The 72089-nt window shown below is 38.7% G+C and overlaps 1 pseudogene; it reads right to left on the bottom strand.

The window, feature by feature from the left end:
• Positions 1-19842: 19842 nt before the first annotated feature.
• LOC145819355 (serine decarboxylase-like) lies at positions 19843-29862 on the bottom strand (annotated as a pseudogene).
• Positions 29863-72089: the final 42227 nt, after the last annotated feature.

Raw genomic sequence — 72089 nt, 5'->3', positions numbered from 1 at the left:
ACGGACGAGGGGAAAACATTGGGGGCGAAACACCTGCTGGGAGTGGTAGACCAATCGACCTTGACGTTGAAAGAGACAACCACAGTACAGAGAATCATGACCAGGGCCACGGAGAAAACGACGTCGGCCAGGAGGGCGACGCTACAAAAAGGACAAACCAAAGCAAGTACTACAACGAAGATGACCTTCAGGTTTGGAGGGATAGGTGCTTACGAAGGGACGAGGAAGTAAAAGACTTGGCGAACAAGCTGGCAGACCTACAGTCAGTGGTCAACTTCATGATGCAAAACAATGTTATGCAGCCACCGTACCCGCTACAAGATACACCGATGCCCGCAATTAATACCCAGAAGGAAGGAAGAAAAGCAATCCCCGAAGCCCCACAGCACACCAGGAGTGCAAGCCACTCTCACCGACGTTCCAGAGAAGTCGGACGAGAGGAACCAAGGCAAGAAGAGTCCCGAAGGGCACATCGCATGAAGGATCCAGGGCCCAAAGAACATCGGCATGTTCCAGGGCAAACGCTCTACTTTGACACAACCCATGGAGAAAGATCGAAACGGGCCCACTACGAGGCCGAAAGTAGTGTGCCGAAAAGATTGAAGTCCAGAGATAGCCGAGCTCCAGGTAGGAGTAAAGAAGACTTGAGGGACTACTTCAAAAGGAGGCAGCAGAATGTTAAAACCGAGGTAACTTCTAAAGTTAAGCCGAGAACGCCATTCTCGGTGGAATTGGATAAATTTGAAGCACCAAAAAGATTCAGCATGCCAAGGTTCCAAATTTATGATGGTAAGTCGGACCCCAACTTTCATGTTGGACTATACCTGAATTCAATGGCATTATACAGTGGGAACGAGCCATTGCTCTGCAAAGTATTTCCCTCACCCTTTGGGGAAATTGCATCCGATTGGTTCCATAAGCTGCCAAAGGGAAACGTAAAGACATGGGAAGGCCTGGCTGAGATGTTTGTAGCCAGGTTTGTGACAAACAAACTACAGCCCTTAAGGGTCGACGCCCTAATGGCTTTAAGAATCACCAAGGAAGAAGGCCTTAGGGCCTACGCGAAGAGATATTACAAGGTGTTCAATCGAATACCCGAATGCAACCAAGAAGTGGCGGTCGTATCTTTCAAAAACGGCCTGAAAGATGACTGCCCACTACGGAAGTCTTTGGCAAAAACACTACCAAAAAGCATGGAAGAGCTCATGGCAAGAATTAAGAAATATGCCAGAGCCGAGGAAGACACATCGAGAAACAAAGAGATAAAGCAGGAGAAAGCAAACGGCTCGCCGAAGCGAAGCCGAGGTAACAACGGACCACCTAAACAAGAAACGGAATTGAAGGGCAAACAGGCAGTGACAACGGTGTTCCGAATCCCCATCCATAAAGTCCTGGATCAAATACGAAACCAACCCTATTTCAGACCTCCAGCACGAGCACCAGGGGAATTCATGGGAAGAAACATGGGTAGGCGCTGTGCTTACCACAATGAAGAAGGGCACCCAACCCATGGTTGCAGAGCCCTAAAAGCACACTTAGAAGACTTGGTAAGGCAAGGTCATCTGAGGGACCTTGTTGATGAGGCCAGGACCAGAGAAGAACAGGCAAGATTGCCTCAAGCACCAGCAGCTCCACCACCTCCAGCACAACAACCACAGGTAGGAGGACCAAGGGTGGTTAATGTGATCCACTCAAGGGTCAACGAGAACGAAGTCAGAGGAGAAACCCAGAGGATAAGGCATTTACAGCATGTCTACCAAATCGGGGAAAAAAGACCTCGGTCTGAAGAAAGCCAAGGACCAATGATAACCTTCACTGAAGCCGACCTAGAGATGGTCCAGTATCCGCATAATGATGCCTTGGTAGTATCCCTCCAGGTTGGGGAATGCCAAGTAAAACGCATCCTAATAGATCAAGGCAGCTCTTGTGACATAATGTCTATCAGATGTTATAAGGAGCTAGGCCTTCATCCTGACGACCTGGAAGAATCCAACAACCCTATGGTCGGCTTCAATGGAACGCCGACATGGCCACTGGGCGCAGCAAGCGTGGAAGTACAAGCCGGTACGAAGAAGATCAAAATAGAATTTATGGTAATTGACACACCCTCACCATATAACATCATCTTGGGAAGACCATGGTTGTATGCAATGGGGGCAGTTCCCTCAACATTACATCAACTACTACGGTTCCTCACAGAGCATGGAATTGAAGAAATCAGAGGAGATCAACTGCAAGCAAAAAGTTGCTCCATGGCAGCAACAAAGTCCACTTGCAACATTCAAGAGCCAAAAGAGGCAGAGATTGAAGACGAGGACATAGAGGTCCTAGATGATGTCGGCAAGGAGCCAACTGAAAAGAGTGAAGAGACACTAAAGAAAATCCTAGTCCAGGAGGGCAACGAAGAACATTTCTTTCTTCTCGGTTCAGGTTTAGCCGAAGAAGAAGAAAAAGAACTGGAAGATTTTTTGAGAGCCAACATTGAAGTGTTCGCCTGGACACCTTATGAAATGCCTAGCATTGGCCCCGAGGTCACTTGCCACAGATTGAATGTCGACAGGTCGGCCAAACCTGTGATTCAATGAGCCAGAAGACCGACGTTGACGCACGTCGAAGCAGTAGAAGAAGAAGTAGACAAACTTCTGGAGGCCAGGGCCATCCGCGAAGTTCATTATCCGACATGGTTGTCCAACACAGTAGTAGTGAAAAAGAAGAACAGTAAATGGAGAGTCTGTGTAGACTTTACCAGCCTCAACAAAGCCTGCCCCAAAGACAGCTTTCCTCTGCCCAAGATTGACCAGTTAGTGGATGCAACTTCAGGGCACGAAAGGATGAGTTTTTTGGATGCATACAGGGGATACCACCAGATTGCCATGTACCCTCCAGACGAGGAGAAGACTGCGTTCATCACCCCTAAAGGCTTGTACTATTACAAGGTAATGTCTTTTGGGCTGAAAAACGCAGGAGCAACTTACCAAAGGTTAGTAACAAAAATGTTCAAGCACCTAATTGGCAAAACGGTAGAAGTCTACATCGATGACATGGTCGTGAAGACCAAAGAATCTAAGGGACATCTTGCCAACCTAAAAGAGATTTGTGATATACTCAAAACATACCGGCTCCGACTCAACGCATCAAAGTGCGCGTTTGGAGTTGGATCAGGTAAGTTTCTAGGATATCTGGTAACAAGAAAGGACATAGAGGCCAGCCCAGACCAAATCAAGGCCATCCTAGAGCTACAGAGCCCGACGTCGGCGAAACAGGTTCAGATGCTTACTGGAAGGGTCGCAGCCCTAAACAGATTCATCAGCAGAAGCTCAGATAAATGCAGACCCTTCTTCAACTTGGTGAAAAAAGCCACAGACTTTCTGTGGACAGAAGAATGCGAAACCGCTCTAGCCGACCTAAAAAAGTACTTGACCACAACTCCGGTTCTTTCCAATCCAGAACCAGGGGAAGAACTGTTTTTGTACTTGGCAGTTTCAGAACACGCAGTAAGTGCAGTACTCATCCGAGAAGAAAAAGGGGAGCAAAAAGTGGTTTATTATGTAAGTAAAACCTTGGCCAGTGCAGAAACAAAGTATCTGCCGCTAGAAAAATTAATGCTGGCCTTAGTAATGGCTTCAAAGAAGTTGAACCATTATTTTCAGGCACACAAGATTATGGTCCTAACAGAGCACCCACTGAAGTCCTTGTTACAACAAGGAGACTTAACAGGAAGGATAGCAAGATGGGCAGTGGCCCTGGGCCAATATGACCTGGAGTTCAGGCCGAGAACAGCAATAAAGGGCCAAGTTTTGGCCGACTTCGTGGCAGAATTCACCCCAGAAACCATGGAACATCGGGCTCCGTTGAGCCGAGATGAGCAGCATCCTAGCAAGCAAGGAGAAGCCCAACCAAAGGCAAAAGAACAAAGGAAGGAAAAACTCAGACCCTGCAGCATCTACATCGGCGATTCATTCAGACTTTTCGTCGATGGAAGTTCAAACCGTCAAGGAGCAGGGGCAGGAGTACTGCTGATATCTCCTGATGGAGAAATAATAGAATAGTCCATCCGTTTGGGGTTCAAGGCCTCAAACAATGAAGCGGAGTACGAAGCATTAATTGCAGGGCTAAAACTGGCAGCAGCAGCAGAAGCGGATGAGGTAATAGTTTTTTGTGATTCACAACTTATTGTTAACCAGTCAACAAGTGAATTCGCAGCCAGGGACGAAAGGATGTCGGCATATGCAAAAGAGGTCATTAGATTTGCAACTCTATTTCAGAACTACCGACTACTCCAGGTTAGCCAAGATGACAACACCCACGCCGACGCGTTGGCTTACCTGGCAAGTTCAATTCAGACTGGAAAAACAAGAACAATTATGATCGACTACATGTCGGGCCTGAGCATAGGACCAGAGAGCACAAAGCAGCAAACAATGTGTGTGGACATGGGGCCAAGCTGGATGGATGCAATTATCGCATTCCTGAAAGAAGGAAGATTGCCAGAAGACCATAAGGAAGCACACAAAATCAGATTGAAATCTGCAAGATTCTGTCTGACAGAAGATGGACATCTTTACAGAAGATCCTTCACTGGACCTCTTTTAAGGTGCGTACACCCTTTGCAGGTTGAAGATTTCCTATATGAAATCCATGAAAGAATTTGTGGAAGCCACGCTGGGGGCAGATCATTAGCCCACAGTGCCATTACCCAGGGGTATTGGTGGCCCTACATGCAAAAGGATGCTGAAGCCTACGTGAAGAAGTGTGAACAATGCCAAAGGTTTGCACCTTTGATACATCAGCCAGCTGCTGACCTGAACCCAGTATCCAGCCCTTGGCCGTTCGCCCAATGGGGCATGGATCTGGTTGGGCAACTTCCCCAGGCAACTGGGCAAAGAAAATACTTACTGGTAGCAACAGACTACTTTACAAAGTGGATAGAGGCAGAACCTCTTGCCAAAATCCGAGATGTGGACGTCAAGAACTTTATATGGAAAAACATCATCACCAGATTTGGCATTCCAAGAGCAATCGTTGCCGACAACGGAACACAGTTTGACAGCAAACTCATCAAGAACCTTTGTGCCAAATTCAAGATCAAGAACTACTTTTCAACACCAAACTTTCCCCAAAGTAATGGTCAAGCAGAAGCATCCAACAAAGTAATTTTAGATGGAATAAAGAAGAGACTGCAGGCGGCAAAAGGAAAGTGGGTAGACGAGTTACCCAATGTGCTTTGGGCATATCGAACTACGCCAAGAAGATCAACAGGGGAATCCCCCTTTGCCATGGCTTATGGCACAGAAGCTGTCATCCCATTAGAGATCGGCATCCCAGGGATCAGAACCCAAGGAGTAGAGAATGGCACTAACGACATAGTCTTAGCCCGAGATCTGGACCTCTTGGAAGAACGAAGAGAAAAGGATGCAATTCAGCTAGCAATATACCAGCAGTAGCTTGCTAGAACTTACAACAAAAGGTCAATCCAAGAGATTTTCAAGTCGGCGACCTAGTCTTGAGAAAAGTCGTCGGCAACAAAAAAGATCCCAGAGAGGGCAAGCTTGGTCCAAACTGGGAAGGACCCTATAGAATTACTTCAGTATTAGGCAATGGAACTTATCGGCTTGAGGACAATGAGGGCAAAGCATTGCCCAGACCTTGTAATACTTGTAATTTGAATTTTTTTTATCATTAGATGTGCATCATTTTTTGGCCGATATCATCAATAAAGTCTTCAAAAATTCTTTCAAACACATATGACTGATAAAACTACAAACTGATGTTTTCTGGAGACAAGAATAATGAGAACCCAAGTAGAATTCAGGTTCACATTGGGGGCAGAAAGAAGAAGAATGCGTTTACCACTTGTTGAAATTTGTAGCAATTTACAAGTTGATTAAACCAAGATAATGTTTAAAACTGAAATTAGACCGAGACGATGCTTAACCGAAGTTAAGCCGAGATAATTCCTTAATTCACTTGTTGAAATTTGTAGCAATTTACAAGTTGGAATTAAGCTGATTCCTTGTCTTCACTTGTTGAAATTTGTAGCAATTTACAAGTTAGAGTCAAGCTGATTCCTTGCCTTCACTTGTTGAAATTTGTAGCAATTTACAAGTTGGAGTCAAGCTGATTCCTTGCCTTCACTTGTTGAAATTTGTAGCAATTTACAAGTTGAAGTCAAGCTGATTCCTTAATTCACTTGTTGAAATTTGTAGCAATTTACATGTTGGAATTAAGCTGATTCCTTGTCTTCACTTGTTGAAATTTGTAGCAATTTACAAGTTGGAGTCAAGCTGATTCCTTATCTTCACTTGTTGAAATTTGTAGCAATTTACAAGTCGAAGTTAAGCCGAGATTACTGTTTCTCTTCACTTGTTGAAATTTATAGCAATTTACAAAATAATGTTAAGCCGACATGTGATCATCTGTTGAAATTCGTAGCAATTTACAAGTAGATCATTGTTGAAAGCCGACATGTTGAAAGCTTAGTATATTGTTTAAACACTTGTTGAAATTCGTAGCAATTTACAAGTAGATCATTGTTTTAACTTGAAAAAAAACATTACAGTATATATTAACACTCGTTAAAATTTACAGCAATTTACAAGTAGGTTAAACCGAAATTACTGTTTACGTACTTGTTGAAACTTAAAAAGAAACTTACAGTAAACATTGAATTGTATATACTTGTTGGAATTTTTTCAAAAGTTTTTCAGGACTGAATCTTGCCGAAATAAAGTTTGATGTTATTATACCCGAGGTATGTAACCCCGAGGAGATTGCACAAAGGTAGCAAAATGCAGAAGCAAATCAAAAAGACATTAAAAAATTGAGGCATCCATAAGACAAATTGTTCAAGAAAAAGGCACATCGGCCATACAAAGAAACCTATATTGCCAAAGAAACAAAAAAGGTACAAAAAACATGGGAGTTATGATTCTTCTGCTTCAGAAGCAATTTGGGTCTGAACCTCGGCCGATTCCTGTGGAACTACTTCAGCGGCCTTCTCTGCTGCCAGCTCGGCATCAATCTCTGCAAGTGTTTTGTTAAGACTTCTCTCAGCTAATAGGAGGTCGGACGATAATACCCCTATAACAGCTTCCCTAGGCGCCTCACCGACCTCATCACCCTCTTCATCCAAAGTTAAGTCCAGGATGGGCTTAACTTGAGAAGGAGACCTGACCCCGGCATCACCCTTGGGTTTCTTCATCAAGGCCTCAGCATTCTGATCATCTTCATCCTCAGGCTCCGATCCAGATTCTTCTTCGGCTTGGCTTGGTGGAAATGAGAGAGGAATAGCGTCGGCATTACGGAAAGGCGAGTCAGTAGGAAGGTCAAGTCTTTTTAGCAGAGACATCCAACCAAGGGAAAATCCCCTGTTGCATGCTTCCCTGACTTGAAGCTTGTACTCCTCAGCGACGTCGGCCATGCCCTGCGCATAAGCCTTTTCATCAGCTTCTTTGATTTCAGCCTTTTTCGTGGCCAAGGCCTCCTGAAGCTCTTTCTCGGCTTGGGTGGCCTTTTCCTCGGCTTCATTTTTCTGCGCTTCGACAACTTTCTTTATAGCTTCAGCAGCCTCGGCCTTTTCTTCAGCCAAAGTTTGGGCTTTAGTGGCAGCCTCGGCCTGGTCTTCCAATTTCTTCATTTTTGCTTGAAGACCCTTGTTGATCTTCTGGAGTGCGGAATACTCCTTCTGCAAGTCAGATAACTTCTCCCTGTTCTCAAAAGATTGCATGGAGAAGGAGTGGGCATGCTGAATAGCCTGAAAGAACACAAAAGCAAGGAGTTATTACAGAAGTTTTATAAAAAAATAAGGAAAAGACAGGTCACCAAGTGGAGACACTTACTTGAACACAGTGTTGAAGCATGAAAGCATAATTTTCATACTCACTCATTCCAGCATTCTTTTCCAGATCACCTGGGAGAAGAAGAGCTGTACTAAGGGCAACGCCGACATTAATGTCATCGGCGCTGTCAGTAGCCATGACCGGCTTGTCCTCCAGGGTAATCTCGGGCGTCCAAGGGACGTTTGGCACCTTGGATTTTGAAGTCGTTGCAGAGGAGGACCTCGGCCTCTTTGATTGGGTAGACTCGGAGGGCTGGGTCTCGGCAGACCTTTTTGCAGGAGCAGAAGAAGTCTTCTTACTCTCAGCCAGTTTTGAGATAGGCAAACTATCTTCAGCCTCAACAGCCTTGGCCTTAGGCTGGGCCTTCTTGATTCTTTTCAGCTTCGGTGGGGGCATTGGTTGGGTCGGTACAACATCAACATCAGTCGGAAGGTCGACTAAGAGATTTTGAGCAATTGGCTTTGCTCCACCCATTTCGGCAGTTTTGACAAGACGGCGCCGACGTTTTCTTTCTGGTATTGGGATCAAGTATGGGGCTGAAGAAGATGGCAGATCGACTAGGTCAGAAGTGGATCCTTCGTCTGCTCGTGGTATGGAAGCAATGGAAGGAGTTGTGGCAGAAGGTGGAGAAAGACTCTTTTTCTTCCTTTTTGGGACGTCGGGCAGTGTGGATTTGTATGTCGGGATAAAATTTAGTAGCAGGGGAGCCTTGCACTTGTGGAGTGGAAGGTCAAGGAGCTTCTTTAAATCTTTTCCTGGGAAGAACGATTGGCGAAAGTTTTTTGGTGGTTGATGAAGATCTGCAGGACAAGCAAGTAGTCATTAGAAACAGACAAAGTTTTAAAGACTTGGAAAAGGAATAACTAAGTATTGGCACTGGGCTCTTACCCATGCCCTCTTTAACTGTTCGAGGAAGAGGGTAGAGGTGAACATCTTCGTCTAGGCCAAATTCCCAATTTCCCGAAGCAATGACAAAATCATCCCCGGCTCCCTTGTTGGAATCCGGGAGGTCAGCTACAATTTTGAACTCGGTAGACCTTGGCTTGAGGTAGTAGACATAACCTCTTTCCTTCAGGTTAAGGGGGCACATGGTATAACAAAATTGGATATCGGCAAGGGTGATCCTAACGTTCTCTTGCCTAGCTAGGGCTATGATACCATTAATCACTCGATAAGAGTTGATGGTAAGTTGCATAGGGTTCAACCTATAGAAGTGGAGAACCTCGCGAAAGAGAGGATTGAGTGGAAGCCGGAGTCCACATTCAGTAAAGGCTACAATAGGAAAGGGCATCGTATGATCTGTGGGCATGATGGAATCATCATCCCCAGCAAGCCTAAGGTGAACATCGGCTGGGATGGAGAACTCCTGCCTAAAGTATTCAAGTTTTGTTGGGGAATTTACTCGATGTCTCCACATATCCATAACGTCGGCCTAAGTTCAGAAAGCTGTGTTTTAGAAAATAGGTGTTTCAAAAGGGTTGCTAGAACCTCGGTTTCAAAACCTGGGAAAGGGCTGGTAAAGTTTGTTTTAGTTTTTCCTAAAGAATGAAGGTTCTACAGACAAATCCCAAACCTAAAATTATAAAGATGAAGATCGGGGGCACAGATCTAGTAAAAAAAACAAAAAACAGAGAACAAAAGCGAAGTTTCAGAGAAGAACAGGGAAGGGCTATCAAGAACACGAAGAATACAAAGGGTTAAGGGCCAAGAACAGTAGTGAAACAGTGCAAGTGTTCATAAAATCATGAAATAAGACGCACTCAGGTGAATGATTCACGAATAACACTTAAACAGAACATAAATAGCAAGAAACTTCAGAAACAATCAAGAATTAGAAAAAAAGGGTAAGGGGGCCAGTTGCTTACCGGATAAACTGAAGCCGACGCAATATTTGCCGAGACCAGACGATAGTTGTAACAGTAGCGAAAGCTTCGCGGAAATGGAAGAGTAAGGATGGTCACAAAATTTGGGACTTAGAACAATGGCGGATTCGAAGAGTGCTAGAGCTTTTAGAGAGAGAGAAAACAAGAAATCAGAATGCAAAAAGTGAAGAAAAGAAAAGGGAAAGAAAAGGTTTGTAAAAAACTTAAAACGGCGGCAAAACAGGGCATTTATTGTGCCTGGAGCACCGGATACGTTAGACGGCGCAGACGAATAAAAGACAGCTTGTAGGCGTGTCATAGACACGGGCCAATAAAGACAAAGCACGTGAAAGGAACGGTTAGATGTGCATGACAGCTCATGCGCGTGATAGAGTACATTTGAATTCTTATTCTTCGAAGAGAACACATCGGCTTAAAAATAAATTATTTCGGCCAAACGGTTTTTGAGCCACTATGCAGAAAGAAATATCGATGTAGGTTCCATCACCTCAAGATGCCGAGGTAATAAAACCTAGGGGGCAGTTATGGGGATATATTTCTTGGGTACCAACACGTGGCATGACGACGCCGACGTGTTTGGCCGAGGTACCATGTGTCATGGAAATTACGCCGAGGTGCTCTCGGAGTTGCCGAGGTTGTCTCCAAAGATATTGGAATCCGAGATAAGCAGATAAGAACAAGAGTCCTAGGACAAAGAGGGGACTTAGCCAAGATAAGGATAAAGCTCTTAGGGAGTTTATCTTTATCTCTTGAGAAATCCTAAGTAATCACTAAATTGAAGTCTATAGAAGTCATGCTTCTAGTAGGACTTGGATTGAGTTAACTATAAAAGAGAGGCACCCCCATGGGTCTAAGGTACGTAGTTTTATATTCAAGCTTGTGAGTTTAGCACTTGATTATCTTTGAGAGAGATACTGACTTGATCGTCGGAGTGCCCCCGGGTGGAGGAGCCACCGCCGGAGCCCTTTCTTTCTGTTACAGGTTACTGGAGCCATCTATTCTGCCGGTGTTCTCCAGCTGATTACTAGGCGGGCAGTGTGGTAAGAAAATTACTCACACACCTTTTAATGACTATCTTTGCCAAAATAAGAGCATCTCCAATGGTGTGCCATTGGAGCTGCTATTGCCAAATTATGGCAATAGTTGATAGAAAGGCAACTCTAATGGTAAGTTTTAGAAATTGTTATCTTTGGCAAGTGCCAAAGCTTGTGTCAAATATGACATTAGCTTTGGCAGCTACCAAAGCTGCCAAGTCAGCTTCAACCAACGGTTTCCTCCCTCCCTCCCTCCCTCCCTTTCTCATCATTATTTCCAAACAAAAAAGCAATTTTCACCCAATTTTAAGCACAGAAGCAATTTTCACCCAATTTCACCCAAAATTAAACAATTTCAAACACAAGCAAGATAGCAAAATTTCAATTTCACCATTTTCAAGAAAAAAAATTAAAATAAAAATTAGAAAATAAACAAAGTGAGTCAAAAAAATACCTGATGAAATAAATTTGGAGGGGAAGAGAGAGAATTCACCATTCCAGTTTAGATAACAGAAATAGTTGTAGACAGAAGGTGTTTGCTTTCATGATTTCATGGCCTTTGTGTACCTGTTTTCATGGCCTCTGTGTAACTGCTTTCACAGTTTCATGATCAGATCCTCCTTGCTCGTGGTTGGAAAAAGAAGCATTTGTATTAGGGATGGAAGGCTTCGGCAGGTGGTCTTCCATGTCCATGGGAGATGAAGGAGGTGGGTTTGTGAAATTTGGAGACATGGATGATGAAGGAGGTTGATTTGTCAGATTCGAGGTTGGTTTGTGAGATTTGGAGACATGGATGATGAAGGAGGTGGGTTTGTGACATTTGGAGACATGGATGATGAAGGAGGTGGGTTTGTGACATTTGGAGACATGGATGATGAAGGAGGTTGATTTGTCGGATTTGAGGTGGGTTTGTGAGATTTGGAGACATGGATGACCGATTCAGAGGGTGATTGGAAAATGGCGGGGTTGTAGGAGTGAGACAACTGCAAAGATTTGGGTTCTAGGAGTGAGAGAGAAGTGAGATCAAGAGAGGGGTGGGGGGTAGATAGAGACGGAGAATAGAGAGAGAAGTGTCTATCTTGTAAGGGAAGAACCGATCAATATGAAGAGAGAAAAGAGAAGAGAGTCAGAGAGTATGTAGAGAAGAGAGAGGAAGATGATTATAAAGAGATAAAGAGATGAAGATGATTCTAGATAATAAAGATCTCAGCCATTGGAAATGGGAGATAGAGATCTTAACCGTTGGAAATGAGAGATATAGTGTCTTAGAATGTGTAATATGAGCCCAACGGCTCTATTTGAATCTGAAAGTAAAAAAATTAGCATACAATTTTTAAATGGCTATAATTAAACGACTATTTTTCTTTCAATTTAAGTAGTATAAATACACATACCTTGTTTTACCAATTTAAGTTCACAGCAACAATTTTTCTTTTAATTATATTTTTTCTCTTTTATTTTTCACACAATCAGTATCGAAAATTCATTAAAAGCAAAGAGAAGAAAATTATTTACTACTCAAGAAGATGTGTCAATTTGTAAGCTTGGTGTCACATTACTGAAGACCCAATTGTTGAAAATTCGCAATTGCATGCTCATTTTTTGGAAAGAATTTTTGAAAATTATTGCTCGTTGCAGAATGATCAGTCAAGAACACAAATGTCTATCTCATCTCAATGGGGTATAATCATGAAATGTTGCAACAAATTCCGTGGGTGTTTAGCGCAAGTCGAAAATCTACATCCAAGTGGGGCATCACAAGTTGATATAGTAAGATTTCATTTTCATTTACTATGTTAGTTCTTTTATTTTATCTTATATAAAACTAACTAATTAATTAATTTAATATTTTATTGCCATATAGATGCTTCAAGCAAAACTATTATACCATCAAGATGAAAACAAACATTTTGCTTTTGAACATTGTTGGCCAATCTTGCAATAATCTTACATCAGGTGGTAAGATGTAACTTCTACGAACATGGTGAAGTTAAGGATACATACACCGTTTTCCCTTGTGGATAACCATATTTATCTTGAAAATGACACCAGTCCAAGAATTGGTAATAATCTAACTATTAGTGAGAGCAATGTCACTGCAAAAGGTAAAAGGCCTATGGGTAGGAAAGCTGCAAAATAATCATTTTGGAGAAATCAAGTTGTTGAAGCTGAAGTCCAAAAAATGAGTATACAATTGGAGATATTTAACCAACACATTGCTGAGAAGGAAAAGAAAAGAGATGAAAGAGAAGAAAAAAAGATTCAAGCACTGCAGGAGATGAAAGAACTTGAGATCAGAAAACAAGAACATAAGATAATGACTACTTACATTTCTCATTTGGACTCTTAGGTGAAAGCGTATTACATAATGCAAAAAAAATGAGATTTTCGCCAAGTGGTCCTCAAATGTCAGCAGCTCAAATTACTATCATTATAACAAAAAAGGATTTTTACGGCGTACAATGTATGCCGTTGTAGACACCCCATTTTTGACCGTCCTCAAGACTTGGACGTCATCATTTGAACACTCAATGATCATCCATGTTCGTGTTCGTCTTGAGTTCTCGGAGGTTTCGGTCACGCACCTTGCCTCAAGACCTCACGACGTGTTTGTTTTGTGCTTAGTTGTGCACCAAACACTTGTGTTTTTGCTTCTGAGGGCAGGGAATGGCTTGTTGGCCATCCCCACACCTCACCGGCCTTGGCTTGAGGCCACCGGCCTTGTTTTCTTGCTACCGGCCAAGGATTTTGGTCGGTCGGTAATATTTTTGGTCGGCCGACCATTTTTGTTGGTCAATTGGCCATATTTTCCAGCCGACCCCTTTCCATCTTCTTTTGGCAGATATTTATGCCAACTGTGACAGTTGGCATCCACATTACACCCCCTCCATACACATGTGTGTTTAGTTTGTTTTAGCTCTATTTCAGCATGTATTAGGCTTTGTTTTGCCATGATACACCTCTATTTTGAGTTGGTTTAGACATGCCATGTATGCTTCATACACTTGTTTTGTAATCCCACGATTTGGCCTTAACATGCATCATGTTGTAACATGTGTTTTTAGCATGATTTTGGCTCAACTCCATGAAGTTTTTAGCCTTGTTGTAGCATGCTTAAGCTCTGTTTTTCACTATTTTGGTTATGCTTGCATTGTTTTGTATAACCACCATGCAATCTAGCTTGTTATCTTTGGGTATGGAATCCTCTAGCATGCTCTATGTGGATCATTTCAGTGGTTTGGCATCACTTAGAATGTTATTTCAGTCCATATTTCATGCTTATAAACTTACACTTATCACTCCTTTAATGTCTTAAAGAGTTTGTGTTTTATGCCTCATGAATGTGTCATTGTGTATGCCATCATGCTTAGGTCATTGGGATGCCATCTAAGTGGGATTTTGGGCTCATTTTGACATGTCATAACTCTGTTTTGGGTTGCTTAAATCATGCCATGTTTGGTTGTATTAGGTGTAGTGTAACACCTCTTTGATGACCTTGCATGCCTTATGATTTTGCCCTTTTGTTTTAGTTTGTTTTGGCTTTGGTCATTGCATGTTTTAGGCTCACTTTAGCATGATTTAGGACTGTTTTAGGTCATACTTGCCATATGCTCTTTGTTTTGTGTAGTTTTTGTTCAAGTCCCTCGACTAGTCTTAGGCTTCAGTCTTGAGCATGCCATGCTTGACTTGTTTATGTGATTTGGCATCACTCCTAGCTTCATTTTAGAGCATGTAATGTTGTCATATTTGCATGCTTTTTATTCCTTTTAAGTGTGCTTAAAGGTTGCCCCTTTTGTGCTTAAAGTGATGGGCCATTAGCATGCATGTTTGTATGTGGTTTTGTCCCTTATCCCTTAGCATTTTGGCCGCTGATTTGGGCTTATTTGAGAGCTGCCTATTTTGGTTTAAGACCATTCCCACATGTTGTTGCATGCTTGCCTTGCATGTTGTCGCATACTTGGCCTATTAATATGTTGTTGCATGCTTAAGTGGTAGTGCATTTGGCATGCATTCTTTTGGTTTTACGTTGCTTAACATGTTGTTACATGTTTGCCTCACATGTTGTTACATGATTGAAAGAAGTCACATACTTGTTCGCATGCTTGTCTTTGCATATTGTTATATGCTAATTGCCTTGTGTAACATTGTTGCTTGTATGCTCATTTTGCACTAGTATGCTCGCATGTTTAGGTTGCATAGCATCGAGCATGTATCCCTTGCCTCTTGATCAAACATTGCTTTGAAAATGCATTGCCATGTTCTGTCTATCCTCTGCTGCAGCAAAACAAGATTCTGCAAGAAGAGATGGTCGGTCGACCATCTTCAATGCCGGCTGGCCATTAATTGTTAGCCGAGATTACCACAAATGGTCAATGACCAGTTCCCCATGGCCGGTGGCCTCACCTCTTGGTCAGTGACCTCCCATAACCCTCAGGGAGTAGTTCAGAAGTAGCTTTGAGACTTGCGTAGTCTTCAGAGGTGCAGAGCAGTGATAAACAGAGGCAACATGACATGGCGATGGATTTCCGAGCGAAGCCGAGCATGCATGCATTCGTCCTTCTTCTTGAGGCTGCTTTACTACTTTCAATAGTTTAATTAATTTGTTAAATTAGTTAAATGTTGTGTAATATTTAATTAGCTCGTTGGTTAATTAATTTGTATTATTCTTTTGGTCCCTCCCTCGAGAGGGCGCAATCGTGTAATAAGCGTGCGTGTGTGTGATGCATGTTTTCCAACCTCCAATTCTTTCTCCCTTTTACTTAACCGCTTACGATGGTTAGTTCTAGGACATGTTTCAATTAGCATCCTTATGCTATGCATGTTTGCATCATTCATCTGTATTGCATGTACCGGGCTCGGCGCATCATGCTAACTGCATAGTATTTCAATTCCAACTTGAATACGTGTATCGAGTTGTTGCATTTCACATGTCATCCTTAGATTAGTCGAGCCTATTCTAGTTGAATTTTGTATGCAATACATTAGCCATTCTAACATAGACTTGGATCATACATTGATTACTAACATGTTCTGTGTTTTGGCTCGGAGTACATTGTGAGTGTTTATACTTTAGCATCTTGCATGTGTGTAAGTGTTAACATGACAACATGCTTGCCATGAGACTAACTGCATAGTTGATATAAACTGCCTGAATGCCCATGGGTGAAGGTTGGATTACTTGAATTGGGACAATTCATCAAATCCGCATTTTAGCCTACTTGCGAGTAGCAAACTTCAAACCATTTCCAAACAAACGGATATGCGATACTTTGTTTCAAATTAGGTAATCTAGTCTATACTTGTGTGTTGTACGCATCACATAGTAATTCTAGCTAATTAATCGGAATAAGAATGCATGTGTTCTCAAAAACAAGATATCATGTTTAGTAGTGGCCGATCTTTGATTGGGCGAGCGGGGGTGCTCATAGCTGACCTTCTCCAATCGTATCCAAGTTCCCGAGCCCAGGCAACTTTGGTCATGACCGACACGTGACCTTAGGCAACGAGTCAGGGTTTCCTAAATTCCCCCAAAATAAATATTTAGGTGGCGACTCTGTATCTGGCAAAGCAGTCCATGTTTGGCACTTCTTTCTTGAAAATCAGTTTTCTAAAACGATTTGCCGGATCTGGACTCTTTGGTGATTTATCAATCTCACATCGCACATTGTGGGATCAGATTAAGAACCGTGACATTTGAGTCCGAACTGTAGCACGGAAGCCTTCGGGGCGCGTCTATAGCCGTAAAAACCCTTCTACAACATGCAACGCGTGTCATATTATGACCAGTCATAGAAAGGCATTCACTTTCAACGACATGCTTCGTACGCCATTAAAAACTATTTAACGGTAGATTTTGTGCGTCGTTATTATTTTTCTACGACATGCTAGAATACGCCGTTAAAAACTATTTAACGACAAATTTGTGCATCGTTATTACTTTTTCTACAACTACTTTTGCACGCTGTTAATTGGTGAGACAAATAACGACGCTGATTGCGCACCGTAAAATATGTAATACGACTTATTATGCCTGTCGTAGAATATGCTGTTTTATTTAATTATTTATTTAAATTTAGCAGGTTCTATTTGACCAATTTTGTACAATCTAACAAATATTACAAACAAGCATCACAAAACATCAATCAGCCACCAAAATATTGTTTGAAATAACAAAAAGAAACTATATCCATAGATTATAAACATTCAACAATTGTCTATACATTCCAAACATTCGAAAACTATATCCTTAAGTTCTAAACTGTCCAAAAAGTTTAAACCATCCAAAACTATGCATATTTAAGTTTCTAAACATATCCAAAACAATTAAGAAATTATTTAAAACTACCGGCAACAATTACTATAGCAGTTGCAACTGCAGCAAACCCACTTGCTCCTATCACAGGACGAGGGTGCCCATCTAAGCTTGCAACTTTTACCACATTGCTTCAAACCTGCATTTATCAAAACAAAAGAGATTTATGAATTAGGTCCCGGCCTCAAGTTCGCTTATGACCTAGCAAAAGAGATTTTAGAATGACAAAATATATTTATGACAATTTTAAACAGTAAACTGGATTTCAAGCACTAATTTTGACAATTTAGAGGGGGAGTTCACAATAAGCCAAGAGGAAAACACCAAAACATTGAAAAACATAAGATGAAAAGAAAATCACCAACCATGTGGAAAATTTATAGCAACATTAAAAAGAAAAATATAATTTAAGAAAATATTTTAATAACCTTTTTTGTTCTTTTTTTTTTTTTTTTGTGTAAGTACTTTACTCAATACCACAATAACATATAAGAATGAGTAGAAACCTCGTGAAGCTAATGTTAAAGTGATAATACTAAGCTAAATGAGATCATATGCCTTTGGATAGATGAAAGAAAACAAGAGAGATAACACATGAAGTAAGCTTCAAATTTACTCTAAAAGATACACAAGAATCAATTGGGGAAATATCAGAATTAAACATTTTACTAAGCATATAATATGCCTGTAAAACTGCATACAGGCACTTTCTATGTGCAAAAACAAACATGCACCAAATCCAAGTACACCTAAAATTCATGTGGTCCATGTCCATTAGTACTACACAACACAATAGTCCAATATGATTGTTTTAGTAAGTGTAATTGCTTCTTTGATGTTTGATATAAAAATTAAATAAATAGCAGATAAAATCATTTTCCTTGCATCACACCTTTTCAATTAGTTAAATTAAGTGAGTGCTTTATGCTAATTTAACATAACAAAGCATCACAAGAAAGTCTATGCTTTATTTTCTGGCAAACTTTTTTCCAATAAACTAAATAGTTTTTCAACAAAAAACATATTCCATAGTTTTGTTTTCTTTTTTCCATACATGCCTACATCTCTCTGTCCTACCTAAAATTACTAATATTGTAGCACAACCTTACTATCATTAAAACAAGTGATTAAAATATGAGATTTCTTGTGTATAGTTCTAAGAGCATACCAACGTCAACATAGATCCTCTTTGCTGCAGCATTGATCTGTTATGTAGATGGAAAAAAGATAACAAGAAACGGCAATAGTTGGTTAAGTTTTTGTACAATAAGAAATACAACACAGTCTATGAAAATCGATAAATATGCCAAATCAAAGACAAAAATTTGCCAAAATATAAAATGACTTAATCCAAAAATTCAAACCAAGACAAAAATGGGGAGAGGGATACAAGATTTTGTGATCTGGTAGTTCTATGCTCTCAGCAAGTTGTATATGGAATTAAGTGAAGGACACTAATAAAGCACATCAGATCATAACTTAATAGAAAAAATGCACATTAGTTCTATAAGAAAAGTTTCCTTTGCAAGAAAGAGGAAATGGTTCTTCACTTTTTGACCATTTCTTACAGTGTATGGTTATTGCTGGCACTAGAAAAGGGGGTAAAAAAATCCAAACAGAAAGAAAAGGAAAATAACATAAAAATTATGAGGAAAAAAATGTTCCCTTGTCAGTAGATGAGGATTAATAACTAGAAATGGACTTGTGATTCTTCAAATTCCATGTCTTCTTGCATAGCAGGATGAGCAGACGACATTAGATTGGTTTTTTGTATTTGATCTTTGAAAAATCGTAGCTTTCTTGACATCTTTGCACGTCTTTTTACCTGTGAAATGACTCCCAAACACATGAAAATAAAAATGATGAAAGGAGACTATAGTAGATATCATTCCACCTATAAAAAATATATTGAAGTAATTTTGTTTAGCACTAAGTTCATACATCAAGGTAATCTAGAAATATGAAAATAAAAATGATAATAGGAAACTGTAGTAGATATCATTCTACCTATATAAAATGTTTTTAAGTAATTTTGTTTGGCACTAAGTTCATAACTTATCTAGATGGACATTTCAAAACATCGATCCATCACCCAAATTTCAATCGGTATACATATTCCACAGAAAGAAAAGCCAACTTACTGAGCTCTTCTATTGTTGTTATTTTTATCTCTTAACAAATGGTGATAAAGGGTAATTGCTTCGTCCCTCATTTGCTTGTAATTGTTAAGAACATGAAAGGCATTCCTCATGATGTCAAAAAGTGAGGCATAGTGGCGCATAATTAATCTTTCTTGTTCATCACTCAATTATATTAAGCCTGACTATTGTTTTGGTGCTCCTTGTTTTCTTCCAAAACAAATCCACGACACTTTCTCTAAAATAAAGGCAAACTGGTAATTTCACAAAATTCAAATTGTGCTCCACCATCCTGAACTCCCACTACTCACAAATTCTCTTTGCAGAGAGAGGTAAATGGAATAAAAAACAAGAGCTAATCTAAAATATGAAGCACAGGCACAATTCGTACCTGCCCTCTTGTTAAAGACCAATATAAAGGCAAGTGAAGCAGAAGACTTCCATTTCCACTTGACTGGAAGAAACAAAGACTCTGTAAATTTGTATACGTATATGTAACTCTAGTGACATAAAGTATCTCACATCACAACATAGCTTGTACACTTAGGTAGCTAAAATGGTTGAGTGTAATCTTATTTGTCAATAATGAATAGAAATATGATCATGTAGATACCAACAGACTTCTCTGTTCGACGAGTTGAGGAAGCATGAAACTGCAATGTTTACATTGAGAGAAAGAGAGAGAGAGAGGGAGGGAAGGAAGTACTAATGTTTACATTGATAATTACTGGCTTGCTCTTGTGGCAAAGGAGTTTAGTTTTGAAATCCTTGCAATCAATTTCACCTGAGACCAAATTGCCAACCTATTCAGATTCCATCCTGTACATTCGTGCAGCTTTGAAAACAGAATAATGTGATTCACGTGAGCCATACAGAATGCCATCTGGAAACACTTCCCTCCTGCAGAATCAGTATAATCTTCTTAAACTTTGACAAGATACACGATGGGTCAAAACATCATAAAAATAAAAGGTCACAAAAATGAAGTCTGTTGATACTAACCTAACTAATATACCATGAAGATTGCTTTCTGTTCCACAATTTGTAATGTAACCCCAATATTTGTTCTTCTCAAGTTCCCATAGGCGGGCAAACCAATCCAATACACCCACTTCAAACTGCTGGGAATGGACTCCATAGTTGCTCTCTATAAATGGATCACCAAGATTTTTAATAGAGAAATGTTGTAACTATCCCAGAGCACCATAATCGAAATCAAGATTGTAGGGGTACCCTGTTGCAAAACATAGATCTCTATATGAGATACAACAATGTAATAAATTTTAACGATGCAAAATCAAAAATTTTAAAACTCCAATTGATATAAATACCTGAATACAACTTTAAAAACAATTAAGCATGAATTTTATCAAAAACTAATTTAATGATAAAATTATATCACAATTGTGTTTGTGAGAGAGAGAGAGAGAGAGAGAGAGAGAGAGTTCATCAATTTTTCAAATTCTCTCTCCCAACCTCCCAAATGCTTGTGTCCCACTGTATTTCCACATTTGAGAGACTGAAATGGCCCATGTTCACATAGTGGAAGAAACACATCAGAACTGAAATCTCATAGTACTTTCTCTTCTAAGACTACAAGAAATAACAAGAAGTATCAAGTAACAAGATCAAAAAAATCTGTTCAAAAAGTTAACACCAGGTAATTCCAAAATAGATGAAAAGAAATAACCTCTGAAAATAACACAAATAGAACACACAGGAGCAACACCATGTTCGCCTATTTCACAAAGTTGGTGACACTACAATGTATGCCAGATTGTTTAGATTTAGGTAAAACCCATATCAGTGCATCATCTTTTGCTTTTTAACCATGATGCTAGGTCTACAAGATCCCTATTCCTGTTTGATGAACATTTGTGTTACTTTTCATGAAATAATGCTATGGCTTATACTCTCAATGAGAGCAGATAAAATATTATTGAAAGTTTGCACACTAACTATCTTATATTATAGAGACAACACTAAGCATTTTTCATTTATATGGGCAAAAAATCAGTGTAACATGTTTAAAAAAATTAGGGTACTAGAAATGAAAATGTTGAGATGATGAGTGGCATGCAAATATGAAACAAATGCATGAAATTAGAAGTGGCACCAATTGAAGATCAAATGAGGAAAAATACCAGATGCAACATAAACCAAATAATGCACATGTTAGGAGTAATTTGATTCATGTTAAGGGTCGTAAAAAAAATTTGAAGAACGTCGAGCAAAACATGAATTGAGACAAAAGAAATGTCTGAGACATACATACATATATATATATATATAGAGAGAGAGAGAGAGAGAGAGGACAGACCGTTGACGCAGACAACATCGAAGGGTTGAACACGGTGGTAATCGAAGAGAGGCTCGGCTTGTTCTTTAGTTGATTCGGCCTGTAAAACGGAGAAATCAAAAATCAAGTTCAGAAATCCTATAAAACAAAAACGGTACTTGGAAGATTAGGGGGCTAGAACTTGAAGTTTCACACCATTATGCTGTGTTTGGTTAGGGGATTTGAGGAGGGATTTGGAAAGGGAAATGGAAAAGATAGGTGAAATGTGAATAAAACATGCCTATATTTCACCTAGTTTCACACACCTTTTCCCTTTCCCTTTCCAAATTCCTCCCCAAATCCCCCAACCAAACACAGTGCTAGGGTAGAAGAAATTGGGGGCGAAGTCACAGTAATCGTCGAGGGAGAAGCAAAGGTCGGATTTGGGATCGTGTAGGGTTTGAAGGAAGCAGTTCTGATTGAAGGGTTGTTGGGAGGGTTTGAGAGTGTTGGGGTAGTGTAGTGATTGGAGTAGGAGGGGGTCGAGATTGAGAGAGGCCTCCGAAGATGGCGATCGTAAGAAACACTCTGCCCCCAACAGTATTGAACGCACTCCGTCTCCTTCTCCCTCTCCCTTTCCTTCTCTCTCTCTCTGTCTCTGTCTCTTCCTCTTATGTGCCTTGTGATGAACCCTAGCCTTCTACTTTCCTTTTGATGATGAGAAGTAGCTAAGGAGTTAAATGTATTTTGAATTGTTTTTTTTAATTTGTGTTTTGGTGTTGGGACTTTTTTTTAAAATAATGTGGTGTTTGGGGCTCAAAATTTTTATTTTGGCGTATTTTTTTTCAGTCATACTTTTCATGAAAACAATTGCGTGTTGTGGAAAGTGCAATATTTTCTAATGGTAGACTTTTTGTGCGTCGTGAAAAGTGTGATTTTTAACGGTTAGTTTTTTGTGCGCTGTGAAATGTTCAATATTTTTAACGGCTGGTTTACATGTGTTGTGTATAGTTAGTATATTAACGGCATGCCATATGCACGTCATAGAAAATTTTAATATTTACGGCTAACATTGCAAGCCGTAAAAAAATCATCGTTATTAACATTCATGACATACACAATAGACATGCCGTGGTTGAAAAATTATTATGGCATGCAAAAAAAGCAAGTTGTAAAAATAAGAAATTACAGCTTGCATTTACTGTATGTCGTTAATGTAAAGCCGTAAAAACCCAGTTTTGTTGTAGTGTATTTCCCCATGCCTCCTGATGAATAATTACGAGATAATGTATTTTTTTGCAATGTCATTTATTTTTTAATGTAATTGTTAGTCTTTATTTGCAATGTCATTTTTTTGTGTTTTGTAATGAAATTTAATTTTTTTTTATTTTTGAGTATTTTCTACAATGGATGGTTGTTGGTGGGTGGTTGTTGGTGAATGAATGTTGGGTGAATGATGAATGATTATTGGTGGATAATTGGTGATTGTTTATTTTTTATATGTAGTTAAAAAAAAAATTATTAAATATGTAGTGATATGTTTTTTGGTGGGGTGAATTATATTTATTTTTTTTTAATTTTTCAATTTTTTTCATTTTTTATATTTGTCTAGTTGGGAATAATATAAATATATAATTTTTTTTACAAACAGTTAAAAAAAAGTCACAAAAGACAAAAAATAAACAAAAATAAAATAACAAAAAAAATCTATATCCAAACAACACCTACAAATTTAGAGTGAAAGTTGGTTGAGATTTGCCAAAATAGTAAATGGCTATTGGAGCACCATTGCTATAATTTGACAAAATAACACTATTCATTGTCAAATTATAGCATTAGCAATAGCAACATCGCAATAACCATTAGAGATGCTCTAAGGATTGGTTCCCAAAAACTAACAAGGCTGTGAATAGAGTAACGAATTATGAATAATGATGTGGCTTAATAAAGACTTTATATTTTAAAGCAAAATATCTATAAAGATGACTTATGTTTATAACAATACCACAACCACATCATTCTTATGGTATTTTTTTGTACCCATTCACTAAGTGCACAGAAATGGTCAGTCACAGACAAGACACAAGTGGGACCCACATGTGGGATCCACCTTTTGTGTCTTGTTTGCGATTGATTTTGTGGATGATTTCTATATTTATAACAACTCTTTTTTATATGAATTTTATGTATAAATTAATATATTATCATATTTCTAGAATTATGAATTTAATATGTGCATTTAATGTCACAAGATTATGACAAGTGAATTTACTAACTCAAAATAGATGACTAGTAAGAATTTGGATGATTTAAGAAAACGAAGTGGTGGACTTAGAATTTGGACCCTTAAATAATAATGTGTTGAGGGAGATGAATTCTATACAATTAAGTGTGGCAAATTAAAAGTAAAGATTTCTGTAATTTCATATCTCTAGCTCTCTATATATAGTGAAGAAACAAGATAGTCCATTTGCACAAAAAAAAGAGAGAAGCTAGACAATCCATACCAAACTATGAGTAAGCCTTCATTCACTTGTTTAGCCCTCCTGGTTGTGCTCGTGGTGGTGTCATCTGGTTAGTCTTTCTATTTCTCTCTCAAATATAAGTAGATACAGAATCTATATAAATAAAATGAATAATTTTTTTTTTGGTCTTATCATCAAATTTCATAAAATTTTGTTCATTTATATTTATTTGGTGTTCTTTTCCTTTTTAGATTTTGTATTCATAACAGAGAATAAAACCAAGAACACAAAAATTAGAAATTGGTAATAACATCAAACCCTAAGTATATATGGATAAATAATATTATTTAATAGTGAAGCCTATCAATAAATTCTAAAAAATCTTATCTAAGGTTATCATTTAGCTTAATGTCCGCACCCTAACTTAGCAGGCTTTTACTTGACGCAAGTTCATACCTTCGTTTGAAAATATGTTTTTTCTTTAAATTTTTATGCAAAAATATGTTAAAAGTAGGTTGAATGAAAATAAATCCTTGATTTTTAATATTTGTTAATTTTTTGACTTTAGGTTTTAGTTACTTCATGACTCGTTTGGAAATATGATTGTTTTGGTCTAATCATTTTATTTTTTTTCCTCTCATAAAAGTTAAAAAAAGTCAAAAAACTCATCTCAAACGAGACTTTTTAGTCTCAGTCTAAAAGTCTAAAAGTCAACCCACATTCTAAACGAAGGTATTGTGTATTAAGGTTATTTTGCAAAAATAATTAGGGTTCTAACACCTGCAATATTCAAAATTGTATAAATTTTCTCATTATTGATTGACAATTTTGTAGAGTGGCTAACACAAGCAAAGAAACAGACAAAATCAAAATTTTACGCCAAATTTATTTATCATATGATGTATTAATTTTTGGTGTAAAAATTGAGGCCAAGTTTGGGAAGTCTCAAAAAAGTCAATTTAATACAATTGATAATATCATTAGCCTTTTTTTTTTTTAAAGTTATCATTAAATTAGTTGAGATTAACTTACTGAGTTGAATAAATTTATAATGTTGTCCTTAAAAGTATGACACATGTTACTTATATGTGTATTTTTATAACAAATGCTAAGAGTTGTAATCAATCTGACCAAATTAATACAAAATCTAAAATTAAGAGTTAAAATTAAATCAATTGAAAATGTAGGATCAAAATGACACAAAGGATAAAATATAGGGACCATCGGTATAATTTTTTCTTTTTTGTATTTAATTTGTTTGCCATTTGTGGTGACATCTTACATGTCATTCATGAATTTTTGTACAATATATTACTACAATAAATTAAGATTTTAGAAGCAAAAATTAAGGGATAAAATATTTTTATTGTCAAAAGTGTCATTACTATATTTTAGTGACCAAATTGAACATTTACTGATGAATTACTATCATTTTGGTACTAACGTTTTTGTCACAAAATACAAACATTTTTTCGAACCAAATTATTTTGGCCCTAAAAATACATTTATTAATGACATTTTAAAAAGTTTATAGCTGAAAGTATTTTTTTAATATTTTACGAAATAATATTTCAACGACTATCCTCACAATGATAATAATTAATCGCCAAAAACAAACAAGTATGTGGATAGAGTAATGATATATGAATATATCCACAATGGTGTGGTTTAATAAGAACTTTTTTTTTTTTTATTTTAGAACAAAATATCTATAAAGATGAATTATATTTTCAACAATATCACGATCACATTATTCTTGTGATATTTTTTTTTGTACCCATTCGCTAAGTGCACGGAAATGGTGCACGGAATCAGTCACAAACAAGACACAAATGATTGATTTCACCTGTGTAGGACCCACATATAAGATCTACCTTTTGTGTCTTGTCTATGGTTGATTTTACGCACAATTTTTGTATTTGTAGTAAAACTCTTTTTTGTATGAATTTTGTGTATAAATATATTATTATATTTTTAGAATTCTGAATTTAACGTCATAAGATATATGTGCATTTAATGTCACAAGATTAGGGCAAGTGAATTTATCAACCCAAAATGAAAAAATAGTAATCATTTGGATGATTTAAGAAAGAGTCACAAGATATATGTGCATTTAATGTCGGGGTAAGTGAATTTAGGCTAAGTTTGGCATTTGCAAAATAATTCATCTTTTTATCTTTTTTTATCACATCACTTCTCTACTTTTCTGCACATCTTTTCTTAAAAAGACAAAAAGTGTACTTATTTAGGTCATTCCAAACAACCCTTTACTAACCCAAAATGAAAAACTAGTAATCATTTGGATGATTTGAGAAAAAAGTCATAAGATATATGTGCATTTAATGTCACCATATTAAGGCAAGTGAACTTACAAACCCAAAATGAAAAACTAGTAATCATTTGGATGATTTAAGAAAAAGAAGTGCTAGACACTTATAATTTCAATTTTTAAATTTATTTATAATAATATGTCAATAAAGATGAATCCTACACAATTGAATGTATGGTAAATCAAAAGCAAAGATTTCTGTAATTTCGCATCTCTATCTCTATATATAGTGAAGAAAGTAGACAATTTATTTGAAAATTTATTTATAATAATGTGTCAATAAAGATGAATCCTACACAATTGAATGTGTGGTAAATCAAAAGCAAAGATTTCTGTAATTTCGCATCTCTATCTCTATATATAGTGAAGAAACTAGACAATTTATTTGAAAAATTATTTATAATAATATGTCAATAAAGATGAATCCTACACAATTGAATGTGTGGTAAATCAAAAGCAAAGATTTCTGTAATTTCGCATCTCTATCTCCATATATAGTGAAGAAAGTAGGCAATTTATTTGAAAATTTATTTAAAATAATGTGTCAATAAAGATGAATCCTACATAATTGAATGTGGTAAATCAAAAGCAAAGATTTCTGTAATTTCACATCTCTACCTCCCTATATATTGAAGAAAGTAGACAATTTATTTGTACAAAAAAGAAAGAAAAAAATAAACAAGACAGTGCATACCAAACCATGAATAAGCCTTCATTCACTTGTTTAGCCCTTCTGATTGTGCTTGTAGTGGTGTCATCAGGTTAGTCTTTTTATTTTTCTCTAAAATATAATCGAATACAAAAATATATATAAATAAAATGAACAATATTTTTTTGGTCTTATCATCAAATTTCATAAAATTTTGTTCATTTATATATATTTGGTGTTCTTTTCCTTTTTAGATTTTGTATTCATAATAAAGAATAAAACCAAGAACACAAAAATCAGAAATTAATAATAACATCAAACCCTAAATATATATGGATAAATAATATTATTTAATAGTGAAGCCTATCAATAAATTCTAAAAAATCTTGTCTAAGGGTTATCATTTAGCCTAACGTCTACAGGCTTTTACTTGACCCAATTTCATACCTTTCATTTGAGAATATGCTTTTGTCTTTAATTTTTTTATGAAAAATGTGTAAAAATATAATGGATGATAAAAAAATGTGTAAAAATAGAATGGATGAATATAAATTTTTGATTTTTAATATTTGTTGGTTTTTTTTGACTTTTTAGTGACTTCAAGTTTTGGGTTACATCATGACTCGTTTATAAATATGACAAAATAGCATAAAAGCCAAAAAATAAATAAAAATATTAAAAAGCCAACAAATATCAAAAAGTCAAATATCATTCCCTTTATTTTTTTGCATATATTTTCGTAAAAAATAAAAAATTTGTCTCAAATATATTCATCTAGTTTGTTTTTGAGTTCTTAAAAACAATTTTATGAGTTTTTAATTTGTATTCTTGTATTTTTAATATTTTTTTGAATAATTTAAACAATGTTTTTTTTTTTTATTTTTATATCCACTTAATCTTAATACATGTACGAAGTAAAAAATTTGTACAAATTTTTTTAAAAAAATTCATTGAATACAACAAAATACAAAAATATATTGAATTTTTATTTTTATTTTTTGTATTTGATGAATTTTTTGAAGTTTATTTTTTCAGAAATATTATATATTATGTATATCTAAAAAATAAAAAATAAAAAATTTGTGTAAATTATTAAAATAATTTACTAAAAACAAAAAAAAATGCAAAAAATAAAACTTAATTTTTTGAAAAGTGAATTCAATTTTTTTTTTTTTTTTTTTGAAACCAAACGGGGTGATTAGTTTTTTATGTCATATTTTAACAAAAACAGATAAATAAATAATATGTTCTCAAACGACACCTAAATCTCAGCCTATTGGCTTAGATCGTTTTGGCAGGGTTTGGCTCTTAAACCGGTCCAACAAAAAAAATTCTATTGAATGGATTTGGATATCATTTTCGTGGGTCAATATGATCCGATCTCAATTTTAACCTTATTTTTTCATATATATATATTGAGTTTCTTTAGATATTTAATTTCTGAATTAATTGCAAAACTAACAATATACAAAATTGGTGATAGGAGTGCTAGAAGTTGATGCAAGGAACTTGCTAGAGTTAGAACAGATACCAACGACATGCATAACAGATGATGATTGCGTAACTTATTATTCTTGTGTTAAAGATCTGCGATGTATCAATTACACATGTGCTTGTCCCAAAAATCATATATGTGTTTTCTGTTGATGATGGATGGTTGTGGATTAATGGGCAAGGCCATGTTTGGGTTTTTCTAATTAAGCAGATGTTTGATAATCTGTTATTGTTCTCTATCTCCGTCCGTATAAATAAATTATGATTTCGAATAAAAGAGCCTTTTGTTCTGGTTTGTTGCTTTTAAAAGATTGTTGTGTTATTTGCTTCAAGGATGTTATAAATAAATGGATTTTTATCCCCTATTTTTTAAAATTAACTCAAAACTAGTGGGATTAAATAAATAAGTCTATCCAATCTTAAAAACAAATAAAAACAAATAAGTCTAAGAATATAGAAATCGAATACATATACAAGATAATGCTATGTGTTGGCTTTTTTGGCTTTCGAATGTTATTTATGTAATTCAAGCGTGCCAGTAAGGGTCATTCAGTCCTTACAGAACTTATAATTACCAACCAATTATCAGACGATTGTGTTGAAGTTCTTTCAGTCTCAATGAAAAGGATTTTTACTGGTGGCTTGTTTTAGAAGCAATTTATAAGAAATAACAAGTACAGAACAATTCAGAAACTGAATTTCATTGAGTAAATAAGAACTTACAATGAAATGACCTAGCCTTGAAAAGGTTTACAACAACGATTACTTGAGATTACTCCTAAGAAATGAAGTGTAGTACATGAATTGAAATGCTGAAATGTAAAAAACTGGAAATGTAAAACTAAAAAGAAATATGAAGTAAATAAACTGGTTTCTGGATCTGAGTCTGGGCTTTTTCATTCTGGGGCATTCTCTTCTATTTATACTTTTCTATGGCAACCGTTGAAGTGGGCCTTTAACCGTCGAAATATATTCCTACGATTGCTGATCATGTTCTCTCCATATTAACCCCACTATGCCATTCTTGCAGCTAGGTTTCCCTCCTGGATTTGAATTAAATTGTAAGTAACCGTTAAGACACGTCAGCACGTGCCTTTCAACTGTTCCAATGCTACACAGATCCACTACTACCAATATGAGTTACTACGTGTCTGTCTTTGATTGGAGACTTACCCTAAATCTCCACATTACTCTTTTCGTGCCACATGTCGAGCTGGTAATGGTTTTTACAAAATATACAGTCAACATTACCCCCCGCACTAATATACCCTAATACTTGGTGATATTAGTGGACTTAGCGCACTTTACCTACGTTCCAAGACGTGCATGGACTTTGCTTACTCTAGAAGGGTAACCGTTCTTTGAACAATGAAGCAATGAGCTTCATTAAATACTCATACTTTGAACTTCTACTATCTGTGTAAACAGAAAACCTTTTCATTATCTGTGTGACACGAGCGGATTGGTACATCTCCAATGGCCAATCATACTCTCTCTTACATTGATCAAATATATGAGGAGGCTTTGGGAAACGATTACAGACCTCAAAAGAACTTTAATGCACTTATTAGCCACACTTATCTGCCTCCATTTTTACAAGTCATGGATGCTTTTACCCCATACGAACCTCTGGATCAAGCATTTGCACAAATGGATCTTGGAAGTTCTTCATCTGCTCCAAAACTTTGTTTGTGGGACGAAACTGCTTCTAAAGTTGCTTCCTCCGGAAGTACTGGCTGGGGTACTTGGTCACCACAAGCTCAACCTCAAATAAGGGAACAGATTCATCATAGATTTGTTGAATTCGATGATCCCCTTTCGGTTCCTCCCTTCTCTCAAAGTTTGGTAGTATACCCCTACATATCCATTGACTACAATTGCCGTTTGGAGGATAACTTGCTTTTGGCGTGGTATACTTCCTCCATGCCAACGAGGATAGTACAGAAAACTCCTCATCCCACTGAAGCATTGGGATTCAGTCCCTTATTTTTGGCCAAAACGGCCAAGTTTTACTTTTCTGACTGGCTCAAATGTGTTAATAACCCTCAGTTCTCTCCTTCTTTTGGGATGAACCCCTCTGCACCCCCCCTTCCTCAGAACCCTCACTGGACGGAGGAATTGAAGCTCACCCTTTTCGAGAGTCGGCATTTCTCCCCTTACCAACCTACAGTTCCTCCAACTGCATTTGAGCAATACAAAGCTCAGCTTTTGCTCGCCGCCTTTTCTCACCTACCCTTCAACGTTCTTGGGGATGAGATTTCTCTCAAGAACTTTCAATGGGCTTATGACATTATGACTCAAAGTCATGTCCTCAACCCCATAGCCCAAACAGACCTCCAAGCCTTTTTGGACCAACTCCCTCTCCTTCTCCATTGGTATAAAAATTCTCTGGCTATCAGTGACTCTTTGGATGAAGCCACAGCCAATTGAATTCAAACTCAGTATGAAGCAAAGAACCTTCTTAAAGAGTATGATGCCTTCAAGAACAAGGACTCAGCATATTGAAAGGATTTGGACATGGAGGTGATGGAGTAAAACTTAAAAGAGACAGAGTTCGAGGTGAAGGCCGAACAACTTTTTCACAAAATAAAAGCCTATCAACTATAGCAAACTGAGTTAGATATAGTGGAGGACAGAATAAAAAAAGAACACAAGTTCATAGAACACTACTAGGTTAAATTTAATGGACTTGTTACTTTTTCTACTCCCTACTATTATGAAATTGAATTTGTAGCCAAGTAGGCCTTTCTAATGTAATTATTCATACATCAATAAAACTAGGGGTTTTCTTTCCCTCTTTTGCATGATCTGGTTTTATATTCCAATTACATGCTTGTGACATTATTCCTCACTTTGTTTATACAAAAGTAACAACTTCGAATTAACCAATTTTCCTTCAAAGCCTGGTTTGAATATCTCCAAAGTATAGAATACAGATGACAATTTTTGTCCTATTTCAATCGCATGGTCAACATAATCTGTGTATCTAATAGTTTTGAATTAACCAATTTTGCATCAAAGTCATTTTTAAGTACTTTGAAGTATGGAACTACATTTAAAAGTAACAAGGTTTCTTCCCAAAAAAGGGGTTATTTTTACAGAAAATCCAAGAAGGAATTTTTCATGTTCAGGTAAGTCTTTTTGGGTTTTGATCCTTTACTTGACTTAGTATTGGCTTTGTAGTATTTACTTATTTTGAAATCTAAAACATCAAATAAGAATCACATTCCAGCTGCAAAATACTTCAAAACTCCCTTCGAAGGATTTTATCTTTTATAGAAAGCCTAAGAGTATGTTTCTAACCCCTTCGAAGCAAATCAAATCAAATTCAAACATTCTTGAATTTTAAAGTATAAAGTGTGCTTCGATGTCAATTGCCTACTCTCAGGGCCCAGCTGGGTGTTTGACAACTGGCTTCGAAGCCAAAATTGTTTTAGAGACTTTGAGAAGAAACTGGCTTCGAAGCCAAAGATGTATTTTTGAAACCAAAATAGGTATTTGAAACATGTTTCCCTCCCAAGCAATCACTCTTGAGAGAAACTTTTCATGTTGCGCTTTCAGGACCCCTTTGAATTTTAAGTCAAAGGCTTAAACCCATATGGGTCCAAAAACAGTCAAGTAATTATCTCGGGCCTTTTTTACCCCTTTAGGCTGACTGGCCATCCTTTTGGACAGAAAGGTTTAAAAACCCTTTCTCTTCGCACTTTTAACTTACTCGCTTGCCCAAACACAAACCCTTTCATTTCCATTGCTCTCTTTTCCTCCTCACTCATTTTCTCAACTTCTTCTTCCAAAAACTTCTACTAATGGCTTCTTCCTCTTTGAAAGTACCAGTTGTTGAGCGTGTGAGCCCATCCATAGCTTTTGAGAGGGTTATTGCTGAAGAATACGAAAAGTACAAAGCTGGCGAAAAGAGTGCTATCGATGGGCGCATTTTCGTTTCCCGCCATCACGAGCAAAGGGAATGTGTGCTCGGGTCTATTTTTAAGGAGGCCCTTTCCTAGCTTCCTGTTTTATACCCACGATTGAAGGATCATTGCCTCCTCTATGAAGGTGGCCTTGATTGAGGGAGTTAGAGGATAAACCAACCCCATCGCTGCTGGCCTACAGTAGGGCCAGAATGGGACGAATAGTGCGATCGAGTTGTTCTCGCCAGGACATTGGATCTCTAGGAACTTTGCCTCTTCAACGCCCTTTAACTATCTAGGTTCACTACTTCGGAGAATCCATTTTTAATACCTGCTGTTCTTTGTTTTTGGAACTCTATTTTATTTCTTCCAATTTCGATGTGATATGATGGCTCCTATTGTCCTTGACATCTGTTATCTTTTAGGGTTATCACCTATTGGCACTCCTTTTGGTCCGGACTATCTTGACCTTACTGCCCATTTTCTTATCCCCCCTCTGAACTCTTCCTGTAATGACTTTGTCAAATCTGAGAATAAAAGGGAAGGTCCTGTGACTGATAGGGAATTCTTTTCTTTTTTGTTGCATTGCCTTTGCAAATTTCTCTTCTGTACCTCTTCTCAGAGGATTATGCCTAAGTTTGCCCCTCTCGCCAAAACTCTTGTTTTGAATAAAAGGGTAGCTTTGGCTCTATATGTTTTGGGCCATGTTTACACAGCCTGCTCCTAATTCTGTGAAAAACCCATGGATGCTAATCAAGGAGGCCTATTTTGGGTACTCAAACTCTGGCTTTTTGTATACTTCACAGACTTGCAGTCCAAATGTTTAAAATTCCTGTCGTCAGATCCTACCATTTTTGGCATGAAGTTTGCTAGAGTCTCTCTTTACTCTTCCAATTTTGCATTATACTTTTCTTTTTTTCATCAACTTCCGGTTTCCTCTCATTCTTGCCTCTTTTTTTGCCCCTTCGAAGCCAACATCAAGCCAGCCTGGCTGAGAGCAATTCTGGGTGATAGGTCCTGCTCCAAGCCTCAACACAGAGATATGTGGGCTTCTATTCTGATTCTGAGGGAGCTCTTCATTGGCACTATGAATCCTCGAGCGTATAAATGTATTTCTAAACCTTACTATTCTGCTTAGTTTGCTAGACAATTTGAGCTCACTCAGGAGATCCCTATCCCTCTTTGTAGCCAATCTAACTCAAATCTTGCAAGTAGAGAACTGAAAATTCCAAGGTCCAGGCTAGATGAGGTAACCTCCAAATTGATCCAAGACTTAATCGAGTTTGAATTCTTTCCCTTCATTCCCTAAGGCACTACATTGAGGAGGTATCAGAATTGGTGGACAGCTAATATGGAGGTGCACTTGGCCATTCCTCCTCAGGACCTGTTGGTGGGGCTAGATGTGCCTTAGGTCAAGTCCAAGGAGACTAGGATAAGTATAGCGATCTCGGATTTACCCTTGTTGTACAGTGATCCGGACATGTGTCCGTGGATGTTGGTTGTTGTTTATTATCGTGTTTGCATCCTTTGTACTTTGTATATTGAGTTATGGGATGTGTTGGGCAGGTTTTCTACAGGTTGGTTGCGTTTGGGAGCCTAGTGTTGCTGCCCAGATTTTTGGTCCTTCGCTCGAGCGAGGAGTTTGTCGCTCGAGCGAGAGTAGTGTTGCACCGGTTCTGGACCTGAGAGCTGTCTTTCTTGGCTCGAGCGAGCTTTTCGTGGCTCGAGCGGTCTGGATTTTTCTTCGCTCGATCGAGAACTTCTTGGCTCGAGCGAGAGTTTTCTGTGTCTGGTCGCTCGAGCGACCAATCCTTCGCTCGAGCGAGCGTGTTTTATATCAGCGGACAGCAGCGTCTAAAACATCACTTTTTCAGTCCTTTTCTTTGATTAAACCCTAAATCCGACACCCTCTCTCTCTAAACTTGCACTCTCTCTAAGATTTGATCTCCCTAAGGTGTGAATCTAGCCTAGGGCCTTTGTTAAAAAGATAGAGGGCGTTGAGAGCTTCGATTTAATCTGAAAAAGTTTGGATTTGGAGCAAGTCGATCTTGGAGTCTTCATCTCCTTTTTGGCTTAAACTTCAAGGTAGGGATATCCTACTCCTCTCTATGGGTTTTGTCTTTAAATTTTGGTATTTTGAGATGTTGGGCTTGGTTTGGTAATTTTGTGAAAGTTTGGGGCTTTTGTGTAATTTTACAAAAGTTGGGGTTTTATTCATAATAAACCTAGATGCATGTTTGGCATAGAAAAATGGAATGATTGTTGAATCATTGATGAAAATGGAACCTAAGGGTTGAAATAGTAATTATGGAAAATGGCCTAATTACATTGTTTAATTAATTGGGATAATTAATTGGTGAGAAATGAGGAAATGAAATGTTGATTGAATATCCATTTGTGCATTTATTTTCTGTTTTAGAAATAACTGCTTTGGGCTATCGGTGGAAGATAGTCGTGATTGTTGTAGACAATGCATGATGATTAGGTAAACTGAAACTAATCAATGAAATGTGTCATGGAACTTGACGGTTGATAGAATACATTATTTGTATGTATTGGGTGATTGTATATAGAACCATTGTGTTTGTATACGTTATGTGTAGAGGAGGAGATAGGGGATGTACTCCGCGGTTTAGGGGAAGATAGGGGATGTACCTCTAAACCGGATAGGTATTGGGAGGAGATAGGGGATGAACTCCGTAGACAGAGCTCATATGCTTGTCTAGAGAAGTGAAGATAGAGCTCATATGCTTATCTTTGTGAAGTGTGGATACAGCTTGTATGCTTATCTGTGGATATTGTTGATATACATATCTGTTGAGAATGTGGATATAGCTTTTATGCTTATCTGAATGTGAGATATAGTTTTTATACATATCTGTGGAAATGATGATAGAGCTAGCATGCTTATCTGTTGAAAAAGGGAAAATGAAAAGTAATTGGGACTTGTAAGTCGTTGACATAAATATGTAATTTATGTGATTGTATCAGTGTTGACCAACTATCAATTGCTAATGTTTTAGTCATTGTCCATGGTTGGTTTAGTGCATTTCTACTGGGCTGTGGCTCACCCTATATGGGAATATCATTTTCAGGTACAGGAAGCATGCCACCTCCAAGGACATAGCTTGGGAGGCTAGAGGCGGACATAGCGTAGTTGTTTTACTTTTGATGTATTACATGTAACTTCAAGCCAAGGGCTTAATGTGTAAACGAGTTAGTACTCTTTTGTTGTAACCAAGTGTTAACTTGGAAAGCTGTAAGCCCGTAGGGCATTTTGTTTTGATGTTAACATGTAATACTTATGTATTGAAACTCAATGAAATAAAGGAAAGTGGTTAGTTTATATGTAAATGCATGTCGTATCTGACGGGTTTAATGTTATTATTTTGAGGGCGTTACAATAAGCACTTTTTCCACTGCACCTACTATCCCAACTCTTTCCCCTGCTGCCACAAAGGTTGTTCCTGCTACCTCATCTCCTTCTCTTTCTAGAGTCACTAGAGTTGCTTCGAAAAAAGGTATGCACTGTGGCTTCCTTTCTTTTCCTTTCACTTTATGATGACAAGCTTATTTACTCATAAATTTTCTTTGGTGCAGGAGCCTCACCTGAAGACTCTCTTCAAAGAGTTAAAGCTTTGAATATCCTCAAAGGCAAGCAGCAACAACAGAGGAAAAGAAGACTTCTGCTTGATCTTGAGGAGGAGATACCTAAGGCTCACTTGGAAAAGGAAGAAGTAGAGAAGGAGAAAGAAATACCATTGAAGAGAAGGAAAAAAAAGACAGTTTCTCCTTCTGACCTTATTGGGGACTCTACTCACGAGGCAGCTGCCAAAGTAGTGGAAGAAAAACATTCCAAGGAAATCATTGTATTTCAGAGGTCTAAGAAGAGGAGACAGTAGCAAATACTAAGGGGTGAAACTATTGTTGCTAATGCACTTCAAAAGGATGTTGCAAGGAGGCAACAAACTGCTAAGCACTACTCCCTTCGCAGTTCTCCAAACAGCAGCACCACCACAACCTCTGAAGCTAGCAACCTCTTTCAATCCCTTGTGATAATTTCCCTTTCCAAGTTTCAGCATGGAGTTAACACCTTTTTTTTTTTTTTTTATGTAGCAGTAATCAGTTCATTCCTTATTCCTTCGACACAAGCCCTTCCTTCTTTATTTGTAGATGAAAGGCCTTCTCAGACTTCTGCAGAACTGGAAGCAACCTTAGAAGGAGAAAGGAAGTCTTATAGTGAAGTGCTAATGAAGATAGAGCCTATTCAGGCAATATTTCCACTTCCCAACTTTACACTTTCCATGCCCTTTTTGTCTCCTCTTGTAAGGTAGAGTCTTCCACCTTCCTTGTGTCTGGGCTTAATTCCATATTTACCTTATCTATCCTTTGTCTTATCCTAATATATTCCTCCTATAGTCCTGGCTGCCCCTCTTCCAATTGAGAATACTCCAATTACCACTTCTACTTCAATGGTCATTGGCCTTCCCAAGGATGACACTGGTAGCTCACCAACTTCTTTCCAACCACCCAGCTCCAGTCCTTCTTCTTTAGACTTGCTGGTAGCCAGGACTATCGACTTTGCGACAGGAGCTTCTACTTCTTCACCTATCTCCATACTTCCATCTCTTCCTTTATCCAGCAATTCTTCTGTACTGATAATGTCAGAAGAGGAGATGGACATGTTCGAGGCTCAGCTGGCTAGTTTTTTTGGCATTTCTTCACCAGCTCTAGTACCAAGCAGTGAGGCTGGGCCACTAATCCTTGCTGATTCTTTGCTAGAGATTATTAAGAGCTCCTCCACTGCTGCTGAAGCCTCCTTACCTAGATACCTTATAAGTCAGTTCCACTAAGTCCTTGAATTCTGTTGAGTCAAATTTCTTTTAAAGCCTAAACTCTAAGCCATTTTGAGCCAATCTTACGAATTCTGGCTCTGGCAAGATGACTTTACATTTATTTCGAGCCCCTTTAAATCTGGCAATAAACTGAGTAGCCTTCTCTTCAGGCCTTTGACTCAATCTTGCCAGGTCTGCCATGGAAACCTCTGGCTTCGATTGGAAGAATTAGGCATGAAATGCCTCTTCCGTTTGTTGCCAAGTTTGGATTGAGCCAGGTGTAAGGTTAATGTACCATACAAATGCACCCCCAGTTAGAGAGTTTGGGAACAGTCTCAGCTTCATATAGTCATTATTAGTAAATTCACCGCATTGAGCAGCAAACCTAGCGATATGCTCTACTGTTGATTAGTTTCCACTCCTATAAAAAAGGGTGAAATCTGGTATCCTGAAACCTCTTGGGTATTCATGTACCTTATCTACCCATTCTGGGTATGGCTTTCTGTACACAGGAGTCTGGACCCCCCGAACCATCGGTCCATACATCTCCCTAACGATGTCAGCAATTTGGTCCCTAAGGATCATATTTTATGCCTGCTGAACCACTACTGGAGGAACAAACACAGGATTTGGAGGACAAACTTGTGCTTGTGGTTCTCTTGGTCCATAAGGTGGTATGTTTGGGACTGGTTGTCCCTGTGGTGCAGGTTGCTGTTGGGGGTGTGGGTAACCCCTTTGAATTTGTCCTGCGAAAGGACTTGCGAAAGGTGCTGGAATTGGTGTTGTGTCTCTTCCATTTGTAGGAAAACCTTCCAACCCCCCGGGTATAAATTCAAATAAGGGATTAGTGAAACCCCTTGTACCAGGTATGGCTTCGAACATGGGATTTGGAACCATTCTTACACCATTTTCTTGTACTGGGCCAGTTCCACCAAATTGCATGGCTTCACTGTTAAGTACTGAGACATTTTGACCTGCTACAGGCTTTGGGAAAGGTTCGTACCAAGACTGAGGTGATGGTCTTTCATAGTTCTGATTACTAGTTTGACCATTAGAATGTCCATTAACTTGCATAGGCTGTTTATCTCTAGCTAACCTTTGCTGAGGGACATTCGAAATTTCCTCCATGTGTCTTACGTTTGTTAGTTGGTGGTTATTCATTCGATCCAAAAAGGATGTTGCCCACCTTTCCATTGTGTTCATTAATTGCTGTCCCATTGCATCTATTAAGCCACCCTATAGATTTATTGGCTGAGTAGATGGGACAGTGGATGGTCCAATTCCTTGGTCTCGTCCAACATTACGAACATGTGGTACTTGTTCTGAAGTACTGGTCCGTTCGACCATAGGTTCTGATGAACTGGGTGCTTCCACAGGATGTGTTATTACATTATCCTCTGGATTAGGTACTTCTATCAATCCTTCTATGCCTTCTTCTAGGCGTTCATTTTCTTCTTGTCTCCTATGGCTAGCCTGGAAAAACAACCCACTTTGCCAAAGAATTATGAAAATCAATACGGAGAAAGTCATGTTTTTAAACCAAACATGGTCAAGAATAATGAACAAGCCATTGTTCATGAATTCAAAATTTTTGAAAGTGTCAAAAAGTATGAATTTTCATGGTCGCACTATACCATGACTTTTGTTGTTCAAAATCTATTTTGGGTTTGTGGATCACACCAAAATATAATTCTGATGATGTGGCTAATTAAATTAACAAATTGTTCTTATGAGTTCGCAGCACTAAGAACAAGGGATGACCATTTAAAATGCATGAACTTGGCTAGGAAAAGCCTATGCATTTAAATAAGTGGTTGAGAATGGCTTATCCTTTCAAATTGATGGTCAGTTACAAATAAAGCATCGAAGATACATTCGAAGCATCAAGAGTTGTTTCGAAGGTTGATTACTTCACCTTCGAAGCTGTATAAAGCTTTGAAGATACATTCGAAGCATCAAGAGTTGTTTCGAAGGTTGATTACTTCACCTTCGAAACTGTATAAAGCTTCGAAGATACATTTGAAGCGTCAAGCCTAACCTTGAAACTTCATTGTAAGTATCATCATCCTATATCAATGCTTCCAACTTTCGAGGGGTGATATTGTTCCTTCAAAACTGTGCCGCAAGACCTTCAAACGATGAATTTGGTCTTTTATACCACCTTCGAAGCTTGTTATTGATCATCTTCGAAGCACTTTATTAGTGCTATTATATCATTCGAAGCACTTTATTGGTGCTATTATATCATTTGAAGCACTTCTATATTATTCGAAGCATTTTATTGCTTAGATTAGTCATGTGCTTGGTTCGGTCCTTCAAAAATTCAAGTAAACATCATTTTTAAGGGCCGCGGGGAGTAATGTTGGCACCATAAAATATTGTTATTATTATTATTTTCAAGACACGTGGCATCCTCTTATTCATTTGGAAGTTAAAAGAAGTTATAGAGATGATGGAGAATATGAAGGACAAAGTGGATGAGTGAAAGGACACATGGCAAGACAAGAATGAAGATGGAAGAAATGGGTAGTTACTAAGTAGTTATTGCTGTATTTTTTCCTCTATAAATAGCCATTAATAGTTACATTGTAAGGATCCAGAATTCATAATCAAAGACAGTTGATTTCAATATTTCTTGTCATTTTCCTTATCTTAGGAGTAGTTTAACATAGATTTATACTTCGAAGTATTTATTTTCAGCATTTCCATTTCGAAACATTTTATGCACTTTCTTTTCGAAGCATAGGAGTAGAGGTAAGTAATGATTACTTTGATTGTTCACTCAATCGCCTTTCTCCGTCTCCCTCATTCTTCTTTTAATTTTTCTTTTCTCTACACTTGGCAATTTTGAAGTCCTCTTTGTTGAGGCAAAAGAACCGTCAAAGCAATCGGTTGATAATTGGCTTGAATTTAATCTGTAAGGATTTTTCAATCCTTGTTGGCACGCTCACATTTATGATATTTTCCTTCGTAGGAAAAATAAGCCAACAATTTTTGGCACGCCCAGTGGGACGTCAAGTGTAAAAAATGAAAAATGAATTGGATTTGTCCATTTCAAATAGCCTAGATGAAATTTATTGGCGTAAACAAGAAATTTATTTTCTTGATGAAATAAATTTTCATCCCTTACAATATTATATGGTGGAAGAAAAAAGACACCATTTAATTGGAGAAATTCATCAACTTGATATGAAAATTCTCCAATGGAATGATGCGTTATCAACTCTCACTACCAAGTCTTTAACTGAGGCCTTAATGGCCGGAATTGGTGAATTTTTTCAGAATTTTTCCATGGTTAAAAATAGCAAAAGCAAAGAGTTGATTTCATCAATGGCTCGGGGGGTTCAAGAGTCCCTTTTTAAAGAGCCAAATTATGAAATTAACATAACGAAAGAGCATGTTCTTGAGCCAAATTTGGCTAAGAATGATATTCCATGCATGGCTCGGGGGGTCTCAAAACCAATTTTTAGAGAGTCAAGTCATGAAAATAACATATCTATGGGTGATTTTCATAAGCCTTTAATGGCTAACATGGAAAAACAACCCACTTTGCCAAATAATTATGAAAATCTATTCGGCAAAAGTCATGTTTTTAAAACAAACATGGTCAAAAATAATGAACAAGCCACTATTCACGAATTCAAATTTTTTGACATTTTTCAAAATGTCAAAAAGTATGAATTTTTATGGTCACACTATACCATGACTTTTGTTGTTCGAAATCCATTTTGGATTTGTGGATAACACCAAAATATAATTCTGATGATGTGGCTAATAAAATTAACAAATTGTTCTCACGAGTTCAAAGCACTAAGAATAAGGGATGACCATTTAAAATGCATGAACTTGGCTAGGAAAAGCCTATGCATTTAAATAAGTGGTTGAGAATGGCTCATCTTTTCAAATTGATGGCCAGTTATTTGTATGTACACAATCAAAGCATCGAAGATACATTCGAAGCATCAAGAGTTGTTTCGAAGGTTGATTACTTCACCTTCGAAGCTGTATAAAGCTTTGAAGATACATTCGAAGCATCAGGAGTTGTTTCGAAGGTTGATTATTTCACCTTCGAAACTGTATAAAGCTTCGAAGATACATTTGAAGCATCAAAACTAACCTTGAAACTTCATTGTAAGTATCATCATCCTATATCAATGCTTCCAACCTTCGAGGGGTGATGTTGTTCCTTCAAAACTGTGTAGCAAGACCTTCGAACGATGAATTTGGTCTTTTGTACCACCTTCGAAGCTTGTTATTGATCATCTTCGAAGCACTTTATTAGTGCTATTATATCATTCGAAGCACTTTATTGGTGCTATTATATCATTCGAAGCACTTTTATATTATTCGAAGCATTTTATTGCTTAGATTAGTCATGTGCATGGTTCGACCCTTCAAAATTCAAGTAAACATCATTTTTAAGGGCCGTGGGGGGTAATGTTGGCACCATAAAATATCATTATTATTATTATTTTCAAGACACGTGGCATCCTTTTATTCATTTGGAAGTTAAAAGAAGTTATAGAGATGATGGAGAATATGAAGGACAAAGTGGATGAGTGGAAGGACACATGGCAAGACAAGAATGAAGATGGAAGAAATGGGTAGTTACTAAGTAATTATTGCTGTATTTTTTCCTCTATAAATAGCCATTAATGGTTACATTGTAAGGATCCAGAATTCATAATCAAAGACAGTTGATTTCAATATTTCTTGTCATTTTCCTTATCTTAGGAGTAGTTTAACATAGATTTATACTTCGAAGTATTTATTTTCAGCATTTCCATTTCGAAACATTTTATGCACTTTCTTTTCGAAGCATAGGAGTAGAGGTAAGTAATGATTACTTTGATTGTTCACTCAATCGTCTTTCTCCGTCTCACTCATTCTTCTTTTAATTTTTCTTTGCTCTACACTTGGCAATTTTGAAGTCCTCTTTGTTGTGGTAAAAGAACCGTCAAAGCAATCGCTTGATAATTGGCTTGAATTTAATTTGTAAGGATTTTTCAATCCTTGTTGGCACGCTCGCACTTATGATATTTTTCTTCGTAGGAAAAATAAGCCATCACTTTCCTAATTTGTACTTGGTGGCTCTTGCAATTATTGTTGAACTTTAATTAGCCCAGTATCCAACCCGACTTGATTTTTGTCAACCCTTTTTGTATACAGTTTTTATTTTCTTTCCAAATTTGTACTTGGTGGCTCTTGCAATTATTGTTGAACTTTTATTGGCCCAATATCCAACCCGACCTGATATTTGGCAACCCTTTTTGTATATGGTTTTTATTTTCTTTCCTAATTTGTATTTGGTCGCTATTGCAATTATTGTTGAACTTTAATTGTCCAATATAAATGTAATGTTTGATTGAAAAAAAAAAAAGAAGAAGAAGAAGAAGAAGAAAGAAACTACATGGATAGGGGTGTAATTCTAGGAGTTGTTGTCAAAACCATCGCTTTGATAGGGGTGTAATTTTGGCTTGTGGCTTGCCCGCGGTTCGAGGTGGGTCTGGCCCGTTAGGGCCCGAGCCCAAGCTCAGCCTGAGGCCTTGGGCTAAGGCCTGGGCCATCGTTTTGAAGCCCAGTCCTGCCCATGGGCCCGACTTGGCCCAGCCCATCGGCCCGTCCAAAAGCCCGACCCACTCGAGGCCCGGTGTTATTTTTAATGGAAAATATTAAAATTTTGGTGGAAAAAATAAAAAAAATAAAAAAAATTTGTTTTGGCCCGCCCAAAGCCCGAGCCCAGGTCGCCTAAAGTTTCACATGTTTTTTACTTTAAGCCCTAGTGTTTCAATTTCAACAAATTAAACCCTAGAGTTCTACTAGTGTTTCAATTTGGAGAATCGTTTTAGGGTTTAAAATGGAAAATACATGAGACCTTGGTGTGTTTTTTTTTTTTTTTGTAATTAACCCGAATATTTATTTATTTATTATTATATATATAGATATAGATATAACTTACATATCTTATTATATATGTACATGTGTGCTTGTATATAAAAAAAATTATTCAAATTTTGATTCTTCCGATGATAAAATTTTGTTTTCATCCCTAATTTTGATAACTATATAAGAAGGGACATAATCAAAATTATTATGTTTATATATTTATAATAATTTATTATGTCATATGTTATCAGTATTTTAATTGAATGGATTTAACAGATTAAATACGGTATTAACAACAGACATAAGTAATAAGATCCGTTAAATTCGTTCAATTAAAAAACTAATAACAAATGACATAAAAAATTATTATCAATATATATATAATAATTTTGCCTTCATCCCTTCTTACATAGTCATTAAAATTAGGGACAAAATCAAAATTTTATTATCAGAAGAGTCAAAATTTGAATTAAAAAAATTCACCATATATACAAGCACACATGTACGCATACAACAAGATATGCAAGTTATATATATATATATACACACACACACACACACAAAACAATAACCAAAAAAAAAAAATTAGGGTTAATTACAAAAAAAATCCCCAAATTTTCACGCATTTTTCACTTAAACCCTAGTGTTTTCACTTTAAATCCCAAAAGGACTGTCTGTTACATAGACGGAGATGGACGGGAGAGGGAGGACACATTGAAACACGGATGGAACTTTAGGATTTAATTTGTCGAAATTGAAACACTGGGGCTTAAAGCGAAAAACGCGTGAAACCTTAGAACTGTTTTTTGTAATTAACCTAAATTTTTTTGTTATCAAAAGTGTCATTACTGTATTTTAGTGACGAAATTGAACATTTAGTGATGAATTACTATCATTTTGGAACCAACATTTTTGTTACAAAACATAAACATATTTGTGGATCAAATTATTTTGTCCTTAAAAATACATTTATTAACGACATTTTAAAATTTTATCGCTACAAGTTTTTATTTTTTTTAATACTTTGTGCAATAACCTTTTGTGGGGATATATTTTTTGGGTACCAACACGTGGCATGACGACGCCGACGTGTTTGGCCGAGGTACCACGTGTCATGGAAATTACGCCGAGGTGCTCTCGGAGTTGCCGAGGTTGTCTCCAAAGATATCGGAATCCGAGATAAGCAGATAAGGGACAAGAGTCCTAGGACAAAAAGGGGACTTAGCCAAGATAAGGATAAAGCTCTTAGGGTGTTTATCTTTATCTCTTGAGAAATCCTAAGTAATCACTAAATTGAAGTCTATAGAAGTCATGCTTCTAGTAGGACTTGGATTGAGTTAACTATAAAAGAGAGGCACCCCCATAGGTCTAAGGTACGTAGTTTTATATTCAAGCTTGTGAGTTTAGCACTTGATTATCTTTGAGAGAGATACTGACTTGATCGTCGGAGTGCCCCCGGGTGGAGGAGCCACCGCCGGAGCCCTTTCTTTCTGTTACAGGTTACTGGAGCCATCTATTCTGCCGGTGTTCTCCAGCTGATTACTAGGCGAGCAGTGTGGTAAGAAAATTACTCACATAATATAGCGCCGTCTGTGGGAAACTTAGAAGAATAGATGGCCAGTGACGGACGAGGGGAAAACATTGGGGGCGAAACACCTGCTGGGAGTGGTAGACCAATCGACCTTGACGTTGAAAGAGACAACCACAGTACAGAGAATCATGACCAGGCCACGGAGAAAACGACGTCGGCCAGGAGGGCGACGCTACAAAAAGGACAAACCAAAGCAAGTACTACAACGAAGATGACCTTCAGGTCTGGAGGGATAGGTGCTTACGAAGGGACGAGGAAGTAAAAGACTTGGCGAACAAGCTGGCAGACCTACAGTCAGTGGTCAATTTCATGATGCAAAACAATGTTATGCAGCCACCGTACCCGCTACAAGATACACCGATGCCCGCAATTAATACCCAGAAGGGAGGAAGAAAAGCAATCCCCGAAGCCCCACAGCACACCAGGAGTGCAAGCCACTCTCACCGACGTTCAGAGAAGTCGGACGAGAGGAACCAAGGCAAGAAGAGTCCCGAAGGGCACATCGCATGAAGGATCCAGGGCCCAAAGAACATCGGCATGTTCTAGGGCAAACGCTCTACTTTGACACAACCCACGGAGAAAGATCGAAACGGGCCCACTACGAGGCCGAAAGTAGTGTGCCGAAAAGATTGAAGTCCAGAGATAGCCGAGCTCCAAGTAGGAGTAAAGAAGACTTGAGGGACTACTTCAAAAGGAGGCAGCAGAATGTTGAAACCGAGGTAACTTCTAAAGTTAAGCCGAGAACGCCATTCTCGGTGGAATTGGATAAATTTGAAGCACCAAAAAGATTCAGCATGCCAAGGTTCCAAATTTATGATGGTAAGTCGGACCCCAACTTTCATGTTGGACTATACCTGAATTCAATGGCATTATACAGTGGGAACGAGCCATTGCTCTGCAAAGTATTTCCCTCATCCTTTGGGGAAATTGCATCCGATTGGTTCCATAAGCTGCCAAAGGGAAACGTAAAGACATGGGAAGGCCTGGCTGAGATGTTTGTAGCCAGGTTTGTGACAAACAAACTACAGCCCTTAAGGGTCGACGCCCTAATGGCTTTAAGAATCACCAAGGAAGAAGGCCTTAGGGCCTACGCGAAGAGATACTACAAGGTGTTCAATCGAATACCCGAATGCAACCAAGAAGTGGCGGTCGTATCTTTCAAAAACGGCCTGAAAGATGACTGCCCACTACGGAAGTCTTTGGCAAAAACACTAACAAAAAGCATGGAAGAGCTCATGGCAAGAATTAAGAAATATGCCAGAGCTGAGGAAGACACATCGGGAAACAAAGAGATAAAGCAGGAGAAAGCAAACGGCTCGCCGAAGCGAAGCCGAGGTAACAACGGACCACCTAAACAAGAAACGGAATTGAAGGGCAAACAGGCAGTGACAACGGTGTTCTGAATCACCATCCATAAAGTCCTGGATCAAATACGAAACCAACCCTATTTCAGACCTCCAGCAAGAGCACCAGGGGAATTCATGGGAAGAAACATGGGTAGGCGTTGTGCTTACCACAATGAAGAAGGGCACCCAACCCATGGTTGCAGAGCCCTAAAAGCACACTTAGAAGACTTGGTAAGGCAAGGTCATCTGAGGGACCTTGTTGATGAGGGCAGGACCAGAGAAGAACAGGCAAGATTGCCTCAAGCACCAGTAGCTCCACCACCTCCAGCACAACAACCACAGGTAGGAGGACCAAGGGTGGTTAATGTGATCCACTCAAGGGTCAACGAGAACGAAGTCAGAGGAGAAACCCAGAGGATAAGGCATTTACAGCATGTCTACCAAATCGGGGAAAAAAGACCTCGGTCTGAAGAAAGCCAAGGACCAATGATAACCTTCACTGAAGCCGACCTAGAGATGGTCCAGCATCCGCATAATGATGCCTTGGTAGTATCCCTCCAGGTTGGGGAATGCCAAGTAAAACGCATCCTAATAGATCAAGGCAGCTCTTGTGACATAATGTATATCAGATGTTATAAGGAGCTAGGCCTTCATCCTGACGACCTGGAAGAATCCAACAACCCTATGGTCGGCTTCAATGGAACGCCGACATGGCCACTGGGCGCAGCAAGCGTGGAAGTACAAGCCGGTACGAAGAAGATCAAAATAGAATTTATGGTAATTGACACACCCTCACCATATAACATCATCTTGGGAAGACCATGGTTGTATGCAATGGGGGCAGTTCCCTCAACATTACATCAACTACTACGGTTCCCCACAGAGCATGGAATTGAAGAAATCAGAGGAGATCAACTGCAAGCAAAAAGTTGCTCCATGGCAGCAACAAAGTCCACTTGCAACATTCAAGAGCCAAAAGAGGCAGAGATTGAAGACGAGGACATAGAGGTCCTAGATGATGTCGGCAAGGAGCCAACTGAAAAGAGTGAAGAGACACTAAAGAAAATCCTAGTCCAGGAGGGCAACGAAGAACATTTCTTTCTTCTCGGTTCAGGTTTAGCCGAAGAAGAAGAAAAAGAACTGGAAGATTTTTTGAGAGCCAACATTGAAGTGTTCGCCTGGACACCTTATGAAATGCCTGGCATTGGCCCCGAGGTCACTTGCCACAGATTGAATGTCGACAGGTCGGCCAAACCTGTGATTCAACGAGCCAGAAGACCGACGTTGACGCACGTCGAAGCAGTAGAAGAAGAAGTAGACAAACTTCTGGAGGCCAGGGCCATCCGCGAAGTTCATTATCCGACATGGTTGTCCAACACAGTAGTAGTGAAAGAGTCTGTGTAGACTTTACCAGCCTCAACAAAGCCTGCCCCAAAGACAGCTTTCCTCTGCCCAAGATTGACCAGTTAGTGGATGCAACTTCAGGGCACGAAAGGATGAGTTTTTTGGATGCATACAGGGGATACCACCAGATTGCCATGTACCCTCCAGACGAGGAGAAGACTGCGTTCATCACCTCTAAAGGCTTGTACTGTTACAAGGTAATGTCTTTTGGGCTGAAAAACGCAGGAGCAACTTACCAAAGGTTAGTAACAAAAATGTTCAAGCACCTAATTGGCAAAACGGTAGAAGTCTACATCGATGACATGGTCGTGAAGACCAAAGAATCTAAGGGACATCTTGCCAACCTAAAAGAGATTTTTGATATACTCAAAACATACCGGCTCCGACTCAACACATCAAAGTGCGCGTTTGGAGTTGGATCAGGTAAGTTTCTAGGATATCTGGTAACAAGAAAGGACATAGAGACCAGCCCAGACCAAATCAAGGCCATCCTAGAGCTACAGAGCCCGACGTCGGCGAAACAGGTTCAGATGCTTACTGGAAGGGTCGCAGCCCTAAACAGATTCATCAGCAGAAGCTCGGATAAATGCAGACCCTTCTTTAACTTGGTGAAAAAAGCCACAGACTTTCTGTGGACAGAAGAATGCGAAACCGCTCTATCCGACCTAAAAAAGTACTTGACCACAACTCCAGTTCTTTCCAATCCAGAACCAGGGGAAGAACTGTTTTTGTACTTGGCAGTTTCAGAACACGCAGTAAGTGCAGTACTCATCCGAGAAGAAAAAGGGGAACAAAAAGCGGTTTATTATGTAAGTAAAACCTTGGCCAGTGCAGAAACAAGGTATCTGCCGCTAGAAAAATTAATGCTGGCCTTAGTAATGGCTTCAAAGAAGTTGAACCATTATTTTCAGGCACACAAGATTATGGTCCTAACAGAGCACCCACTGAAGTCCTTGTTACAACAAGGAGACTTAACAGGAAGGATAGCAAGATGGGCAGTGGCCCTGGGCCAATATGACCTGGAGTTCAGGCCGGGAACAGCAATAAAGGGCCAAGTTTTGGCCGACTTCGTGGCAGAATTCACCCCAGAAACCATGGAACATCGGGCTCCGTTGAGCCGAGATGAGCAGCATCCTAGCAAGCAAGGAGAAGCCCAACCAAAGGCAAAAGAACAAAGGAAGGAAAAACTCAGACCCTGCAGCATCTACATCGGCGATTCATTCAGACTTTTCGTCGATGGAAGTTCAAACCGTCAAGGAGCAGGGGCAGGAGTACTGCTGATATCTCCTGATGGAGAAATAATAGAACAGTCCATCCATTTGGGGTTCAAGGCCTCAAACAATGAAGCGGAGTACGAAGCATTAATTGCAGGGCTAAAACTGGCAGCAGCAGCAGAAGCAGATGAGGTAATAGTTTTTTGTGATTCAAAACTTATTGTTAACCAGTCAACAGGTGAATTCGCAGCCAGGGACGAAAGGATGTCGGCATATGCAAAAGAGGTCATTAGATTAGCAACTCTATTTCAGAACTGCCGACTACTCCAGGTTAGCCAAGATGACAACACCCACGCCGACGCGTTGGCTTACCTGGCAAGTTCAATTCAGACTGGAAAAACAAGAACAATTATGATCGACTACATGTCGGGCCTGAGCATAGGACCAGAGAGCACAAAGCAGCAAACATTGTGTGTGGACATGGGGCCAAGCTGGATGGATACAATTATCGCATTCCTGAAAGAAGGAAAATTGCCAGAAGACCATAAGGAAGCACACAAAATCAGATTGAAATCTGCAAGATTCTGTCTGACAAAAGATGGACATCTTTACAGAAGATCCTTCACTGGACCTCTTTTAAGGTGCGTACACCCTTTGCAGGTTGAAGATTTCCTCTATGAAATCCATGAAAGAATTTGTGGAAGCCACGCTGGGGGCAGATCATTAGCCCACAGTGCCATTACCCAGGGGTATTGGTGGCCCTACATGCAAAAGGATGCTAAGCCTACGTGAAGAAGTGTGAACAATGCCAAAGGTTTGCACCTTTGATACATCAGCCAGCTACTGACCTGAACCCAGTATCCAGCCCTTGGCCGTTCGCCCAATGGGGCATGGATCTGGTTGGGCAACTTCCCCAGGCAACTGGGCAAAGAAAATACTTACTGGTAGCAACAGACTACTTTACAAAGTGGATAGAGGCAGAACCTCTTGCCAAAATCCGAGATGTGGACGTCAAGAACTTTATATGGAAAAACATCATCACCAGATTTGGCATTCCAAGAGCAATCGTTGCCGACAACGGAACACAGTTTGACAGCAAACTCATCAAGAACTTTTGTGCCAAATTCAAGATCAAGAACTACTTTTCAACACCAAGCTTTCCCCAAAGTAATGGTCAAGCAGAAGCATCCAACAAAGTAATTTTAGATGGAATAAAGAAGAGACTGCAGGCGGCAAAAGGAAAGTGGGTAGACGAGTTACCCAACGTGCTTTGGGCATATCGAACTACGCCAAGAAGATCAACAAGGGAATCCCCCTTTGCCATGGCTTATGGCACAGAAGCTGTCATCCCATTAGAGATCGGCATCCTAGGGATCAGAACCCAAGGAGTAGAGAATGGCACTAACGACATAGTCTTAGCCCGAGATCTGGACCTCTTGGAAGAACGAAGAGAAAAGGATGCAATTCAGCTAGCAATATACCAGCAGCAGCTTGCTAGAACTTACAACAAAAGGTCAATCCAAGAGATTTTCAAGTCGGCGACCTAGTCTTGAGAAAAGTCGTCGGCAACAAAAAAGATCCCAGAGAGGGCAAGCTTGGTCCAAACTGGGAAGGACCCTATAGAATTACTTCAGTATTAGGCAATGGAACTTATCGGCTTGAGGACAATGAGGACAAAGCATTGCCCAGACCTTGTAATACTTGTAATTTGAAATTTTTTTATCATTAGATGTGCATCATTTTTTGGCCGATATCATCAATAAAGTCTTCAAAAATTCTTTCAAACACATATGACTGATAAAACTACAAACTGATGTTTTCTAGAGACAAGAATAATGAGAACCCAAGTAGAATTCAGGTTCACATTGGGGGCAGAAAGAAGAAGAATGCGTTTACCACTTGTTGAAATTTGTAGCAATTTACAAGTTGATTAAACCAAGATAATGTTTAAAACTGAAATTAGACCGAGACGATGCTTAACCGAAGTTAAGCCGAGATAATTCCTTAATTCACTTGTTGAAATTTGTAGCAATTTACAAGTTGGAATTAAGCTGATTCCTTGTCTTCACTTGTTGAAATTTGTAGCAATTTACAAGTTAGAGTCAAGCTGATTCCTTGTCTTCACTTGTTGAAATTTGTAGCAATTTACAAGTTGGAGTCAAGCTGATTCCTTGCCTTCACTTGTTGAAATTTGTAGCAATTTACAAGTTGAAGTCAAGCTGATTCCTTAATTCACTTGTTGAAATTTGTAGCAATTTACAAGTTGGAATTAAGCTGATTCCTTGTCTTCACTTGTTGAAATTTGTAGCAATTTACAAGTTGGAGTCAAGCTGATTCCTTATCTTCACTTGTTGAAATTTGTAGCAATTTACAAGTCGAAGTTAAGCCGAGATTACTGTTTCTCTTCACTTGTTGAAATTTATAGCAATTTACAAAATAATGTTAAGCCGACATGTGATCATCTGTTGAAATTTGCAGCAATTTACAAGTTGAGGTAAAAGCTTAGTATATTGTTTAAACACTTGTTGAAATTCGTAGCAATTTACAAGTAGATCATTGTTTTAACTTGAAAAAAAACATTACAGTATATATTAACACTTGTTAAAATTTACAGCAATTTACAAGTAGGTTAAACCAAAATTACTGTTTACGTACTTGTTGAAACTTAAAAAGAAACTTACAGTAAACATTGAATTGTATATACTTGTTGGAATTTTTTCAAAAGTTTTTCAGGACTGAATCTTGCCGAAATAAAGTTTGATGTTATTATACCCGAGGTATGTAACCCCGAGGAGATTGCACAAAGGTAGCAAAATGCAGAAGCAAATCAAAAAGACATTAAAAAATTGAGGCATCCATAAGACAAATTGTTCAAGAAAAAGGCACATCGGCCATACAAAGAAACCTATATTGCCAAACAAACAAAAAAGGTACAAAAAACATGGGAGTTATGATTCTTCTGCTTCAGAAGCAATTTGGGTCTGAACCTCGGCCGATTCCTGTGGAACTACTTCAGCGGCCTTCTCTGCTGCCAGCTCGGCATCAATCTCTGCAAGTGTTTTGTTAAGACTTCTCTCAACTAATAGGAGGTCGGACGATAATACCCCTATAACAGGTTCCCTAGGCGCCTCCCCGACCTCATCACCCTCTTCATCCAAAGTTAAGTCCAGGATGGGCTCAATTTGAGAAGGAGACCTGACCCCGACATCACCCTTGGGTTTCTTCATCAAGGCCTCAGCATTCTGATCATCTTCATCCTCAGGCTCCGATCCAGATTCTTCTTCGGCTTGGCTTGGTGGAAATGGGAGAGGAATAGCGTCGGCATTACGGAAAGGCGAGTCAGCAGGAAGGTCAAGTCTTTTTAGCAGAGACATCCAACCAAGGGAAAATCCCCTGTTGCATGCTTCCCTGACTTGAAGCTTGTACTCTTCAGCGACGTCGGCCATGCCCTGCGCATAAGCCTTTTCATCAGCTTCTTTGATTTCAGCCTTTTTCGTGGCCAAGGCCTCCTGAAGCTCTTTCTCGGCTTGGGTGGCCTTTTCCTCGGCTTCATTTTTCTGCGCTTCGGCAACTTTCTTTATAGCTTCAGCAGCCTTGGCCTTTTCTTCAGCCAAAGTTTGGGCTTTAGTGGCAGCCTCGTCCTGGTCTTCCAATTTCTTCATTTTTGCTTGAAGACCCTTGTTGATCTTCTGGAGTGCAGAATACTCCTTCTGCAAGTCAGATAACTTCTCCCTGTTCTCAAAAGATTGCATGGAGAAGGAGTGGGCATGCTGAATAGCCTGAAAGAACACAAAAGCAAGGAGTTATTACAGAAGTTTTATAAACAAAAAAGGAAAAGACAGGTCACCAAGTGGAGACACTTACTTGAACACAGTGTTGAAGCATGAAAGCATAATTTTCATACTCACTCATTCCAGCATTCTTTTCCAGATCACCTGGGAGAAGAAGAGCTGTACTAAGGGCAACGCTGACATTAATGTCGTCGGCGCTGTCAGTAGCCATGACCGGCTTGTCCTCTAGGGTAATCTCGGGCGTCCAAGGGACGTTTGGCACCTTGGATTTTGAAGTCGTTGCAGAGGAGGACCTCGACCTCTTTGATTGGGTAGACTCGGAGGGCTGGGTCTCGGCAGACCTTTTTGCAGGAGCAGAAGAAGTCTTCTTACTCTCAGCCAGTTTTGAGATAGGCAAACTATCTTCAGCCTCAACAGCCTTGGCCTTAGGCTGGGCCTTCTTGATTCTTTTCAGCTTCGGTGGGGGCATTGGTTGGGTCGGTACAACATCAACATCAGTCGGAAGGTCGGCTAAGAGATTTTGAGCAATTGGCTTTGCTCCACCCATTTCGGCAGTTTTGACAAGACGGCGCCGACGTTTTCTTTTTGGTATTGGGATCAAGTATGGGGCTGAAGAAGATGGCAGATCGACTGGGTCAGAAGTGGATCCTTCGTCTGCTCGTGGTATGGAAGCAATGGAAGGAGTTGTGGCAGAAGGTGGAGAAAGACTCTTTTTCTTCCTTTTTGGGACGTCGGGCAGTGTGGATTTGTATGTCGGGATAAAATTTAGTAGCAGGGGAGCCTTGCGCTTGTGGAGTGGAAGGTCAAGGAGCTTCTTTAAATCTTTTCCTGGGAAGAACGATTGGCGAAAGTTTTTTGGTGGTTGATGAAGATCTGCAGGACAAGCAAGTAGTCATTAGAAACAAACAAAGTTTTAAAGACTTGGAAAAGGAATAACTAAGTATTGGCACTGGGCTCTTACCCATGCCCTCTTTAACTGTTCGAGGAAGAGGGTAGAGGTGAACATCTTCGTCTGGGCCAAATTCCCAATTTCCCGAAGCAATGACAAAATCATCCCCGGCTCCCTTGTTGGAATCCGGGAGGTCAGCTACAATTTTGAACTCGGTAGACCTCGGCTTGAGGTAGTAGACATAACCTTTTTCCTTCAGGTTAAGGGGGCACATGGTATAACAAAATTGGATATCGGCAAGGGTGATCCTAACGTTCTCTTGCCTAGCTAGGGCTATGATACCATTAATCACTCGATAAGAGTTGATGGTAAGTTGCATAGGGTTCAACCTATAGAAGTGGAGAACCTCGCGAAAGAGAGGATTGAGTGGAAGCCGGAGTCCACATTCAGTAAAGGCTACAATAGGAAAGGGCATCGTATGATCTGTGGGCATGATGGAATCATCATCCCCAGCAAGCCTAAGGTGAACATCGGCTGGGATGGAGAACTCCTGCCTAAAGTATTCAAGTTTTGTTGGGGAATTTACTCGATGTCTCCACATATCCATAACGTCGGCCTAAGTTCAGAAAGCTGTGTTTTAGAAAATAGGTGTTTCAAAAGGGTTGCTAGAACCTCGGTTTCAAAACCTGGGAAAGGGCTGGTAAAGTTTGTTTCAGTTTTTCCTAAAGAATGAAGGTTCTACAGACAAATCCCAAACCTAAAATTATAAAGATGAAGATCGGGGGCACAGATCTGGTAAAAAAAACAAAAAACAGAGAACAAAAGCGAAGTTTCAGAGAAGAACAGGGAAGGGCTATCAAGAACACGAAGAATACAAAGGGTTAAGGGCCAAGAACAGTCGTGAAACAGTGCAAGTGTTCATAAAATCATGAAATAAGATGCACTCAGGTGAATGATTCACGAATAACACTTAAACAGAACATAAATAGCAAGAAACTTCAGAAACAATCAAGAATTAGAAAAAAAGGGTAAGGGGGCCAGTTGCTTACCGGAAAACTGAAGCCGAAGCAATATTTGCCGAGACCAGACGATAGTTGTAACAGTAGCGAAAGCTTCGCGGAAATGGAAGAGTAAGGATGGTCAAAGAATTTGGGACTTAGAACAATGGCGGATTCGAAGAGTGCTAGAGCTTTTAGAGAGAGAGAAAACAAGAAATCAGAATGCAAAAAGTGAAGAAAAGAAAAGGGAAAGAAAAGGTTTGTAAAAAACTTAAAACGGCGGCAAAACAGGGCATTTATTGTGCCTGGAGCACTGGATACGTTAGACGGCGCAGACGAATAAAAGACAGCTTGTAGGCGTGTCATAGACACGGGCCAATAAAGACAAAGCACGTGAAAGGAACGGTTAGATGTGCATGATAGCTCATGCGCGTGATAGAGTACATTTGAATTCTTATTCTTCGAAGAGAACACATCGGCTTAAAAATAAATTATTTCGGCCAAACGGTTTTTGAGCCACTATGCAGAAAGAAATATCGATGTAGGTTCCATCACCTCAAGATGCCGAGGTAATAGAACCTAGGGGGCAGTTATGGGGATATATTTCTTGGGTACCAACACGTGGCATGACGACGCCGACGTGTTTGGCCGAGGTACCACGTGTCATGGAAATTACGCCGAGGTACTCTCGGAGTTGTCGAGGTTGTCTCCAAAGATATTGGAATCCGAGATAAGCAGATAAGGGACAAGAGTCCTAGGACAAAGAGGGGACTTAGCCAAGATAAGGATAAAGCTCATAGGGAGTTTATCTTTATCTCTTGAGAAATCCTAAGTAATCACTAAATTGAAGTCTATAGAAGTCATGCTTCTAGTAGGACTTGGATTGAGTTAACTATAAAAGAGAGGCACCCCCATGGGTCTAAGGTATGTAGTTTTATATTCAAGCTTGTGAGTTTAGCACTTGATTATCTTTGAGAGAGATACTGACTTGATCGTCGGAGTGCCCCCGGGTGGAGGAGCCACCGCCGGAGCCCTTTCTTTCTGTTACAGGTTACTGGAGCCATCTATTCTGCCGGTGTTCTCCAGCTGATTACTAGGCGGGCAGTGTGGTAAGAAAATTACTCACACACCTTTTAATGACTATCTTTGCCAAAATAAGAGCATCTCCAATGGTGTGCCATTGGAGCTGCTATTGCCAAATTATGGCAATAGTTGATAGAAAGGCAACTCTAATGGTAAGTTTTAGAAATTGTTATCTTTGGCAAGTGCCAAAGCTTGTGTCAAATATGACATTAGCTTTGGCAGCTACCAAAGCTGCCAAGTCAGCTTCAACCAACGGTTTCCTCCCTCCCTCCCTTTCTCATCATTATTTCCAAACAAAAAAGCAATTTTCACCCAATTTTAAGCACAGAAGCAATTTTCACCCAATTTCACCCAAAATTAAACAATTTCAAACACAAGCAAGATAGCAAAATTTCAATTTCACCATTTTCAAGAAAAAAAATTAAAATAAAAATTAGAAAATAAACAAAGTGAGTCAAAAAAATACTTGATGATAGAAATTTGGAGGGGAGGAGAGAGAATTCACCATTCCAGTTTAGATAACAGAAATAGTTGTAGACAGAAGGTGTTTGCTTTCATGATTTCATGGCCTTTGTGTACCTGTTTTCATGGCCTCTGTGTAACTGCTTTCACAGTTTCATGATCAGATCCTCCTTGCTCGTGGTTGGAAAAAGAAGCATTTGTATTAGGGATGGAAGGCTTCGGCAGGTGATCTTCCATGTCCATGGGAGATGAAGGAGGTGGGTTTGTAAAATTTGGAGACATGGATGATGAAGGAGGTTGATTTGTCAGATTCGAGGTTGGTTTGTGAGATTTGGAGACATGGATGATGAAGGAGGTGGGTTTGTGACATTTGGAGACATGGATGATGAAGGAGGTTGATTTGTCGGATTTGAGGTGGGTTTGTGAGATTTGGAGACATGGATGACCGATTCAGAGGGTGATTGGAAAATGGCGGGGTTGTAGGAGTGAGACAACTGCAAAGATTTGGGTTCTAGGAGTGAGAGAGAAGTGAGATCAAGAGAGGGGTGGGGGGTAGATAGAGACGGAGAATAGAGAGAGAAGTGTCTATCTTGTAAGGGAAGAACCGATCAATATGAAGAGAGAAAAGAGAAGAGAGTCAGAGAGTATGTAGAGAAGAGAGAGGAAGATGATTATAAAGAGATAAAGAGATGAAGATGATTCTAGATAATAAAGATCTCAGCCATTGGGAATGGGAGATAGAGATCTTAACCGTTGGAAATGAGAGATATAGTGTCTTAGAATGTGTAATATGAGCCCAACGGCTCTATTTGAATCTGAAAGTAAAAAAATTAGCATACAATTTTTAAATGGCTATAATTAAACGACTATTTTTCTTTCAATTTGAGTAGTATAAATACACATACCTTGTTTTACCAATTTAAGTTCACAGCAACAATTTTTCTTTTAATTATATTTTTCTCTTTTATTTTTCACACAATCAGTATCGAAAATTCATTAAAAGCAAAGAGAAGAAAATTATTTACTACTCAAGAAGATGTGTCAATTTGTAAGCTTGGTGTCACATTACTGAAGACCCAATTGTTGAAAATTCGCAATTGCATGCTCATTTTTTGGAAAGAATTTTTGAAAATTATTGCTCGTTGCAGAATGATCAGTCAAGAACACAAATGTCTATCTCATCTCGATGGGGTATAATCATGAAATGTTGCAACAAATTCCGTGGGTGTTTAGTGCAAGTCGAAAATCTACATCCAAGTGGGGCATCACAAGTTGATATAGTAAGATTTCATTTTCATTTATTATGTTAGTTCTTTTATTTTATCTTATATAAAACTAACTAATTAATTAATTTAATATTTTATTGCCATATAGATGCTTCAAGCAAAACTATTATACCATCAAGATGAAAACAAACATTTTGCTTTTGAACATTGTTGGCCAATCTTGCAATAATCTTACATCAGGTGGTAAGATGTAACTTCTACGAACATGGTGAAGTTAAGGATACATACACCGTTTTCCCTTGTGGATAACCATATTTATCTTGAAAATGACACCAGTCCAAGAATTGGTAATAATCTAACTATTAGTGAGAGCAATGTCACTGCAAAAGGTAAAAGGCCTATGGGTAGGAAAGCTGCAAAATAATCATTTTGGAGAAATCAAGTTGTTGAAGCTGAAGTCCAAAATATGAGTATACAATTGGAGATATTTAACCAACACATTGCTGAGAAGGAAAAGAAAAGAGATGAAAGAGAAGAAAAAAAGATTCAAGCACTGCAGGAGATGAAAGAACTTGAGATCAGAAAACAAGAACATAAGATAATGACTACTTACATTTCTCATTTGGACTCTTAGGTGAAAGCGTATTACATAATGCAAAAAAATGAGATTTTCGCCAAGTGGTCCTCAAATGTCAGCAGCTCAAATTACTATCATTATAACAAAAAAGGATTTTTACGGCGTACAATGTATGCCGTTGTAGACACCCCATTTTTGACCGTCCTCAAGACTTGGACGTCGTCATTTGAACACTCAATGATCATCCATGTTCGTGTTCGTCTTGAGTTCTCGGAGGTTTCAGTCACGCACCTTGCCTCAAGACCTGACGACGTGTTTGTTTTGTGCTTAGTTGTGCACCAAACACTTGTGTTTTTGCTTCTGAGGGCAGGGAATGGCTTGTTGGCCATCCCCACACCTCACCGGCCTTGGCTTGAGGCCACCGGCCTTGTTTTCTTGCTACCGGCCAAGGATTTTGGTCGGTCGGCAATATTTTTGGTCGGCCGACCATTTTTGTTGGTCAATTGGCCATATTTTCCAGCCGACCCCTTTCCATCTACTTTTGGCAGATATTTATGCCAGCTGTGACAGTTGGCATCCACATTACACCCCCTCCATACACATGTGTGTTTAGTTTGTTTTAGCTCTATTTCAGCATGTATTAGGCTTTGTTTTGCCATGATACACCTCTGTTTTGAGTTGGTTTAGACATGCCATGTATGCTTCATACACTTGTTTTGTAATCCCACGATTTGGCCTTAACATGCATCATGTTGTAACATGTGTTTTTAGCATGATTTTGGCTCAACTCCATGAAGTTTTTAGCCTTGTTGTAGCATGCTTAAGCTCTGTTTTTCACTATTTTGGTTATGCTTGCATTGTTTTGTATAACCACCATGCAATCTAGCTTGTTATCTTTGGGTATTGAATCCTCTAGCATGCTCTATGTGGATCATTTCAGTGGTTTGGCATCACTTAGAATGTTATTTCAGTCCATATTTCATGCTTATAAACTTACACTTATCACTCCTTTAATGTCTTAAAGAGTTTGTGTTTTATGCCTCATGAATGTGTCATTGTGTATGCCATCATGCTTAGGTCATTGGGATGCCATCTAAGTGGGATTTTGGGCTCATTTTGACATGTCATAACTCTGTTTTGGGTTGCTTAAATCATGCCATGTTTGGTTGTATTAGGTGTAGTGTAACACCTCTTTGATGGCCTTGCATGCCTTATGATTTTGCCCTTTTGTTTTAGTTTGTTTTGGCTTTGGTCATTGCATGTTTTAGGCACACTTTAGCATGATTTAGGACTGTTTTAGGTCATACTTGCCATATGCTCTTTGTTTTGTGTAGTTTTTGTTCAAGTCCCTCGACTAGTCTTAGGCTTCAGTCTTGAGCATGCCATGCTTGACTTGTTTATGTGATTTGGCATCACTCCTAGCTTCATTTTAGAGCATGTAATGTTGTCATATTTGCATGCTTTTTATTCCTTTTAAGTGTGCTTAAAGGTTGCCCCTTTTGTGCTTAAAGTGATGGGCCATTAGCATGCATGTTTGTATGTGGTTTTGTCCCTTATCCCTTAGCATTTTGGCCGCTGATTTGGGCTTATTTGAGAGCTGCCTATTTTGGTTTAAGACCATTCCCACATGTTGTTGCATGCTTGCCTTGCATGTTGTCGCATACTTGGCCTATTAATATGTTGTTGCATGCTTAAGTGGTAGTGCATTTGGCATGCATTCTTTTGGTTTTACGTTGCTTAACATGTTGTTACATGTTTGCCTCACATGTTGTTACATGATTGAAAGAAGTCACATACTTGTTCGCATGCTTGTCTTTGCATATTGTTATATGCTAATTGCCTTGTGTAACATTGTTGCTTGTATGCTCATTTTGCACTAGTATGCTCGCATGTTTAGGTTGCATAGCATCGAGCATGTATCCCTTGCCTCTTGATCAAACATTGCTTTGAAAATGCATTGCCATGTTCTGTCTGTCCTCTGCTGCAGCAAAACAGGATTCTGCAAGAAGAGATGGTCGGTCGACCATCTTCAATGCCGGCCGGCCATTAATTGTTAGCCGAGATTACCACAAATGGTCAATGACCAGTTCCCCATGGCCGGTGGCCTCACCTCTTGGTCAGTGACCTCCCATAACCCTCAGGGAGTAGTTCAGAAGTAGCTTTGAGACTTGCGTAGTCTTCAGAGGTGCAGAGCAGTGATAAACAGAGGCAACATGACATGGCGATGGATTTCCGAGCGAAGCCGAGCATGCATGCATTCGTCCTTCTTCTCGAGGCTGCTTTACTGCTTTCAGTAGTTTAATTAATTTGTTAAATTAGTTAAATGTTGTGTAATATTTAATTAGCTCGTTGGTTAATTAATTTGTATTATTCTTTTGGTCCCTCCCTCGAGAGGGCGCAATCGTGTAATAAGCGTGCGTGTGTGTGATGCATGTTTTCCAACCTCCACTTCTTTCTCCCTTTTACTTAACTGCTTACGATGGTTAGTTCTAGGACATGTTTCAATTAGCATCCTTATGCTATGCATGTTTGCATCATTCATCTGTATTGCATGTACCGGGCTCGGCGCATCATACTAACTGCATAGTATTTCAATTCCAACTTGAATACGTGTATCGAGTTGTTGCATTTCACATGTCATCCTTAGATTAGCCGAGCCTATTCTAGTTGAATTTTGTATGCAATACATTAGCCATTCTAACATAGACTTGGATCATACATTGATTACTAACATGTTCTGTGTTTTGGCTCGGAGTACACTGTGAGTGTTTATACTTTAGCATCTTGCATGTGTGTAAGTGTTAACATGACAGCATGCTTGCCATGAGACTAACTGCTTAGTTGATATAAACTGCCTGAATGCCCATGGGTGAAGGTTGGATTACTTGAATTGGGACAATTCATCAAATCCGCATTTTAGCCTACTTGCGAGTAGCAAACTTCAAACCATTTCCAAACAAACGGATATGCGATACTTTGTTTCAAATTAGGTAATCTAGTCTATACTTGTGTGTTGTACACATCACATAGTAATTCTAGCTAATTAATCGGAATAAGAATGCATGTGTTCTCAAAAACAAGATATCATGTTTAGTAGTGGCCGATCTTTGATTGGGCGAGCGGGGGTGCTCATAGCTGACCTTCTCCAATCGTATCCAAGTTCCCAAGCCCAGGCAACTTTGGTCATGACCGACACGTGACCTTAGGCAACGAGTCAGGGTTTCCTAAATTCCCCCAAAATAAATATTTAGGGGGCGACTCTGTATCTGGCAAAGCAGTCCATGTTTGGCACTTCTTTCTTGAAAATCAGTTTTCTAAAACGATTTGCCGGATCTGGACTCTTTGGTGATTTATCAATCTCACATCGCACATTGTGGGATCAGATTAAGAACCGTGACATTTGAGTCCGAACTGTAGCACGGAAGCCTTCGGGGCGCGTCTACAGCCGTAAAAACCCTTCTACAACATGCAACGCGTGTCATATTATGACCAGTCATAGAAAGGCATTCACTTTCAACGACATGCTTCGTACGCCGTTAAAAACTATTTAACGGTAGATTTTGTGCGTCGTTATTATTTTTCTACGACATGCTAGAATACGCCATTAAAAACTATTTAACGACAAATTTTGTGCATCGTTTTTACTTTTTCTACAACTACTTTTGCACGCTGTTAATTGGTGAGACAAATAACGACGCTGATTGCGCACCGTAAAATATGTAATACGACTTATTATGCCTGCCGTAGAATATGCTGTTTTATTTATTTATTTATTTAAATTTAGCAGGTTCTATTTGACCAATTTTGTACAATCTAACAAATATTACAAACAAGCATCACAAAACATCAATCAGCCACCAAAATATTGTTTGAAATAACAAAAAGAAACTATATCCATAGATTATAAACATTCAACAATTGTCTATACATTCCAAATATTCGAAAACTATATCCTTAAGTTCTAAACTGTCCAAAAAGTTTAAACCATCCAAAACTATGCATATTTAAGTTTCTAAACATATCCAAAACAATTAAGAAATTATTTAAAACTACCGGCAACAATTACTATAGCAGTTGCAACTGCAGCAAACCCACTTGCTCCTATCACAGGACGAGGGTGCCCATCTAAGCTTGCAACTTTTACCACATTGCTTCAAACCTGCATTTATCAAAACAAAAGAGATTTATGAATTAGGTCCCGGCCTCAAGTCCGCTTATGACCTAGCAAAAGAGATTTTAGAATGACAAAATATATTTATGACAATTTTAAACAGTAAACTGGATTTCAAGCACTAATTTTGACAATTTAGAGGGGGAGTTCACAATAAGCCAAGAGGAAAACACCAAAACATTGAAAAACATAAGATGAAAAGAAAATCACCAACCATGTGGCAAATTTATAGCAACATTAAAAAGAAAAATATAATTTAAGAAAATATTTTAATAACCTTTTTTGTTCTTTTTTTTTTTTTTTGTGTAAGTACTTTACTCAATACCACAATAACATATAAGAATGAGTAGAAACCTCGTGAAGCTAATGTTAAAGTGATAATACTAAGCTAAATGAGATCATATGCCTTTGGATAGATGAAAGAAAACAAGAGAGATAACACATGAAGTAAGCTTCAAATTTACTCTAAAAGATACACAAGAATCAATTGGGGAAATATCAGAATTAAACATTTTAGTAAGCATATAATATGCCTGTAAAACTGCATACAGGCACTTTCTATGTGCAAAAACAAACATGCACCAAATCCAAGTACACCTAAAATTCATGTGGTCCATGTCCATTAGTACTACACAACACAATAGTCCAATATGATTGTTTTAGTAAGTGTAACTGCTTCTTTGATGTTTGATATAAAAATTAAATAAATAGCAGATAAAATCATTTTCCTTGCATCACACCTTTTCAATTAGTTAAATTAAGTGAGTGCTTTATGCTAATTTAACATAACAAAGCATCACAAGAAAGTCTATGCTTTATTTTCTGGCAAACTTTTTTCCAGTAAACTAAATAGTTTTTCAACAAAAAACATATTCCATAGTTTTGTTTTCTTTTTGCCATACAGGCCTACATCTCTCTGTCCTACCTAAAATTACTAATATTGTAGCACAACCTTACTATCATTAAAACAAGTGATTAAAATATGAGATTTCTTGTGTATAGTTCTAAGAGCATACCAACGTCAACATAGATCCTCTTTGCTGCAGCATTGATCTGTTATGTAGATGGAAAAAAGATAACAAGAAACGACAATAGTTGGTTAAGTTTTTGTACAATAAGAAATACAACACAGTCTATGAAAATCGATAAATATGCCAAATCAAAGACAAAAATTTGCCAAAATATAAAATGACTTAATCCAAAAATTCAAACCAAGACAAAAATGGGGAGAGGGATACAAGATTTTGTGATCTGGTAGTTCTATGCTCTCAGCAAGTTGTATATGGAATTAAGAGAAGGACAATAATAAAGCACATCAGATCATAACTTAATAGAAAAAATGCACATTAGTTCTATAAGAAAAGTTTCCTTTGCAAGAAAGAGGAAATGGTTCTTCACTTTTTGACCATTTCTTACAGTGTATGGTTATTGCTGGCACTAGAAAAGGGGGTAAAAAAATCCAAACAGAAAGAAAAGGAAAATAACATAAAAATTATGAGGAAAAAAATGTTCCCTTGTCAGTAGATGAGGATTAATAACTAGAAATGGACTTGTGATTCTTCCAATTCCATGTCTTCTTGCATAGCAGGATGAGCAGACGACATTAGATTGATTTTTTGTATTTGATCTTTGAAAAATCGTAGCTTTCTTGACATCTTTGCACGTCTTTTTACCTGTGAAATGACTCCCAAACACATGAAAATAAAAATGATGAAAGGAGACTATAGTAGATATCATTCCACCTATAAAAAATATATTGAAGTAATTTTGTTTAGCACAAGTTCATACATCAAGGTAATCTAGAAATATGAAAATAAAAATGATAATAGGAAACTGTAGTAGATATCATTCTACCTATATAAAATGTTTTTAAGTAATTTTGTTTGGCACTAAGTTCATACCTTATCTAGATGGACATTTCAAAACATCGATCCATCACCCAAATTTCAATCGGTATACATATTCCACAGAAAGAAAAGCCAACTTACTGAGCTCTTCTATTGTTGTTATTTTTATCTCTTAACAAATGGTGATAAAGGGTAATAGCTTCGTCCCTCATTTGCTTGTAATTGTTAAGAACATGAAAGGCATTCCTCATGATGTCAAAAAGTGAGGCATAGTGGCGCATAATTAATCTTTCTTGTTCATCACTCAATTATATTAAGCCTGACTATTGTTTTGGTGCTCCTTGTTTTCTTCCAAAACAAATCCACGACACTTTCTCTAAAATAAAGGCAAACTGGTAATTTCACAAAATTCAAATTGTGCTCCACCATCCTGAACTCCCACTACTCACAAATTCTCTTTGCAGAGAGAGGTAAATGGAATAAAAAACAAGAGCTAATCTAAAATATGAAGCACAGGCACAATTCGTACCTGCCCTCTTGTTAAAGACCAATATAAAGGCAAGTGAAGCAGAAGACTTCCATTTCCACTTGACTGGAAGAAACAAAGACTGTGTAAATTTGTATACGTATATGTAACTCTAGTGACATAAAGTATCTCACATCACAACATAGCTTGTACACTTAGGTAGCTAAAATGGTTGAGTGTAATCTTATTTGTCAATAATGAATAGAAATATGATCATGTAGCTACCAACAGACTTCTCTGTTCGACGAGTTGAGGAAGCATGAAACTGGAATGTTTACATTGAGAGAAAGAGAGAGAGAGAGAGAGAGAGAGGGAGGGGAGGAAGTGTTACGTATCTTGGGCACACCAGGGGACACTCACAAGCAAAAACACAAGACTTTTAACGTGGTTCGGCAAACCGGCCTACGTCCACGGGAGCTATGTTGTTATATTTTAACAAATGAAGGAGATTACATACTCTCAACTCACTGTCTCTCTATATAACACACTCTCTCACACTCTCTGATACACAAACAGAATATTGCTCTCACTAGCTCTCTTTGTTTTGTGCCTCTCTCTTAGCAGTGTGTTTCTCTCTTGCTTGCTATGTTTGCCGTGTTTTCAACTCACCATCACCATTCCATTTTATACACCAAAACAGAAGGTGGAGGAGGCCTCATGGGTGTGTTGGCTGCCAGCCCAATATTCTCCTTTGAGCTGCTGTCCAGTTGAAAGCTTTGTCCCACCATGTGAAGATTTCACATGGCCAACTCCATGCTTTCTCCTTTGTTGCTGGCGCATGGCAAGCCTTATGGCTGCCAACTCAAGCCTCATGGCTTGCCAACTCATGCCAACCTCTTTTGTCTTCCTTTTACCATGTGGGTTGGCCACCCTTCCATGTGGCTGCCAACTCAATTTGGGTTGATCTCCTACAAATCACCCCCTCAACCCATATGAGGTGATCCATAATAGCACCCCCTGCCTGGAGTGCCCGGCACCCCCTCACTGGGGTGCCATGCAAAGCTTACTTTGCAACTCTTTGAGATGGCATCTCTCCCTTCCATCCAGTCTTGGAGAGATCCCAATATGTCTCTAATTCAGGAGCAAAAGAAACTTTCTTCCCTGGGACATGCTTTGCTGTCTTGGTCTCTTTGCTCTGAGCTGTCTTTAAAATTGGCCGCAATGGCTCCGTCTTGTGCACCTCCGAACTGCCTCCATGCGTTCTTGTACACTTTGGTTGCCATGTCTGCTGGGCCCTATGTCTCTTCTGTGCATGTCTTGTACGTCTTGCCCGGTAAGTGACAGTAGCTCCGTCTGTCACAACCTTCTCCACAAGCTTGTACAGATTCCCCTCCAGTCGTCCATGTAGCATCACCGTATCTCCATGGATGACTTTGAGATTTCCTTTGCTAGATGTGAAGCTATAACCCTTCATGTCTAGCATACTTAAGGAAATTAGATTCTTCTTCAGTCTTGGCACGTGTCGGACTCCATCCAACGTGAAAATTTTTCCATCTTCCATTCTCAGCCGTACTGTTCCCATGCCAACAATCTTACTCACAGTGTTGTTAGCCACTCGAACAATACCTCCATCCTTGGCTTGGTAGGTAGAAAAAAGTTTCTTATCCATGCATATATGATATGTGCTTCCGGAATCTAAGATCCAGTCAGGTTTCGTCATACTCGACGAAACTGTAAATGCATACTCATCCTTAGCATTTACTGCAGCAGTGACATTTGATGAGCTCGCCTGTTCCTTGTGTGCCTTGTCCTCCTTGAGCTTTGCACAGTCTTTTATGAGGTGATCCTCCTGATCACAGTAATAACACTTTCTCCTGAAGCCTGACCTTGATTGCGAACGTCCTCTTGATTTGGATCTACCCCGTCTATTATTGAACCTACCTCTGCCTTGCTCATTTTCTGAGGCAACCATGGCATTTCCTTCTGGGTGTTTGCTACTGCTACCTTCCTGTTTCTTCATTGACTCATGAGAAATGAGCGTAGCAATCACCTAATCCAGTCCAAGAGCATCCTTCCCGTACAATAGAGTTGTCCTGAGATGCTCATATGATGCAGGTAGAGAGACCAGCAAGATCATAGCCCTATCTTCCTCCTGGGTCTTGTCTCCAATGGTGTCCAATTCCATTGTGATCCTATTGAACTCGTCCAGATGTTCTGTGAGGTTCGCACCTTCTGGCATTCTAAGTGTATATAGCTGCCTCTTCAGAGATAACCGGTTTGTCAAAGACTTTGACTTGTATCTCATCTCTAACTTTGCCCATAGCTCCGCCGGATCTTCTTCACTGATGACTTCCCGGAGTGTGTTGTTCCCGAGATACAACTGAATTGTACTGTTTGCCAATTCCCTCAACTCCTCCCACTTGTCATCCTTCATGTCTTCCGGTTTGTTGGACTTTTTGAGAAGAGCCTTCACCAGACCTTTTCGTGTTAAAATGTTTTTCACCCTTTGCTGCCACAGGGTAAAGTCATTACTGCCATTAAAAGGCTCAATCATGAAACTTGCGCCTTTTCCTGCCAATGTAAATTTCTTCCCTTTTTAAAGAAATTCCGATTTAAGAATCTGACCGTACGGATGGGTCCGGAATATTCCAAATAGTTGGAACGCACTATTGGATCGCCAAAAACGGACTCCGAATGGCCTAGATCTAGCCAAAAGAATTTGAATGCCTCCGATTCAAAAAACTAACCGTACGGATGTGTCCGGAATAATCCAAATAGTTGGAACTCACTATTGGATTGCCAAAAACGGACTCCGAATGGCCTAGATCTAGCCAAAACAGTTTCAATGGTTCAGATCTGCTGAATCTGGTGCGACTGAGAAGCACCAGATAATTCCTCCGGATCGGCTGGTCAACGGCGCAGTCAGCGGCTCGGTCAACGGCTCAGCAGCGCGGTCAACGGCTGCTCAGCGGCGCGGCTTGGCTGGCGGCGCGGCTCCGGCGCGGCTCGGCCTGGTCAGCGGCGCGGTCAACGGCTCGACAGCTCGGCTCGGCTCAGGATGACGTCAGCCTGACGTCAGCATCACGCGCGCCCCCACTCGTCTTCTTCCTTCGTCGGCGCGTGGGGCGCGTGGGTGAGAGTGGCCTTCACTCTCGATCTTCAGGTGGCGCGTGGCGGCGCGTTAGAGGTCCGATTGGCCTGTGGTTTGAAGTTTTGGACTCCTCTCCTCCTGACCTTCCTCCTGGTATGCTCAAAAGTGGATTTCGGCCACTTCGAAATCTGGACACTTTCGGAAAAAACTCGATTTTTTTCCACCCGGGCTCTGATACCAATTGTTACGTATCTTGGGCACACCAGGGGACACTCACAAGCAAAAACACAAGACTTTTAACGTGGTTCGGCAAACCGGCCTACGTCCACGGGAGCGATGTTGTTATATATTAACAAATGGAGGAGATTACACACTCTCAACTCACTGTCTCTCTATATAACACACTCTCTCACACTCTCTGATACACAAACAGAATATAGCTCTCACTAGCTCTCTCTGTTTTGTGCCTCTCTCTCAGCAGTGTGTTTCTCTCTTGCTTGCTATGTTTGCCGTGTTTTCAACTCACCATCACCATTCCATTTTATACACCAAAACAGAAGGTGGAGGAGGCCTCATGGGTGTGTTGGCTGCCAGCCCAATATTCTCCTTTGAGCTGCTGTCCAGTTGAAAGCTTTGTCCCACCATGTGAAGACTTCACATGGCCAACTCCATGCTTTCTCCTTTGTTGCTGGCGCATGGAAGCCTTATGGCTGCCAACTCAAGCCTCATGGCTTGCCAACTCATGCCAACCTCTTTTGCCTTCCTTTTACCATGTGGGTTGGCCACCCTTCCATGTGGCTGCCAACTCAATTTGGGTTGATCTCCTACAGGAAGTACTAATGTTTACATTGATAATTACTAGCTTGCTCTTGTGGCAAAGGAGTTTAGTTTTGAAATCCTTGCAATCAATTTCACCTGAGACCAAATTGCCAACCTATTCAGATTCCATCCTGTACATTCGTGCAGCTTTGAAAACAGAATAATGTGATTCACGTGAGCCATACAGAATGCCATCTGGAAACACTTCCCTCCTGCAGAATAAGTATAATCTTCTTAAACTTTGACAAGATACACGACAGGTCAAAACATCATAAAAATAAAAGGTCACAAAAATGAAGTCTGTTGATACTAACCCAACTAATATACCATGAAGATTGCTTTCTGTTCCACAATTTGTAATGTAACCCCAATATTTGTTCTTCTCAAGTTCCCATAGGCGGGCAAACCAATCCAATACACCCACTTCAAACTGCTTGGAATGGACTCCATAGTTGCTCTCTATAAATGGATCACCAAGATTTTTAATAGAGAAATGTTGTAACTATCCCAGAGCACCATAATCGAAATCAAGATTGTAGGGGTACCCTGTTGCAAAACATAGATCTCTATATGAGATACAACAATGTAATAAATTTTAACGATGCAAAATCAAAAATTTTAAAACTCCAATTGATATAAATACCTGAATACAACTTTAAAAACATTAAGCATGAATTTTATCAAAAACTAATTTAATGATAAAATTATATCACAATTGTGTTTGTGAGAGAGAGAGAGAGAGAGAGAGAGAGAGAGAGTTCATCAATTTTTCAAATTCTCTCTCCCAACCTCCCAAATGCTTGTGTCCCACTGTATTTCCACATTTGAGAGACTGAAATGGCCCATGTTCACATAGTGAAAGAAACACATCAGAACTGAAATCTCATAGTACTTTCTCTTCTAAGACTACAAGAAATAACAAGAAGTATCAAGTAACAAGATCAAAAAAATCTGTTCAAAAAGTTAACACCAGGTAATTCCAAAATAGATGAAAAGAAATATGAAACAAATGCATGAAATTAGAAATAACCAGGTAATTCCAAAATAGATGAAAAGAAAATCTGTTCAAAAAGTTAACACCAGGTAATTCCAAAAAATCTGTTTAAAAAATTTAGGGTACTAGAAATGAAAATGTTGAGATGATCAGTGGCATGCAAATATGAAACAAATGCATGAAATTAGAAGTGGCACCAATTGAAGATAAAATGAGGAAAAATACCAGATGCAACATAAACCAAATAATGCACATGTTAGGAGTAATTTGATTCATGTTAAGGGTCGTAAAAAAAATTTGAAGAACGTCGAGCAAAACATGAATTGAGACAAAAGAAATGTCTGAGACATACATACATATATATATATATATATATATATATATATAGAGAGAGAGAGAGAGAGAGAGAGGACAGACCGTTGATGTAGACAACATCGAAGGGTTGAACACGGTGGTAATCGAAGAGAGGCTCGACTTGTTCTTTAGTTGATTTGGCCTGTAAAACGGAGAAATCAAAAATCAAGTTCAGAAATCCTATAAAACAAAAACAGTACTTGGAAGATTAGGGGGCTAGAACTTGAAGTTTCACACCATTATGCTGTGTTTGGTTAGGGGATTTGAGGAGGGATTTGGAAAGGGAAATGGAAAAGATAGGTGAAATGTGAATAAAACATGCCTATATTTCACCTAGTTTCACACACCTTTTCCCTTTCCCTTTCCAAATTCCTCCCCAAATCCCCCAACCAAACACAGTGCTAGGGTAGAAGAAATTGGGGGCGAAGTCACAGTAATCGTCGAGGGAGAAGCAAAGGTCGGATTTGGGATCGTGTAGGGTTTGAAGGAAGCAGTTCTGATTGAAGAGTTGTTGGGAGGGTTTGAGAGTGTTGGGGTAGTGTAGTGATTGGAGTAGGAGGGGGTCGAGATTGAGAGAGGCCTCCGAAGATGGCGATCGTAAGAAACACTCTGCCCCCAACAGTATTGAACGCACTCCGTCTCCTTCTCCCTCTCCCTTTCCTTCTCTCTCTCTCTGTCTCTGTCTCTTCCTCTTATGTGCCTTGTGATGAACCCTAGCCTTCTACTTTCCTTTTGATGATGAGAAGTAGCTAAGGAGTTAAATGTATTTTGAATTGTTTTTTTTAATTTGTGTTTTGGTGTTGGGACTTTTTTTTAAAATAATGTGGTGTTTGGGGCTCAAAATTTTTATTTTGGCGTATTTTTTTTCAGTCATACTTTTCATGAAAACAATTGCGTGTTGTGGAAAGTGCAATATTTTCTAATGGTAGACTTTTTGTGCGTCGTGAAAAGTGTAATTTTTAACGGTTAGTTTTTTGTGCGCCGTGAAATGTTCAATATTTTTAACGGCTGGTTTACGTGTGTTGTGTATAGTTAACGGCATGCCATACACGACATGTCTATTGTGTATGTCATGAATGTTAATAACGATGATTTTTTTACGGCTTGCAAAAAAAGCAAGTTGTAAAAATAAGAAATTACGGCTTGCATTTACTGTATGTCGTTAATGTAAAGCCGTAAAAACCCTGTTTTGTTGTAGTGTATTTCCCCATGTCTCCTGATGAATAATTACAAGATAATGTATTTTTTTGCAATGTCATTTATTTTTTAATGTAATTGTTAGTCTTTATTTGCAATGTCATTTTTTTGTGTTTTGTAATGAAATTTAATTTTTTTTTTTATTTTTGAGTATTTTCTACAATGGATGGTTGTTGGTGGGTGGTTGTTGGTGAATGAATGTTGGGTGAATGATGAATGATTATTGGTGGATAATTGGTGATTGTTTATTTTTTATATGTAGTTAAAAAAAATTATTAAATATGTAGTGATATGTTTTTTGGTGGGGGTGAATTATATTTATTTTTTTTTAATTTTTCAATTTTTTTCATTTTTTATATTTGTCTAGTTGGGAATAATATAAATATATAATTTTTTTTTACAAACAGTTAAAAAAAAGTCACAAAAGACAAAAAATAAACAAAAATAAAATAACAAAAAAAATCTATATCCAAACAACACCTACAAATTTAGAGTGAAAGTTGGTTGAGATTTGCCAAAATAGTAAATGGCTATTGGAGTACCATTACTATAATTTGACAAAATAGCACTATTCATTGTCAAATTATAGCATTAGCAATAGCAACATAGCAATAACCATTAGAGATGCTCTAAGGATTGGTTCCCAAAAACTAACAAGGCTGTGAATAGAGTAACGAATTATGAATAATGATGTGGCTTAATAAAGACTTTATATTTTAAAGCAAAATATCTATAAACATGACTTATGTTTATAACAATACCACAACCACATCATTCTTATGGTATTTTTTTTGTACCCGTTCACTAAGTGCACAGAAATGGTGAGTCACAGACAAGACACAAGTGGGACCCACATGTGGGATCCACCTTTTGTGTCTTGTTTGCGATTGATTTTGTGCATGATTTCTATATTTATAACAACTCTTTTTTATATGAATTTTATGTATAAATTAATATATTATCATATTTCTAGAATTATGAATTTAATATGTGGATTTAATGTCACAAGATTACGACAAGTGAATTTACTAACTCAAAATAGATGACTAGTAAGAATTTGGATGATTTAAGAAAATGAAGTGGTGGACTTTGAATTTGGACCCTTAAATAATAATGTGTTGAGGGAGATGAATTCTATACAATTAAGTATGGCAAATTAAAAGTAAAGATTTCTGTAATTTCATATCTCTATCTCTCTATATATAGTGAAGAAACAAGATAGTCCATTTGCACAAAAAAAAAAAGAGAGAAGCTAGACAATCCATACCAAACTATGAGTAAGCCTTCATTCGCTTGTTTAGCCCTCCTGGTTGTGCTCATGGTGGTGTCATCTGGTTAGTCTTTCTATTTCTCTCTCAAATATAAGTAGATACAGAATCTATATAAATAAAATGAATAATTTTTTTTTTTTGGTCTTATCATCAAATTTCATAAAATTTTGTTCATTTATATTTATTTGGTGTTCTTTTCCTTTTTAGATTTTGTATTCATAACAGAGAATAAAACCAAAAACACAAAA

The sequence above is a fragment of the Camellia sinensis genome, chromosome 2 (assembly GCF_055761805.1).
Source record: "Camellia sinensis isolate YWXY chromosome 2, ASM5576180v1, whole genome shotgun sequence".
Taxonomy (NCBI): domain Eukaryota; kingdom Viridiplantae; phylum Streptophyta; class Magnoliopsida; order Ericales; family Theaceae; genus Camellia; species Camellia sinensis.
This window is presented reverse-complemented; position numbering and strand designations above follow the sequence as displayed.